General features: G+C 44.5%; 5 protein-coding genes and 1 pseudogene across 8 annotated transcripts; 3 read left to right on the forward strand and 3 right to left on the reverse strand.

Annotated features, from left to right (window-relative positions):
• Positions 1–3,148: 3,148 nt before the first annotated feature.
• LOC123065395 (uncharacterized) lies at positions 3,149–12,778 on the reverse strand (the record flags this gene model as incomplete). The annotated part of the gene is given in 2 exon segments (XM_044488685.1): positions 3,149–4,091; positions 12,428–12,778. Coding segments are annotated over 2 exon segments (1,011 nt in total), but the record flags the coding sequence as incomplete, so codon positions are not given.
• A 94-nt stretch (positions 12,779–12,872) lies between these two features.
• LOC123065383 (uncharacterized) lies at positions 12,873–28,071 on the reverse strand. 2 transcript variants are annotated; one of them, XM_044488680.1, is made up of 4 exons: positions 27,583–28,071; positions 27,008–27,108; positions 21,919–23,370; positions 12,873–13,385 (listed from the first exon to the last, which is right to left on the reverse strand). In XM_044488680.1, exons 3-4 carry the CDS (start codon positions 22,609–22,611, stop codon positions 12,873–12,875), a joined length of 1,206 nt encoding a protein of 401 aa, XP_044344615.1. In that variant the 5' UTR covers positions 22,612–23,370; positions 27,008–27,108; positions 27,583–28,071. The 2 variants fall into 2 exon arrangements, 1 of the variants encoding a protein (XP_044344615.1); XR_006431017.1 differs by lacking the exons at positions 12,873–13,385; positions 21,919–23,370 and adding an exon at positions 24,021–26,851 and having other exon boundaries at positions 27,583–28,063.
• Positions 28,072–29,335: 1,264 nt separating this feature from the next.
• On the forward strand, positions 29,336–31,024 carry LOC543476 (late embryogenesis abundant protein, group 3-like). 3 transcript variants are annotated; one of them, NM_001405821.1, is made up of 3 exons: positions 29,336–29,514; positions 29,620–29,724; positions 29,791–31,024. In NM_001405821.1, the coding sequence occupies exons 1-3, from the start codon at positions 29,455–29,457 to the stop codon at positions 30,232–30,234; spliced, it is 609 nt and encodes a 202-aa protein (NP_001392750.1). In that variant the 5' UTR covers positions 29,336–29,454; the 3' UTR covers positions 30,235–31,024. The 3 variants fall into 3 exon arrangements, with proteins under 3 accessions (NP_001392750.1, XP_044344633.1, NP_001392749.1); XM_044488698.1 differs by having other exon boundaries at positions 29,353–29,514; positions 29,620–29,709; positions 29,743–30,473; NM_001405820.1 differs by having other exon boundaries at positions 29,387–29,514; positions 29,620–30,495.
• A 16,133-nt stretch (positions 31,025–47,157) lies between these two features.
• Positions 47,158–48,055, forward strand: LOC123065423 (ABA-inducible protein PHV A1). The gene is made up of 2 exons (XM_044488704.1): positions 47,158–47,309; positions 47,395–48,055. Exons 1-2 carry the CDS (start codon positions 47,250–47,252, stop codon positions 47,806–47,808), a joined length of 474 nt encoding a protein of 157 aa, XP_044344639.1. The 5' UTR covers positions 47,158–47,249; the 3' UTR covers positions 47,809–48,055.
• Positions 48,056–50,864: 2,809 nt separating this feature from the next.
• LOC123065434 (ABA-inducible protein PHV A1-like) lies at positions 50,865–51,868 on the forward strand (annotated as a pseudogene).
• A 661-nt stretch (positions 51,869–52,529) lies between these two features.
• Positions 52,530–56,830, reverse strand: LOC123065444 (uncharacterized). Its single transcript, XM_044488720.1, has 6 exons — positions 56,480–56,830; positions 56,244–56,394; positions 55,445–55,705; positions 54,522–54,603; positions 53,232–53,425; positions 52,530–52,993 (listed from the first exon to the last, which is right to left on the reverse strand). The coding sequence occupies exons 1-6, from the start codon at positions 56,710–56,712 to the stop codon at positions 52,685–52,687; spliced, it is 1,230 nt and encodes a 409-aa protein (XP_044344655.1). The 5' UTR covers positions 56,713–56,830; the 3' UTR covers positions 52,530–52,684.
• Positions 56,831–71,788: the final 14,958 nt, after the last annotated feature.

Here is a 71,788-nt window from a genome sequence, read left to right on the forward strand (position 1 = left end):
CCCTGGTGGGGTTACAATCTGAGTACATCAGCTGGGTAAGATTATCCGGGACCCTTTCTAATAGAACTTGGTTGCCTGTAGACCTGGCCATTGCAGCTAGCTCATGCGCCAGGTGGTTTTTGTTCCGGCTGATGACCTTTGCGACGGAGCTCTCAAATAGGTTCAGGTTGTGTCGGATGTCGGCCACAAGAGGAAAACATGCCGATTGGTTTCCACATCCCTTCTCCAAGAGTTGTCCCACTGACGAACTATCAGTTTCCACGATCAATTTTCCGTTGAAAACTTTAGCCAGCTCTCACACCCCCAAGTACAGCAGCAACTTCTGCTTCCACTGGGGAGTTACATTTGCCCAATTCTAAGCAAGCCGAGAGGCGGACTCGTCCTTGCGCGTCTCTTGCTACCGCCCCTCCCCAACTGTCGCCTGATGCTTGGATAAAGGAGGCATCCGTGTTTAACTTCACCCATCCCTCCTCCGGTGTCATCCACCTTGCTGTAGTGGCAACTGAAAGAGTACCTGGAGCTGACTGACGTAGGCTGTAGCTGCTCATCCGGTCCTGTTTCTCCGGAATCTGGGCATTGGCAAATTCCTCCTCGTACCTTGTCAGGAGTATTGCCGATCCCTGAACGGTGCCCTTTACCATCCCCATGGATGGCGTCATTTCTTAGATTCCAGCATTTCCAGAATAGCATCAGAATACGTCGCCTGGTTATCTCATCCTGCGAGTTCAGAAGTATTTGCAGCCAGTCTGTTCCTGTGTACCTGAACTTGTCTTCCTTTGGCAGGTTCCAAATAGGCCTCATAGTAAATCTCAGGGCTTTACTCCTGGTACACACATTGACCGCATGGAACTCATTTTCGTCCTCCTTCCCACACAAGCTGCATATACTATCTGTGGTGATCGTTCTCCTGCATGTGTTTAGCTTCGTGGCCAAGGAATTGGTCGCCGTTCGCCAACCGAAGATTTTTATTTTCTCAGGTACCTTAGCTTTCCAGATCATGTCCCACAGGTTTCAAACTCCTGCCTCACTGTTAGAGGCCGAAGCCCCTGAGGTGGAATTGCGTTTAATCATATCAGCCAGTTTGTAAGCACTCTTCAGCGTGAATTGTCCAGATTTCTCATAATGCCATGCAATGCTATCTGCAGTTTCAGCACTTGGTAACCTTAGTTTGCAGATTTCCTCCGCATCAAACTGGTAAAAAATCTGCTTAATCAGATCTACATTCCATTGCCTTTCGGTTGGGAGTAACAATTGATTGACCCATCGGATTCTTGTCCTCTGAATAAAACTAGATGTCTTTCGGCCCTCGCTACGAGGGAGCCAGTGATCCTTTTGAATTTGAATGCTCTTGCCATTCCCTACTCTCCAAATCACTCCCTCCTTCAGCAATTCGAGGCCAAATTCAATCCCCCTCCATGAGGGTGAAGCGTCCGAACTGAAGACCGTATCCAGGAGATTACCTCGTGGGTAATATTTTGATTTCAGGACGCGAGCGCACATGCTATCTGGGTTTTGTACCAGCCTCCAGGCTTGGCGGGCTAGGAGAGCTTGGTTAAATAGGTGCATGTCACGAAATCCTATGCTCCCATTCTTCTTGTGTCTCGTCATATTCTCCCAAGACATCCAGTGCACCTTCGGTGGTTCTCCTTATCACCCCACCAGAAGTCCCTAATCATCTTTTGATATCTCTCGCAAAACCCCATGCTCATTGTGAACACGCCCATGATGTAAGCCGGGAGTGCTTGCACCACTGACTTGACGTTAACCTCCTTGGCTGCCTGAGTCATGAACCTTTCATTCCAGTCGCAACACCTCTTACCGAGTTTGTCCATGATCGGTTGAAAGTGCTCATCCTTCATTCTACCCTCCGGCGTGGGGAGGCCCAAGTATTTGCTCTCAAAAAGAGAGATAGTTACTCCAAGGATCTCCTTGATCTCTTCCCTGACTTGCACCGGACAAGCCTCGCTGAAAAGGAGCAAGCATTTACTTTGGCTTAAGAGTTGTCCCGATCTTCGTTGGAATATGTTCAGGATCTCCTTCACCTTTCTAGCTTCTTCCACATTAGCTTTGAAGAAGAGGAGGCTATCATCCGTGAAAAGAAGGTTTGATATTCCTGGACTATTACGAGCAATTTTGAGTGGAGTCGGTGAACCCTTTGCCACTTCTCTCCTTAGCAGCCCCGCCAGTCCTTCCGCCACGAATAAAAACAAGTATGGGCTAAGCGGGTCTCCCTGTCTTAGTCCCCGGGACGGATGAAAGGGCTCCAACAGCTCCCCATCACACCTTACTGTGAACCTCACTGACCTAACACAAGCCATCACCCACTCAATCCATTTGTCAGCAAAACCTATCCTTCTTAGGGCCCCCTCGAGGAAATCCCAGTCCACCCGGTCATAAGCCCTGGCCAAGTCCAGTTTGTAGGCACAGTAGGAGTCCCTCGGGTTTTTGCTATGTTGAATTTTGTGGAAACACTCAAACGCTATGAGGGCGTTGTTCGTGATCAGCCTACCGGGAACGAAAGCACTCTGAGTTTCAGACACTAGATCATCCTGGAGGGGTCTCAATCTGTTAACTAAAACCTTCGAGTTTACCTTGTAAATCACATTGCATAAGCTGATGGGTCGGTAGTCCTTAATAGTCTTTGGGTCTTTCCCTTTCGGAATGAGTACTATAACCGTGTCATTCACTCCCTCTGGCATGGCGCCATCCTCGAAGAACTTGATCACCGCTTTCGTGACATCCTCCTTCACCACATCCCAGTTCCGTTGAAAGAAACGGGCTGGGAATCCGTCGGGACTTGATGCCTTAAGCGGGCCGATTTGAAATAGGGCATCCCCCACTTCCTCTGGAGTAACAGTCTTGGTCAGGGTTGCATTCATGTCTTCATCAACTAGCGTCAGGTAGCTGTCGAGTAGAGTTTGTGGGTCAACCGTATCATCTCTGGTATATAGGTCCTTGAAAAACTGATTAATTTCGGCCTGTATTTCCTCCATTTCTCTATCCAAGAACCATCCGTACCTTGTAGCTTATGGATTTTATTTTTTTTCCTCCTCCAGGTAGCCTTGCGGTGGAAGAATTCGGTGTTCTTGTCCCCTTCTCTCAGCCAGGCAATTCTAGACCATTGCTTCCACATGATTTCCTCTCTGAGTAGTAGTTCATCCAGCTCTCCGGTTGTGATCTTGATCTTACGTTCAATTTCAGGTGTAACAGTTTGGTTCCACAACCACTTTAGTCTGCCTCTACACGAACTGATCTTGTTTTGGAGTGAGCAAAAATCTTTCAGTGCCCACGAGCTCAAGGTATTCTGCATGTCTCTCAGCTTTGCTACGACATCTTCCATCGATCTGCCTTGTCCTCCCCTCTCCCATGCATTACGGATTGTGTCAGGGAGTAACTCCACTCTTTCCCACATTGCTTCATATCTAAAACTTCTTTTTACCGGCCGCCACTCCTTCCTTTTTCCAAGTCGCAGTAAAACAGGGACATGGTCTGATCTTGCAGAGATGATGTGCTCCACTGTTGCATTCCTGAAGGCCGTGCTCCATTCTGGTGTGGCCACTGCCCTGTCTAGGTGGGCTTTCACATTACTGGACCCGCTCTGTTTGTTGTCGTACGTCCATGCCATACCTTTGTAGCCAATATCATGAAGATTACAATCCGATAGAACCCTTCTGAAGTTTGCCATGTTAGTTTCAGATCTCTTTGCCTTAGAGAAGTGTTCACTCTGCCACATAGTCTCATTAAAGTCCCCGATCACAAGCCACGGTTCAGAGGCATTTGGTCTCAATCTTCTCAGTACATTCCACATGTGGATTCTCTCATGAGCTTTCGGCTCTCCATAGACAAAAGTTCCCCTCCATCGGGGGCTGTTAGGAGACACACGGATCAACACATCAATATACCACGGGCCAACGGCAAGTTCTTTTATTTCTACGTTTTCATCATAGAAGAGGGCAATACCAGCACTCTTTCCAGTATCGGCATGCTTGATACAGTGCTTGAGGCCTAGCCTCCATCTTAATTTATTGACGTAGTCATCCTTTTGCCGTGTTTCAGAGAGGAAGACTAGTTTGGGTTTGAGCGAATGCACTGTTGGGTTTCGTAGTAATTTCAAAAAAATTCCTACGCTCACGCAAGATCATGGTGATGCATAGCAACGAGAGGGGAGAGTATGATCTACGTACCCTTGTAGATCGACAACGGAAGCGTTTGGTTGATGTAGTCGTACGTCTCCACGGCCCGACCGATCAAGCACCGAAACTACGGCACCTCCGAGTTCTAGCACACGTTCAGCTCGATGACGATCCCCGGACTCCGATCCAGCAAAGTGTCGGGGAAGAGTTCCGTTAGCACGACGGCGTGGTGATGATCTTGATGTACTACCGTCGCAGGGCTTCGCCTAAGCACCACTACAATATTATCGAGGACTATGGTGGAAGGGGGCACCGCACACGGCTAAGAATATGATCACGTGGATCAACTTGTGTCTCTAGGGGTGCCCCTGCCTCCGTATATAAAGGTTCAAGGGAGGGGGGCCAGCCGGCCAAGGTGTGGCGCGCAAGGAGGAGTCCTACTCCTTCTGGGAGTAGGACTCCCCCCTTTCCTAGTTGGAATAGGATTCATGGAGGGGGGGAAAGAGGAGAGAGAGGAGGAAGGGGGCCCGGCCCCCTCTCCTTGTCCAATTCGGACCAAGGGGGGAGGGGCGTGCGGCCCATCTCTGGCCACCTCTCCTCTCTTCCACTAAGGCCCACTAAGGCCCATATACCTCCCGGGGGGTTCCGGTAACCTCCCGGTACTCCGGTAAAATCCCGATTTTACCCGGAACACTTCCGATATCCAAACATAGGCTTTCAATATATCAATCTTTATGCCTTAAACATTTCGAGACTCCTCGTCATGTCCGTGATCACATTCGGGACTCCGAACAACCTTCGGTACATCAAAATGCATAAACTCATAATATAACTGTCATCGTAACCTTAAGCGTGCGGACCCTACGGGTTCGAGAACAATGTAGACATGACCGAGACACGTCTCCGGTCAATAACCAATAGCGGAACCTGGATGCTCATATTGGCTCCTACATATTCTACGAAGATCTTTTATCGGTCAGACCGCATAACAACATACGTTGTTCCCTTTGTCATCGGTATGTTACTTGCCCGAGATTCGATCGTCGGTATCCTATACCTAGTTCAATCTCGTTACCAGCAAGTCTCTTTACTCGTTCTGTAATACATCATCCCGCAACTAACTCATTAGTTGCAATGCTTGCAAGGCTTAAGTGATGTGCATTACTGAGAGGGCCCAGAGATACCTCTCCGACAATCGGAGTGACAAATCCTAATCTCAAAATACGCCAACCCAACATGTACCTTTGGAGACACCTGTAGAGCTCCTTTATAATCACCCAGTTACGTTGTGATGTTTGCTAGCACACAAAGTGTTCCTCTGGCAAACGGGAGTTGCATAATCTCATAGTCATAGGAAGATGTATAAGTCATGAAGAAAGCAATAGCAACATACTAAACGATCGGGTGCTAAGCTAATGGAATGGGTCTTGTCAATCAGATCATTCAACTAATGATGTGATCCCGTTAATCAAATAACAACTCTTTGTCCATGGTTAGGAAACATAACCATCTTTGATTAACGAGCTAGTCAAGTAGAGGCATACTAGTGACACTCTGTTTGTCTATGTATTCACACATGTATTATGTTTCCGGTTAATACAATTCTAGCATGAATAATAAACTTTTATCATGATATAAGGAAATAAATAATAACTTTATTATTGCCTCTAGGGCATATTTCCTTCAGTCTCCCACTTGCACTAGAGTCAATAATCTAGATTACACAGTAATGATTCTAACACCCATGGAGCCTTGGTGTTGATCATGTTTTGCTCGTGGAAGAGGCTTAGTCAACGGGTCTGCAATATTCAGATCCGTATGTATCTTGCAAATCTCTATGTCTCCTACCTGGACTAGATCCCGGATGGAATTGAAGCGTCTCTTGATGTGCTTGGTTCTCTTGTGAAATCTGGATTCCTTCGCCAAGGCAATTGCACCAGTATTGTCACAAAAGATTTTCATTGGACCCGATGCATGAGGTATGACACCTAGATCGGATATGAACTCCTTCATCCAGACTCCTTCATTCGCTGCTTCTGAAGCAGCTATGTATTCCGCTTCACACATAGATCCCGCCACGACGCTCTGTTTAGAACTGCACCAACTGACATCTCCACCGTAAACACGTATCCGGTTTGCGATTAGAATCGTCCGGATCAGTGTCAAACTTGCATCAACGTAACCGTTTACGATGAGCTCTTTGTCACCTCCATATACGAGAAACATATCCTTAGTCCTTTTCAGGTACTTCAGGATGTTCTTGACCGCTGTCCAGTGATCCACTCCTGGATTACTTTGGTACCTCCCTGCTAGACTTATAGCAAGGCACACATCAGGTCTGGTACACAGCATTGCATACATGATAGAGCCTATGGCTGAAGCATAGGGAACATCTTTCATCTTCTCTCTATCTTCTGCAGTGGTCGGGCATTGAGTCCGACTCGACTTCACACCTTGTAACACAGGCAAGAACCCTTTCTTTGCTTGATCCATTTTGAACTTCTTCAAAATCTTGTCAAGGTATGTGCTTTGTGAAAGTCCAATTAAACGTCTTGATCTATCTCTATAGATCTTTATGCCTAATATGTAAGCAGCTTCACCGAGGTCTTTCATTGAAAAACTCTTATTCAAGTATCCCTTTATGCTATCCAGAAATTCTATATCATTTCCAATCAGTAATATGTCATCCACATATAATATCAGAAATGCTACAGAGCTCCCACTCACTTTCTTGTAAATACAGGCTTCTTCTTGAAGATCCATTTATTCTCAATTGCTTGCCGATCATTGGGCAAGTCAACCAAAGTCCATACTTTGTTCTCATACATGGATCCCATCTCATATTTCATGACTTCAAGCCATTTTGCGGAATCTGGGCTCACCATTGCTTCTTCATAGTTCGTAGGTTCATCATGATCTAGTAGCATGACTTCCAGAACAGGATTACCGTACCACTCTGGTGCGGATCTCACTCTGGTTGATCTACGAGGTTCAGTAGTATCTTGTTCTGAAGTTTCATGATCATTATCATTAGCTTCCTCACTAATTGGTGTAGGTGTCACAGAAACAGTTTTCTGTGATGCACTACTTTCCAATAAGGGAGCAGGTACAGTTACCTCGTCAAGTTCTACTTTCCTCCCACTCACTTCTTTCGAGAGAAACTCCTTCTTCAGAAAGTATCCGAACTTAGCAACAAAAGTCTTGCCTTCGGATCTGTGATAGAAGGTGTATCCAATAGTCTCCTTTGGATATCCTATGAAGACACATTTCTCCGATTTGGGTTCGAGCTTATCAGGTTGAAGCTTTTTCACATAAGCATCGCAGCCCCAAACTTTCAGAAACGACAACTTTGGTTTCTTGCCAAACCATAGTTCATAAGGCGTCGTCTCAACGGATTTTGATGGTGCCCTATTTAACGTGAATGCGGTCGTCTCCAAAGCATAACCCCAAAACGATAGCGGTAAATCAGTAAGAGACATCATAGATCGCACCATATCTAGTAAAGTACGATTACGACGTTTGGACACACCATTACACTGTGGTGTTTCGGGTGGCGTGAGTTGCGAAACTATTCTGCATTGTTTCAAATGTACACCAAACTCGTAACTCAAATATTCTCCTCCACGATCAGATCGTAGAAACTTTATTTTCTTGTTACGATGATTTTCAACTTCACTCTGAAATTCTTTGAACTTTTCAAACGTTTCAGACTTATGTTTCATTAAGTAGATATACCCATATCTGCTTAAATCATCTGTGAAGGTGAGAAAATAACGATATCCGCCACGAGCCTCAATATTCATCGGACCACATACATCTGTATGTATGATTTCCAACAAATCTGTTGCTCTCTCCATAGTACCGGAGAATGGCGTTTTAGTCATCTTGCCCATGAGGCACGGTTCGCAAGTACCAAGTGATTCATAATCAAGTGGTTCCAAAAGTCCATCAGTATGGAGTTTCTTCATGCGCTTTACACCGATATGACCTAAATGGCAGTGCCACAAATAAGTTGCACTATCATTATCAACTCTGCATCTTTTGGTTTCAATATTATGAATATGTGTGTTACTACTATCGAGATTCAATAAGAATAGACCACTCTTCAAGGGTGCATGACCATAAAAGATATTACTCATATAAATAGAACAACCATTATTCTCTGATTTAAATGAATAACCGTCTCGCATCAAACAAGATCCAGATATAATGTTCATGCTTAACGCTGGCACCAAATAACAATTATTTAGGTCTAATATTAATCCCGAAGGTAGATGTAGAGGTAGCGTGCCGACCGCGATCACATCGACTTTGGAACCGTTTCCCACGCGCATCGTCACTTTGTCCTTAGCCAATCTTCGCTTAATCCGTAGTCCCTGTTTCGAGTTGCAAATATTAGCAACAGAACCAGTATCAAATACCCAGGTGCTACTGCGAGCATTAGTAAGGTACACATCAATAACATGTATATCACATATACCTTTGTTCACCTTGCCATCCTTCTTATCCGCCAAATACTTGGGGCAGTTCCGCTTCCAGTGACCAGTCTGCTTGCAGTAAAAGCACTCAGTTTCAGACTTAGGTCCAGACTTGGGTTTCTTCTGTTGAGCAGCAACTTGCTTGCTGTTCTTCTTGAAGTTCCCCTTCTTTTTCCCTTTGCCCTTTTTCTTGAAACTAGTGGTCTTGTTGACCATCAACACTTGATGCTCCCTTTTTGATTTCTACCTCCGCAGCTTTCAGCATTGCGAAGAGCTCGGGAATAGTCTTATTCATCCCTTGCACATTATAGTTCATCACGAAGCTCTTGTAGCTTGGTGGCAGTGATTGGAGAATTCTGTCAATGACGCAATCATCTAGAAGATTAACTCCCATTTGAATCAAGTGATTATTATACCCAGACATTTTGAGTATATGCTCACTGACAGAATTGTTCTCCTCCATCTTGCAGCTATAGAACTTATTGGAGACTTCGTATCTCTCAACCCGGACATTTGCTTGAAATATTAACTTCAACTCTTGGAACATCTCATATGCTCCATGACGTTCAAAACGTCGTTGAAGTCCCGGTTCTAAGCCATAAAGCATGGCACACTGAACTATCAAGTAGTCATCAGCTTTGCTCTGCCAGACGTTCACAACATCTGGTGTTGCTCCAGCAGCAGGCCTGGCACCCAGCGGTGCTTCCAGGATGTAGTTCTTCTGTGCAGCAATGAGGATAATCCTCAAGTTACGGACCCAGTCCATGTAATTGCTACCATCATCTTTCAACTTTGCTTTCTCAAGAAACGCATTAAAATTCAACGGAACAACAGCACGAGCCATTTATCTACAATCATACATAAACAAGCAAGATACTATCAGGTACTAAGTTCATGATAAATTTAGGTTCAGTTAATCATATTACTTAAAGAACTCCCACTTAGATAGACATCCCTCTAATCATCTAAGTGATTACGTGATCCAAATCAACTAAACCATGTCCGATCATCACGTGAGATGGAGTAGTTTCATTAGTGAACATCACTATGTTGATCATATCTACTATATGATTCACGCTCGACCTTTCGGTCTCCGTGTTCCGAGGCCATATCTGTATATGCTTGACTCGTCAAGTATAACCTGAGTATTCCGCGTGTGCAACTGTTTTGCACCCGTTGTATTTGAACGTAGAGCCTATCACACCCGATCATCACGTGGTGTCTCAGCACGAAGAACTTTCGCAACGGTGCATACTCAGGGAGAACACTTCTTGATAATTTAGTGAGAGATCATCTTATAATGCTACCGTCAATCAAAGCAAGATAAGATGCATAAAAGATAAACATCACATGCAATCAATATAAGTGATATGATATGGCCATCATCATTTTGTGCTTGTGATCTTCATCTCTGAAGCATCGTCATGATCACCATCGTCACCGGCGCGACACCTTGATCTCCATCGTAGCATCATTGTCGTCTCGCCAAACTTATGCTTCCACGACTATCGCTACCGCTTAGTGATAAAGTAAAGCATTACAGCGCGATTGCATTGCATACAATAAAGCGACAACCATATGGCTCCTGTCAGTTGCCGATAACTCGGTTACAAAACATGATCATCTCATACAATAAAATTTAGCATCATATCTTGACCATATCACATCACAACATGCCCTGCAAAAACAAGTTAGACGTCCTCTACTTTGTTGTTGCATGTTTTACGTGGCTGCTACAGGCTTAAGCAAGAACCAATCTTACCTACGCATCAAAACCACAACGATAGTTTGTCAAGTTGGTGCTGTTTTAACCTTCGCAAGGACCGGGCGTAGCCACACTCAGTTCAACTAAAGTTGGAGAAACTGTCACCCGCAAGCCACCTATGTGCAAAGCACGTCGGGAGAACCGGTCTCGCGTAAGCGTACGCGTAATGTCGGTCCGTGCCGCTTCGTCCAACAATACCGCCGAACCAAAGTATGACATGCTGGTAAGCAGTATGACTTATATCGCCCACAACTCACTTGTGTTCTACTCGCGCATATAACATCAACATATAAAACCTAGGCTCGGATGCCACCGTTGGGTTTTGTAGTAATTTCAAAAAATTTCCTACGCTCACGCAAGATCATGGTGATGCATAGCAACGAGAGGGAAGAGTATGATCTACGTACCCTTGTAGATCGACAACGGAAGCGTTTGGTTGATGTAGTCGTACGTCTCCACGGCTCGACCGATCAAGCACCGAAACTACGACACCTCCGAGTTCTAGCACACGTTCAGCTCGATGACGATCCCCGGACTCCGATCCAGCAAAGTGTCGGGGAAGAGTTCCGTCAACACGACGACGTGGTGACGATCTTGATGTACTACCGTCGCAGGGCTTCGCCTAAGCACATCTACAATATTATCGAGGACTATGGTGGAAGGGGGCACCGCACACGGCTAAGAATATGATCACGTGGATCAACTTGTGTCTCTAGGGGTGCCCTTGCCTCCGTATATAAAGGTTCAAGGGATGGGGGCCGGTCGGCCAAGGTGTGGCGCGCCAGGAGGAGTCCTACTCCTTCTGGGAGTAGGACTCCCCCCCTTTCCTTGTTGGAATAGGATTCATGGAGGGGGGGGAAAGAGGAGAGAGAGGAGGAAGGGGGGCCGGCCCCCTCTCCTTGTCCAATTCGGACCAAGGGGGGGAGGGGCGCGCGGCCCATCTCTAGCCACCTCTCCTCTCTTCCACTAAGGCCCACTAAGGCCCATATACCTCCCGGGGGGTTCCGGTAACCTCCCGGTACTCCGGTAAAATCCCGATTTCACCCAGAACACTTCCGATATCCAAACATAGGCTTCCCATATATCAATCTTTATGTCTCGACCATTTCGAGACTCCTCGTCATGTCCGTGATCACATCCGGGACTCCGAACAACCTTCGGTACATCAAAATGCATAAACTCATAATATAACTGTCATCGTAACCTTAAGCGTGCGGACCCTATGGGTTCGAGAACAATGTAGACATGACCGAGACACGTCTCCGGTCAATAACCAATAGCGGAACCTGGATGCTCATATTGGCTCCTACATATTCTACGAAGATCTTTTATCGGTCAGACCGCATAACAACATACGTTGTTCCCTTTGTCATCGGTATGTTACTTGCCCGAGATTCGATCGTCGGTATCCTATACCTAGTTCAATCTCGTTACCGGCAAGTCTCTTTACTCGTTCTGTAATACATCATCCCGCAACTAACTCATTAGTTGCAATGCTTGCAAGGCTTAAGTGATGTGCATTACCGAGAGGGCCCAGAGATACCTCTCCGACAATCGGAGTGACAAATCCTAATCTTGAAATACGCCAACCCAACATGTACCTTTGGAGACACCTGTAGAGCTCCTTTATAATCACCCAGTTACGTTGTGACGTTAGGTAGCACACAAAGTGTTCCTCTGGCAAACGGGAGTTGCATAATCTCATAGTCATAGGAACATGTATAAGTCATGAAGAAAGCAATAGCAACATACTAAATGATCGGGTGCTAAGCTAATGGAATGGGTCATGTCAATCAGATCATTCAACTAATGATGTGATCCCGTTAATCAAATAACAACTCTTTGTCCATGGTTAGGAAACATAACCATCTTTGATTAACGAGCTAGTCAAGTAGAGGCATACTAGTGACACTCTGTTTGTCTATGTATTCACACATGTATTATGTTTCCGGTTAATACAATTCTAGCATGAATAATAAACTTTTATCATGATATAAGGAAATAAATAATAACTTTATTATTGCCTCTAGGGCATATTTCCTTCATGCACTAGCCCAACTAGCTCATGAACTGTCCGGGGTTGGCCAATCCCCCGACAGTTCCAGCTCAGGACTGTCATGGCTCCTGGTGGGCGCCATCTTTAGCACCCACCAGGTCCCCGGGAGCCCCAGTTCCGACTGCTTCCTTGTCTTCCTCCTTGCCCTTGCTGCTTGCTTCAGCGTCTGCCTCTGTCTATTTCTTCTTTTTGTTCTGATCCACCTCATTGTCCTTACTCGCCCCCTTGATCTTGCTGAAATTCTCTTCATTTCATTCCCCTCTCTTACCCAGCACCGAGGCAGAAGGAAACACATACTTCCTGCGGACCTTCACCCCAGCTGGGATCATCTCCTGCCCTACCTTATCAGTAGCAGTCACATCTCTCTTCTCTTCACCTTCTAGCTCATGCAGCCCCGTCACCACGTGGAGACCAGCATCACCAGCACCCTTAATGAAGTACTAAGGTAATGGGCCAAAGCCTGGAGGGAAGAGTGGTCCACTGCCATTGTCATCCTTAGCTTTTGCTGCGGCGAACTGTTCAGAGTTCAACATCGTCTTCCCAGGTCCTGTTTTCACTGCTGTCTCTTCCACCTCCTTCCCATCCACCTGCATCTGCTTGTTTGGTGCCGCTAATTCAGCTGGGACGGTCTCCTGGATTGGCTTCTCTGCTGTGTTCCCCTTCCTACCCTGCTGATCGCTGCCTCCTTCCTCAGTAACCTTCAGAGCACTCACCGCCGCTATTGCCTCTTGCACCATTGGGTTTGCCATGATTTCTTCAGGGACCGCCATGAGCCTTGCTTTGGCTTGCTTTGGGTAGACATGCACCTCCTTGCCGAACATCTCCTGCCCAAATTGGAGGAACCTGCGAGTTCTGCTGACATTTGGATCCACATATCCCCTTCTACTAGAGCTATGCTTAGCAGGGGAGGCACGCATTGCTGCTGTAAACCTCATCTTTTGGAGGTCAACAGGTGAAGGAAATATGCCCTAGAGGCAATAATAAAGTTATTATTTATTTCCTTATATCATGATAAATGTTTATTATTCATGCTAGAATTGTATTAACCGGAAACATAATACATGTGTGAATACATAGACAAACAGAGTGTCACTAGTATGCCTCTACTTGACTAGCTCGTTAATCAAAGATGGTTATGTTTCCTAACCATGGACAAAGAGTTGTTATTTGATTAACGGGATCACATCATTAGTTGAATGATCTGATTGACATGACCCATTCCATTAGCTTAGCACCCGATCGTTTAGTATGTTGCTATTGCTTTCTTCATGACTTATACATGTTCCTATGACTATGAGATTATGCAACTCCCGTTTGCCGGAGGAACACTTTGTGTGCTACCAAACGTCACAACGTAACTGGGTGATTATAAAGGAGCTCTACAGGCGTCTCCAAAGGTACATGTTGGGTTGGCGTATTTCGAGATTAGGATTTGTCACTCCGATTGTCGGAGAGGTATCTCTGGGCACTCTCGGTAATGCACATCACTGAAGCCTTGCAAGCATTGCAACTAATGAGTTAGTTGCGGGATGATGTATTACGGAACGAGTAAAGAGACTTGCCGGTAACGAGATTGAACTAGGTATTGAGATACCGACGATCGAATCTCGGGCAAGTAACATACCGATGACAAAGGGAACAACGTATGTTGTTATGCGGTCTGACCGATAAAGATCTTCGTAGAATATGTAGGAGCCAATATGGGCATCCAGGTCCCGCTATTGGTTATTGACCGGAGACGTGTCTCGGTCATGTCTACATTGTTCTCGAACCCGTAGGGTCTGCACGCTTAAGGTTTCGATGACAGTTATATTATGAGTTTGTGGGTTTTGATGTACCGAAGGAGTTCGGAGTCCCGGATGAGATCGGGGACATGACGAGGAGTCTCGAAATGGTTGAGACGTAAAGATCGATATATTGGACGACTATATTCGGACATCGGAAAGATTCCGAGTGATTCGGGTATTTTTCGGAGTACCGGATAGTTACGGGAGAAGCAATGGGCCTTGATGGGCTTTAGTGGGAAGAGGAGAAAGGGCCAAGGGGCTGCTGCGCCCCCCCTCCCCTCTGGTCCGAATTGGACTAGGAAAAAGGGGGCCGGCCACCTTTCCTTCTCCTCTACTTCCTTCTGTCTTCCTCCCCTCTTGGTAGACTCCTACTAGGACTTGGAGTCCTAGTAGGACTCCACATCCTGGCCGCACCAATTGCCTTGGCCGGCCTCCTCCTCCTCCATCCTTTATATACTGAGGCAAGGGGCACCCCATGAACACAAGTTGATCCACGTGATCATATTCTTAGCCGTGTGCGGTGCCCCCTTCCACCATAGTCCTCGATAATATTATAGCGGTGCTTAGGCGAAGCCCTGCGACTGTAGTACATCAAGATCGTCACCATGCCGTCGTGCTGACGGAACTCTTCCCCGACACTTTGCTGGATCGGAGTCCGGGGATCGTCATCGAGCTGAACGTGTACCAAGAACTCGGAGGTGCTGGAGTAACGGTGCTTGGATCGGTCGGATCGTGAAGACATCGACTACATCAACCGCGTTGTCACAACGCTTCCGCTGTCGGTCTACAAGGGTACGTAGATCACACTCTCCCTCTCGTTGCTATGCATCACCATGATCTTGCATGTGCGTATGAAATTTTTGAAATTACTATGTTATCCAACAGTGGCATCCGAGCCTAGGTTTTATATGTTGATGTTATATGCACGAGTAGAACACAAGTGAGTTGTGGGCGATATAAGTCATACTGCTTACCAGCATGTCATACTTTGGTTCGGCGGTATTGTTGGACGAAGCGGCCCGGACCGACATTACGCGTACGCTTACGCGAGACCGGTTCTCCCGACGTGCTTTGCACATAGGTGGCTTGCGGGTGACAGTTTCTCCAACTTTAGTTGAACCAAGTGTGGCCACGCCCGGTCCTTGTGAAGGTTAAAACAGTACCAACTTGACAAACTATCATTGTGGTTTTGATGCGTAGGTAAGATTGGTTCTTGCTTAAGCCCGTAGCAGCCACGTAAAACATGCAACAACAAAGTAGAGGACGTCTAACTTGTTTTTGCAGGGCATTTTGTGATGTGATATGGTCAAGACATGATGCTAAATTTTATTGTATGAGATGATCATGTTTTGTAACCGAGTTATCGGCAACTGGCAGGAGCCATATGGTTGTCGCTTTATTGTATGCAATGCAATCGCGCTGTAATGCTTTACTTTATCACTAAGCGGTAGCGATAGTTGTGGAAGCACAAGATTGGCGAGACGACAACGATGCTACGATGGAGATCAAGGTGTCGCGCCGGTGACGATGGTGATCACGACGGTGCTTCGGAGATGGAGATCACAAGCACAAGATGATGATGGCCATATCATATCACTTATATTGATTGCATGTGATGTTTATCTTTTATGCATCTTATCTTGCTTTGATTGACGGTAGCATTATAAGATGATCTCTCACTAAATTATCAAGAAGTGTTCTCCCTGAGTATGCACCGTTGCGAAAGTTCTTCGTGCTGAGACACCACGTGATGATCGGGTGTGATAGGCTCTACGTTCAAATACAACGGGTGCAAAACAGTTGCACACGCGGAATACTCAGGTTATACTTGACGAGCCAAGCATATACAGATATGGCCTCGGAACACAGAGACCGAAAGGTCGAGCATGAATCATATAGCAGATATGATCAACATAGCGATGTTCACCAATGAAACTACTCCATCTCACGTGATGATCGGACATGGTTTAGTTGATTTGGATCACGTAATCACTTAGAGGATTAGAGGGATGTCTATCTAAGTGGGAGTTCTTAAGTAATATGATTAATTGAACTTAAATTTATCATGAACTTAGTCCTGGTAGTATTTTGCAAATTATGTTGTAGATCAATAGCTCGCGTTGTTGCTTCCCTATGTTTATTTTGATATGTTCCTAGAGAAAATTGTGTTGAAAGATGTTAGTAGCAATGATGCGGATTGGATCCGTGATCTGAGGTTTATCCTCATTGCTGCACAGAAGAATTATGTCCTTGATGCACCGCTAGGTGACGGACCTATTGCAGGAGCAGATGCAAACGTTATGAACGTTTGGCTAGCTCAATATGATGACTACTTGATAGTTTAGTGCACCATGCTTAATGGCTTAGAATCGGGACTTCAAAGACGTTTTGAACATCATGGAGCATATGAGATGTTCCAGGATTTGAAGTTAATATTTCAAGCAAATACCCGAGTTGAGAGATATGAAGTCTCCAACAAGTTCTATAGCTAAAAGATGGAGGAGAATCGCTCAACTAGTGAGCATGTGCCCAGATTGTCTGAGTACTACAATCGCTTGAATCAAGTGGGAGTTAATCTTCCAGATAAGATAGTGATTGACAAAATTCTCTAGTCACCATCACCAAGTTAGTAGAACTTCGTGATGAACTATGATATGCAAGGGATAACGGAAACGATTCCCAAGCTCTTCGTAATGCGGAAATTGACGAAGGTAGAAATCGAGAAAAACATCAAGTGTTGATGGTAGACAAGACCACTAGTTTCAAGAAAAGGGCAGAGGGAAGAAGGGGAACTTCAAGAAGAACAGCAAGCAAGTTGCTGCTCAAGTGAAGAAGCCCAAGTCTGGTCCTAAGCCTGAGACTAAGTGTTTCTACTGCAAAGGGACTGGTCACTGGAAGCGGAACTACCCCAAGTGATTGGCAGATAAGAAGGATGGCAAAGTGAACATAAGTATATTTGATATACATGTTATTGATGTGTACTTTACTAGTGTTTATAGCAACCCCTCAGTATTTGATACTAGTTCAGTTGCTAAGATTAGTAACTCGAAACGGGAGTTGCAGAATAAACAGAGACTAGTTAAGGGTGAAGTGACGATGTGTGTTGGAAGTGGTTCCAAGATTGATATGATCATCATCGCACACTCCCTATACTTTCGGGATTAGTGTTGAACCTGAATAAGTGTTATTTGGTGTTTGCGTTGAGCATGAATATGATTTGATCATGTTTATTGTAATACGGTTATTCATTTAAGTAAGAGAATAAATTGTTGTTCTGTTTACATGAATAAAACCTTATATGGTTACACACCCAATGAAAATAGTTCGTTGGATCTCGATCGTAGTGATACACATAATCATAATATTGAAACCAAAAGATGCAAAGTTAATAATGATAGTGCAACTTATTTGTAGCACTGCCGTTTAGGTCATATTGGTGTAAAGCGCATGAAGAAACTCCATGCTGATGGGATTTTGGAATCACTTGATTATGAATCACTTGATGCTTGCGAACCATGCCTCATGGGCAAGATGACTAAGACTCCGTTCTCCGGAGCGAGCAACTGACTTATTGGAAATAATACATACTGATGTATGCGGTCCGATGAGTGTTAAGGCTCACGGCAAGTATCGTTATTTTCTGAACTTCACAGATGATTTGAGCAGATATGGGTATATCTACTTGATGAAACATAAGTCTGAAACATTTGAAAAGTTCAAAGAATTTCAGAGTGAAGTGGAAAATCATCGTGACAAGAAAATAAAGTTTCTACGATCTGATCGCGGAGACAAATATTTGAGTTACGAGTTTGGTCTTCAATTAAAACAATGTGGAATAGTTTCACAAACTCATGCCACATGGAACACCACAGCATAATGGTGTGTCCGAACGTCATAACCGTACTTTATTGGATATAGTGCAATCTATGATGTCTCTTACCGATCTACCACTATCGTTTTGGGGTTATGCATTAGAGAAAGCTGCATTCACGTTAAATAGGGCACCATCTAAATCCGTTGAGACGACACCATATGAACTATGGTTTGGCAAGAAACCTAAGCTGTCGTTTCTTAAAGTTTGGGACTGCGATGCTTATGTGAAAAAGTTTCAACATGATAAGCTCGAACCCAAATCGGAGAAGTAAATCTTCATAGGATATCCAAAGGAAACTATTGGATACACCTTCTATCACAGATCCGAAGGCAAGACTTTTGTTGCTAAATTCGGAAACTTTCTGGAGAAGGAGTTTCTCTCGAAAGAAGTGAGTGGGAGGAAAGTAAAAAACTTGATAAGGTAATTGTACCTTCTCCCTTATTGGAAAGTAGTTCATCACAGAAATCTGTTCCTGTGACTACTACACCAATTAGTGAGGAAGCTAATGATGATGATCATGTAACTTCAGATCAAGTTACTACCGAATCTCGTAGGTAAACCAGAGTGAGATACGCACCAGAGTGGTACTGTAATCCTGTTCTGGAAGTCATGTTACTAGACCATGACGAACTTGCGAACTATGAGGAAGCGATGATGAGCCCAGATTCCGCAAAATGGCTTCAGGCCATGAAATCTGAGATGGGATCCATGTATGAGAACAAAGTATGGACTTTGGTTGACTTGCCCGATGATCGGCAAGCAATTGAGAATAAATGGATCTTCAAGAGGAAGACGGACGCTGATAGTAGTGTTACTATCTGCAAAGCTAGAATTGTCGCAAAAGGTTTTCGACAAGTTCAAGGTGTTGACTACAATGAGAGTTTCTCACTCGTATCTATGCTTAAATCTGTCTGAATCATGTTAGCAATTGCCGCATTTTATGAAATCTGGCAAATGGATAACAAAACTGCAATCCTTAATGGATTTCTTAAAGAAGAGTTGTATATGATGCAACCAGAAGTTTTTGTCAATCCTAAAGGTGTTAACAAAATATGCAAACTCCAGCGATCCATCTATGGACTGGTGTAAGCATCTCGGAGTTGGAATATACGCTTTGATAAGTTGATCAAAGCATATAGTTTTATACAGACTTGCGGTGAAGCCTGTATTTACAAGAAAGTGAGTGGGAGCACTACAGCATTTCTGATAAGTATATGTGAATGACATATTGTTGATCGGAAATAATGTAGAATTATTCTGCAAAGCATAAAGGAGTGTTTGAAAGGAGTTTTTCAAAGAAAGACCTCGGTGAAGTTGCTTACATATTGAGCATCAAGATCTATAGAGATAGATCAAGACGCTTGATAAGGTTTTTCAATAAATACATACCTTGACAAGATTTTGAAGTAGTTCAAAATGGAACAGACAAAGAAAGAGTTTCTTGCCTATGTTACAAGGTGTGAAATTGAGTAAGACTCAAAGCCCGACCACGGCAGAAGATAGAAAGAGAATGAATGTCATTCCCTATGCCTTGGTCATAGGTTCTATAAAGTATGCCATGCTGTGTACCAGATCTATTGTATACCCTACCACTGAGTTTGGCAAGGGAGTACAATAGTGATCTAGGAGTAGATCACTGGACAGCGGTCAAAATTATCCTTAGTGGAATAAGGATATGTTTCTCGATTATGGAAGTGAAAAAAGGTTCGTCGTAAAGGGTTACGCCGATGCAAGTTTTGACACTAATCTAGATGAATCTAAGTCTCAATCTAGATACATATTGAAAGTGGGAGCAATTAGCTAGAGTAGCTCCGTGCAGAGCATTGTTGACATAAATATTTGCAAAACACTTACGGATCTGAATATAACAGACCCGGTGACTAAAATTATCTCACAAGCAAAACATGATCACACCTTAGTACTCTTTGGGTGTTAATCACACAGCGATGTGAACTAGATTACTGACTCTAGTAAACCCTTTGGGTGTTGGTCACATATCGATGTGGACTATGGGTGTTAATCACATGGTGATGAGAACTATTGCTATTAAATCACATGGCGATGTGAACTAGATTATTGACTCTAGTGCAAGTGGGAGACTGAAGGAAATATGCCCTAGAGGCAATAATAAAGTTATTATTTATTTCCTTATATCATGATAAATGTTTATTATTCATGCTAGAATTGTATTAACCGGAAACATAATACATGTGTGAATACATAGACAAACAAAGTGTCACTAGTATGCCTCTACTTGACTAGCTCGTTAATCAAAGATGGTTATGTTTCCTAACCATGGACAAAGAGTTGTTATTTGATTAACGGGATCACATCATTAGTTGAATGATCTGATTGACATGACCCATTCCATTAGCTTAGCACCCGATCGTTTAGTATGTTGATATTGCTTTCTTCATGACTTATACATGTTCCTATGACTATGAGATTATGCAACTCCCGTTTGCCGGAGGAACACTTTGTGTGCTACCAAAGTCACAATGTAACTGGGTGATTATAAAGGAGCTCTATAGGCGTCTCCAAAGGTACATGTTGGGTTGGCGTATTTCGAGATTAGGATTTGTCACTCCGATTGTCGGAGAGGTATCTCTGGCCCCTCTCGGTAATGCACATCACCGAAGCCTTGCAAGCATTGCAACTAATGAGTTAGTTGCGGGATGATGTATTACGGAACGAGTAAAGAGACTTGCCGGTAACGAGATTGAACTAGGTATTGAGATACCGACGATCGAATCTCGGGCAAGTAACATACCGATGACAAAGAGAACAACGTATGTTGTTATGCGGTCTGACCGATAAAGATCTTCGTAGAATATGTAGGAGCCAATATGGGCATCCAGGTCCCGCTATTGGTTATTGACCGGAGACGTGTCTCGGTCATGTCTACATTGTTCTCGAACCCGTAGGGTCCGCACGCTTAAGGTTTCGATGACAGTTATATTATGAGTTTATGAGTGTTGATGTACCGAAGGAGTTCGGAGTCCCGGATGAGATCGGGGACATGACGAGGAGTCTCGAAATGATTGAGACGTAAAGATCGATATATTGGACGACTATATTCGGACATCGGAAAGGTTCCGAGTGATTCGGGTATTTTTCGGAGTACCGGGTAGTTACGGGAGAAGCAATGGGCCTTGATGGGCTTTAGTGGGAAGAGGAGAAAGGGCCAAGGGGCTGCTGCGCCCCCTCCCCTCTGGTCCGAATTGGACTAGGGAAAAGGGGGCCGGCCACCTTTCCTTCTCCTCTACTTCCTTCTCCCTTCCTCCCCTCTTGGTAGACTCCTACTAGGACTTGGAGTCCTAGTAGGACTCCACATCCTGGCCGCACCAATTGCCTTGGCCGGCCTCCTCCTCCTCCTCCATCCTTTATATACTGAGGCAAGGGGCACCCCATGAACACAAGTTGATCCACATGATCATATTCTTAGCCGTGTGCGGTGCCCCCTTCCACCATAGTCCTCGATAATATTGTAGCGGTGCTTAGGCGAAGCCCTGCGACTGTAGTACATCAAGATCGTCACCACACCGTCGTGCTGACGGAACTCTTCCCCGACACTTTGCTGGATCGGAGTCCGGGGATCGTCATCGAGCTGAACGTGTGCCAAGAACTCGGAGGTGCCGGAGTAACGGTGCTTGGATCGGTCGGATCGTGAAGACGTACGACTACATCAACCGCGTTGTCACAATGCTTCCGCTGTCGGTCTACAAGGGTACGTAGATCACACTCTCCCCTCTCGTTGCTATGCATCACCATGATCTTGCATGTGCGTAGGAAATTTTGGAAATTACTACGTTACTCAACAACAGGCAGCTTACAATTGTGTTGTCCATGCCCTATGAGACCACAGTACCCACAGAATCGAGGCACTCTCTCATACTTAACCTCTAAGCAATAGAAATCATTCTCTGACTTCTCATGGAAAGTTACATCACTACGGAGAGGCACATCTACATCGTGCTTGATACGGATTCTAATGTAGTCCCCCCAAATTTTACCTTCCTTGTCACAGTCCACAGCCAGGACCTCTCCTAGCTCTGCACCCACCTTCCATGCAACTCTTTCTGACATCATGATGGGAGGAGTGTCGTGAACACGTACCCATATTGGCATGTGAGCGACTTCAACATCAGCCGGTCTCTGGCTACCATCCACTACCACCATCAGGAAAGCATCTCCCTTGTGAGTCCAGGGGCCGTTGTTGAGGATGTGCCGGCGATCTCCTTCCCGCTCAAACTCCATCAGGTAGCGGTTGTTCTTGAGTGGGGAGTAGGTCAGCCGTCCCCTCAAGCCCCACTTGCTCTTCATCTCTCGGAACAAACCTTCAGTGCCGAAGGCTTGTGGCGAGAAGAAGAGGCCCACTGCGATCCAGTGGGTGCGCATTGCCGCCTTCTCCGCAGACAGGTCTAGTTCCACAGCCTCCTTGATCTGCCCGCAGATGATGGCAGGAAGCTTGGGATCAGCAGCATCCCCGACGGCCCCCACTCTGGGCGTCGGGACCATGGCCTCCTCTGGGACAGACAGGGTGTTGATCGCACCCCATGGCCATGGGATGAGCCACCGTGCAACACGACCCTTTCCGGTCTTCCTCCCTCCGACCGCTTGGGTGGCACCTCACTTTCACTCATGGCGCCCTTGCCCTTGCTCATGAGGTTCTCCATGGACAAGCCGGTGGCAATCGCAGGTGGAGGTCGAGGAATAGTACATGCTACATGCCCTTGATCCTGGGTTTTATACCCCATCGGTGCAGATCCGGTCCTGGCGACTTGCTCTGGCCCTGCAATTGGTATGTGATCTCATGATATCGCTGTATCAGGGATGGTAATCATCTCCAAATCCTTTTCTCTTCCTCTGTCCGGCGGATCTCCCGGCGGTAATAGTTCCAGCCTATCCTTTCTCCCAATCCACGAGCGCCCCAGATCCCTTCTCAAGCTCTGAATCTTGTCTTTGATTCGATCCATACCCCCCACCTCCGGTTGACCCCGATTTTCCCCGCCCCGATTCTTAGTTTCCTTCCTTTGGATTTTCCTCATCTCCATCTTCTTGATCGCATTCCTTACCTGCATCCAATCCTTTCTCAATCCTAATGAATCCCAATTGGGGCATATCTCTTCCTTCCTACAGATATCCTCGCCCTTCCTCCGGGAAGGGTGAACTCTCACCGCCGGCGCGGCATTCTCGGGATCTACCCCTGATCGCCTCGCGATCGCCTCGAAAGGGGGAGCGTAAATTGCGGGGCGGTCCATTCTATAAGGAGTTTTCCTGCATTATTAAAATTTAACTAAACTTTATTTTTAGTATTTTATAAGTAAAAAATTGAGCGAAACAATTTATATGTAAATAACATCTGCTTAGGGAGCCAACGTTTCTCTCCAGACGGGCCCTTACATACCCAAGCATCTATTCCAGAGAAGGTTTTTGCCTCAAGATTCACCCACTTGGCTGAAAAAGACCTTACAGTAAACCTATACATGGCACGTGGTATTAATTTTGGGATGTGGTGGTGTACAAACGCCTCGTGGATCCATTTATTTCATTGAAATTTTTTGAACGGGTGTGGCATTTGGTTTGGTTGATTTAGCGTTTTTTGGTTGTGTTTGGCTCAATCTGTTCGTGTGTGTTTGTGTGTGCGTATGTGCTGTCCCTTTCGGCTGTTTGAATGTGGTTTCTTTCTCATGTGCTATCGCTTTCGGTTCTGCCGACGTGGTTGTTTTTTTAGCGTGTGTCACTGTCCATTCTAGCATATGTTTGAAACAGATAGTTCATCACGTTTGCAAAGCATAACCACTGTTAGGGTCGTCTTCTTCGTGTGCTTCCTCCATGCTGTCTTCCGTTTCCCGGCCTGCATGCTGCTGCATCACCTACTTTCACAGGAGTAGTTCAGTGCTGCTGCATGGTGGTGACCTGGTGGGTCTCTCTCTCTCTATGAAGTGTCCCATACATAGTGTGACTGTATCTGAAGCGGGACTGCTTCTGTCTGGGCAGCTCAATAGTAATAGCGTGTGTTTCATCACCATCAGCTAGCGATCCAGGACTTCGTACTAAACTGCTACTAAATTCACAAGAGGGAGCATTTCAATAAATAAAAATCTATCGATGCTTTATAATATCATGCATACATGTATGATGTATCAACAGTTCTTTTTAGTTCTACTTCATACCAAAAAATAAATTTGCAATGTCTGAACAAATATGAAGTATAAAATTATATTATGAAAGGGAATTTTTTGATTTTCAAAACTAATGAACTTGGGCCTGCTTACAACACGTATTCATCAGTTAACTACACTTTTTTGGGGTAATTGCTCTTTCAAATCTCCATAAGAGGGCAAAAACACCACTCTTCTCGAGATGATCGCAGTCAGCTGGATGGGCTCCACACTTCCCGTGCCATTTTATATGTTTTAAATTGCACTTCAGAGAGCGTTCACCAGTTAACTGAAACTTATTGTGTTCTAAAATTTAATCCAGGTGGTGTCTTTGGACTAAGGCCACTCTGGAGTGGTAACATTAGCACAACTGATGGTTGGTTTTTTTCCCCTGTTGACATGTATCTCCTTTCTTTTGATGTGAATACATCAATAGAATAAGGGGTTTCTAATATTACTGTCTTACATAGTTCACAGATTATTGAAGCTTTTTGCGGCTATGGAAATCTGACCAGAGACTATTCGGTCTTATCTCTGAATTGAAGATAAGAAGTGTAAATGTTCAGATATGTATGTTACCCCTTTTGTAAACTAATATAGGACCGTTTAGACTACTACTTTAGATCACTAAAGTTGTGATCTAAATGGTCTTATATTAGTTTACAAAGGGATTACCTCCTAACCACTCTTTACAGATTTATTATCTATGAAATGCATCCAAGCAAGTCCTATCTTATCTGCAATTACCCCCTTAGATATCTGGAGTTTAGAGCTCACTATCCTTCCAGGTTCTCTACTGGTTGTATTTCCTTGACAACTTCGAGGGAGGAATAAGTACTGTTTGTCATTCTTTGACATGTATAATACCATACTAGAGATGTGAATTGTTGGAGTTCATTTAGTGGAGTATTAGTAGATAAATGATTTCTTTTCTTCGCATTCAACTGGTGTATATGTGTTTAGTCCATTCCCAAAATGATTTGTAAAGTTGCCTTAACAACTAAACAGCCTTCATGTGTATTGGTACTCTGTTTTTTGGGCAGCTGGAAGAAATCAGTTTATCAATTAACAAATATGGAACGGAGGGAGTAGTTAGTTAGGCATCACAGTGAAGCTTGGCGAAGGGGCATTTTTTTAGGCCTACAAGGCTGGATGCACTGTATCAAAGTGGTACCATCTGATGGGCATTCATTTGTCAACTACCACTTTTTTTAGCTGTATCGCGTGCCAAAAAATTGAATTGACAATGTCTGAACAAATATGAAGTATAAAGTTATATCATTGAAGAGAATTGTTTTATTTTCAAAAGTAATGAAGTTGGATCTGCTTAAAGCACATATTCACGAGTTAACTTCACTTTTTAGGGTAATTGTAATTTAAATATCCACAAGAGGACAAAAACACTACTCTTCTGGAGGTCATCTAAATAAGATGGAAGGGCTCCACACTTCCCGTGCCATTTTATGTATTTTAGAATTTACTTCAGAGAGACTTCATCAGTTTGTGCTCTAAATTTTACTTTAGAGAGTGTCTTTGGACTGAGGCCACTTTAGCACAATTGATGGCTGCTTTTCCTCCCCTGTGGACATGTACCTCCTTTATCTAGATGTGAATATATCAATAAAACAAGGAATTTTTAATATTACTGTCTGACGGAGTTCACAGATTATTGAAGATTTTTGCAGCTATGGAGATCTGACCAAACAGTCTTCTATCCTACCTCTGAATTGAAGATGTATTGGGTCTGTATATGAAGTGTAAATATTCAGATATGTATGTTACCTCCTAACTTCTCTTTACAGATTTATTATCTATGAAATGCATGCAAGCAAGTTCTATCTTATAGACAATTACTCTCTTATAGATAAATCCGTTGATTCATGAATTAAATGGCCAGAGATCGGTGCAGTCAAGTGGATTGATACCTGGACTTTAGAGCTCAAAATCCTTCTAACTTCTCTACTGGCTGTATTTTGTTGACAGCTTTGAGAGAAGAACAAGTACTGTTAGTCATTCCATGACATGTATAATTTAAATACTAGAGAAGTGAATTGATAGTTCATTTAGTAGAGTATTAGTAGATGATGGTGTATATCCTGATATGTTTAGTCCGTTCCCAAAATAATTTGTGAAGTAGCCTTAATAATTATAAACCTTCTCTGTATATTAGTACTCAGTTTTTTGGGGAGCTGGAAGAAGCCAGCTTACCATAACATGTGAAAATGAATTTATTTACCTGCAGTGTTGCTTTTATTAGTTGACAAAGTTGTTTGTTAAATACTCCCTCCGTCCAGAAATACTTGTCATCAAAATGGAGAAAAAAGGATGTATCTAGATGTATTTTAGTTCTAGATACATCTTTTTTTATCCATTTTGATGACAAGTATTTTTTGACGGAGGGAGTAGTTAGTTAGGCATTACAATGAAGCTTGGCCAAGGGACTTCTGTTGAGGCCTACAAAGCTCGAAGAACTGTAAGTAGAGTGGTGCCTTTTGATGTATATTCATTTGTCGACTAATACCTGGCCATACTAGAGAAGTGCGCACACACCCCCTAACAGATTCTAAATGTGTACTTGGACGACCTTTAAATACCTGGATGATATTCCACATAAACAAAGCCATATCGTCATTTTAATACAATAAGCAAGCAGGGGCCCATAAAACAAATAGCTACTCTTTTTTGATGTGTAGCAAATTCATTACTTATGGGGGCATCAAGAAGAGCTCTCTGCACAAAGGATTCATTACCTGAGCGAGGCATACAATCCAAGAGCCCTTTCAACGTTTCACCTTAGATGATATAATATAACCATAAGTTTTATTTCTCAAAATATAGGAGGTGTACCACCCTGCACAAAGGAAACAAGAGTTTTACAAGTGTCCAGTAGCCAGGGTTGCATAACTGTGAGAAATTGATGATAAAACACAATGTGATAATTCAACAGGTAAAACCGAATTTAAGGTAAGCTAACTAAATTGAGCATTTGTTTCCCCATTGGACATGTCAGAATTCACAAACATCCAAAAGGAAAAGATAATGTATCGACCAAACTACCAAAATTAGAAATTCTCTGTCATGTACAACAAATGCACCAACCCATCAACCTAGACAGCAATACTAATAAAAGTTACATTTTTCAAGTAGCCAGGCTGCCTCGAATTACAAGAATTTGATCACTATTCTTACTAAGAAACAAGTAAAGTACTGAAGTAGTACATGTTAGCATCAATCTTATTACTATCCAGAGAAGCTCAATTCAGGCAAAACAAGCCAAGGAAGCACACGACAACCAGAAACAGTGAGTGAAGGAAAGGAACCGAACCTGAGACACCCGAGGAGGAATTCGCCATCTCTGCCACCCGGCCCAAACGATACCCCAGCAGAATTGAGGAGCACGAGGACGATATGCTCACCCCACGAGCAGCTCCATGGATCTTGGCCCTCTCCGTGGCCAGGGCGACAGACTGCGATGGCGAGCACGAGTCCATGGAGGGGATCAAGCAGCGCTTCGCGGCGGTGCATGTGTGGCTCGCAGGTCGACTGTGGGCGGTGCGTGTCGGAAGAACTCACGTGTGGTTGCGGCAGTGCACAGCCAGGCGAAGCTCGCGGCGCGACGGCGGCCGGTGCGTGCGTGCGCGTAGTTGCCGTGAGTGGCTACCTGCGGTGTGGCCGCCGCACGACATACGACAGCGCTCGGCCCCTTCGCTGCTCCCGCCACCTCTGTAGCTCATGGTGGCGAGCCGGCGACGTCTCTGCGGCGAGCCAATGCTATCTAAATGGTGTGCGGCACAGGAGCAGAGAGAGCATGTCGGGATAACCTTATCTCTTTGGTTATTTTACATTTTAGCACTTATGACTTCCCTTATTCGTAACTAAGTTCTATAGCTTGCATGTTAGTACTTTTCAACACTTCTAAGAGGGCAATGAGGGAATTATGCTTGAATGAAATTTTTTATTTCTACTTTAACTCGCAATCGATTGGTCTGAATCAAATGCATATCATATTGATGCCACCTTTATTTGTCAAAATCATTGTTGGATGCACTGTCGCTAAGCACCTATAGATCACATGAAACAATTTGCAAATGCTTTGCATCATTTCATTGGAGGTACACATCCGGCGGAAGGCTCCACAAGAATGATATAAGCTACAAATGAGTGCAATGTGTCCGGTCTTGCTTGGAAAAAAGGACAATGTATAATTTTCATCTTGCAAAATGAAGCACCCATGCTGATAATAAATGTATACTTTGCAAATTCTTCATGTGCATGTCTTGCTTTTTTTAACTACAAACACATGCTCATAGAAGTTTGACTACAAACACATACACATATAATGTATCTATGGGGCGCGGCGTGCCCCCGCGCGGGCATGGCTAGTTTAGGCCATTTAGGACGTCCTTGAGGCTAGGTGTTCTTTCGTCTCACTCAAAGCTAGACAAAGACGCGCCGATGCGTTGAGCTTCACAATATTTTTCTTTCTTGGTTAAATCGCGAGATTTCCGAGCGAGCGTAGGGCGCAATTTTTTACCCGCTGTCGCCGCTGCTACTTCTGGAAGAAGAAGCGTCCGATCTCATCGAATGGAGCGACGCCGCGTTTGTTTATTCGTGTGGCTCGTGTGGTTTCCTTTTGCGGCGAGACAAGCGTCACGCACGCACAAACAAATCACACCGAGATCGAGGGCAACACGTCGACGGATCAGAGATATCGATGCCGATGCACATGGCGGCGACGATGGCGTCCATGCATGCACCACCGCACCGCCACCAAGAGAGCCGCATCCAACTTGTGCTCGATCGCTCGCCAGCGTGCGTGCACCCTGCTGCCGGGCAGGCAGATGACTCGTTGCCGTCACACGCGCCACCCCTTTACACTTGTTTATTGCAGCTTCTTCACCCGCTTTTGGCCTCTTCTTCCTCCGGCATGGGCTCGGTCGAATCGGTTCCATCTACATGGCAGAGCTTCGCGAAGGTACGGCCGGGGGTGCGGCGACGCGTGTCCTCCCTACGTGGCGGCCATACGAGCACCGCCGCGCAACGTGTCTCATAGGTTCTGCCTATAAAGGCCACCTGCTCCAAGCTCCTTACCATATCACAAGAAGCCGATCCACTCCAAGCACAGTCGAGCAGAAGCCTAAAGCGAGTGAGATTTCCCCCTTCCCATTGATTCCAGTTAGTGTTCCAAGAAACCAAAATGGCCTCCAACCAGAACCAGGCCAGCTACCACGCCGGCGAGACCAAGGCCCGCACCGAGGTAACCCTAGTCTCCCTCCTTGGTGTGTAGTGTGCACTCTGCCGCGCGCATGCGCCGTTGCTCCGGCGGTGATCTGAGATGTTCTGTCTGTTGGATGAATTGCAGGAGAAGACCGGGCAGGTGATGGGCGCGACCAAGGACAAGGCGGGGCAGACCACGGAGGCCACGAAGCAGAAGGCCGGCGAGACCACGGAGGCCACGAAGCAGAAGGCCGCCGAGACCACGGAGGCGGCCAAGCAGAAGGCCAGCGAGACGGCCGAGGCCACCAAGCAGAAGGCCGCCGAGGCCAAGGACAAGACGGCGCAGACGGCGCAGGCGGCCAAGGAGAAGACGTACGAGACGGCGCAGTCGGCCAAGGAGCGCGCCGCCCAGGGCAAGGACCAGACCGCCAGCACCCTCGGCGAGAAGACGGAGGCGGCCAAGCAGAAGGCCGCCGAGACCACGGAGGCGGCCAGGCAGAAGGCCGCCGAGGCGACCGAGGCGGCCAAGCAGAAGGCGTCGGAGACGGCGCAGTACACCAAGGAGTCCGCCGTCGCCGGCAAGGACAAGACCGGCAGCGTCCTCCAGCAGGCAGGGGAGACGGTGGTGAACGCCGTGGTGGGCGCCAAGGACGCCGTGGCCAACACGCTGGGCATGGGCGGGGACAACACCAACACCACCAAGGACAACACCACCGGCGCCACCACCAAGGACACCACCACCACCACCAGGAATCACTAGACGCATGTGTTCCCGCTTAATTTGCTTTGCTTTAGTAGTGTTTGGTCGTTCGCGGGCCTTCTACATATTTGTATGTTTCCACTCTTTCGTGATTTCAGCTCATTTGGTGTAAAAGTTTGCCTTCGATTTGATGTACTCCTCGTGTCCGGTTCTGTATTAGTACGAGCTATGGTCCATATACTTTGGTGTAAATGGATATCGAGGACACTCGAAGGCGGCAATAAAGTGTAATTTCTTTATTCCGATGGTCTACATTCCTTCCCCTCATTTCTATAAACGCACATCCTACCCTAGGACCCTTCAAAAAGATTAAGCCGGCAAAAGTTACCGTAGACATAGTCGACCGAAACGTCTTCTCTACACAAGCACCTCGTTGGGCTCGTTACCATACACACTTTATAGTCGACGGGACGTCTCCTCTTAAGATTTTATGAAGAGATTTTGGTCGATGGGACGTCTCCTTTTAAGATTTTATGAAGAGATTTTGGTCGATGGGACGTCTCCTCTTAAGATTTTATTAAGAGATTTTCACTGAACATAAGCATCCAACATCTTCTCACTTACCTGGTTGGGTTGGGCTCGTCTCCTCTCACTGAACACAAGCACCGTTGGTGGGCTTGTCTCTTCTCCTAAACGCAAGCATCCTCATCGGGTTAGGATACTGCTGTTCATATAACATCAGATTAATCACTCCACAACAGTATTATTAAATGGGTCTGTCTAGGATAGTCATGTCACAAGCATAAAAAATATAGAAAATAGTTACATATGATTTGTACAGTGGATGATATTGTTTTTGTGATCAGGAAGAAATAATACAACATCTATTCATAGATTACCTTCTCATAAGTCTACTTTAGCGAACGATTCATATAGCCTTTAACATAATTCCTCCGGTTATTATATAGCCTTTAACATAATTCCTTCGGTTAGCATTGAATTTTTATTTGGGACATGGTTAGCTGCAGTAGATCATATTATCGCGTCGCCTATTTGAATTGAAATATGCACGCTTATTTAGGCTATATGGAACTGCATGAACAATATAATTTTTAACAGACAACACATTATTTTAAAGTTCTCGCAAGTCATTTTAAGAGTTACGACATGGATCGATACATGGTCCTTGCTCACTCTTATGAATTCTAGGAAGCATTTGATTACTGGGTGCAACCAATAAGAAATGGTAGCACGGGCTATATTTAACTGATTTGGATGACGGTCTCATAATAGGATAAGAGTTTAGGGTTCTTGTCCTATTATATATACCGGTTGTGGTATTGAGTTGTGTATTTTTTCTTCTTTGCTTCGCTTGCGAGCTGTAATGAATTTAGGACTATATGCTTTTTGAGACTTTTAATAATATGACTGCATACATTGTTCAGATGTAAAAGCCGGGGACAAGCCTCTTTCTAGAAAAAAAACACTACACGAATCTTCATAAAAAGAAAATAAAAAGGAAAAAATGTAGATACTTGCATAAATCTTCAAGATCAATGACATAACACTTAAATGTGCAATACATGAATCTCCAAGAACAATAACACATAAATACGTAATACACAAATCTCCAAGATCGAATGGCATAGGACTACTATAGTCGTTACCGAACTGGACCTAGATTTCTAGATGAGAATACGTAAAGCTTGCAAATAGGAAAAAAGTAAAAACAAAGAGTACAAAAAGGGTACAACACAAAACAACTAATTCTGCACTTGTCACTTTTGCCCAAAGATGCACACGCGTGCTCGTATTTTGTGCTGGTTTAATATCTCTGGCTTAGTATCTCGGAGGTGATAAACATACACAAAGCTCACATTTTTGCGCCGGTTATATCGAATGTGATAAGCATACACAAAGCTCACAAATACTTTCATGGATAAAACATCTAATTCTTTTTATGAATACGCAAAGCTTGCAAATAAAAAATACAAGATACACCACAAAGAAATAGGATATTTTCACTAGATGATCACTATTATTTTGTGAATATGCAAAGCTTGCAAATAAAAAGTGTATAAGAAAGGCAACACAAAACACAAAAAGGCTCAAACAGGTCTGCTTCAAGGAGAGAGTTATGGCATGCTCGGCCCGAACAAAGCAAAAGACAATTAAATCCTTTTAGCCCAGACTCTAGCCATGGAAGGCAAGGAGCCTCGAGAGTGCCTAGAGATCGGCAAACAGGCTGGAGGAGCCATGAAAGACAAGAGCATCGAGACCACCTAGAGATCAAGTAGGCTGCACATATGCAAGTAGGCTACATAACTTGCCATTGAGATTGCCTACAGACCAGAGACAAATGCCATGAAGAAAGTGTCGGTGAAGTCATACATGACGCCCTAGTTGTCCATGCCTTGAGAGGCAGCCTGAACCAACCTGACATCCAATATCCCTAGATCCATCATCGGAGACGACACATGCAAACAAGACGACACCCTCAAAAAAGAGAGTGATGTGTCGCCGTCATCTAATTTGAAGGGCCGGACCTAGGGTTTCTCCCTATGCTCGAAGAGGGGCGCAGATAAATGTCATGGCAACGCCTCTAAGAAGGGGATGACAGTCGCGAGTGTCACCACTACCAGCATCAGCAATCGAGTAAGGATTTATCTCTAATCTGAGTCTGAGCAATCTCATATCCATCAAAAAAAGATCGGAAAAAGATCCAGAGACGAGGAAATCAAGTCGTTGTTCAGAACCGCCACCACAAGAAGGGGAGTTGCGCCTGTTGCCGCAAGGTTGCAGTAGCACCACCGGACATGCGTCTTGGACATGGCGGAGGACGAGACAAGGAGGTGGATGGGGTTGGGAGTGTTGGGGAACGTAGTAATTTCAAAAAAATTCCTACGCACACATAGGATCATGGTGATGCATAGCAACGAGAGAGGAGAGTGTTGTTGGGGAACGTTGCAGAAAACAAAAATTTTCCTACGGTTTCACCAAGATCCATCTATGAGTTCATCTAGCAACGAGTGATCGGATGCATCTACATACCTTTGTAGATCGCGAGCGGAAGCGTTCAAAGAACGGGATGAGGTAGTCGAACACGACGTGATCCAAATCACTGGAGATCCTAGCACCGAACGGACGGCACCTCCGCGTTCAACACACGTACGGTCAGCGTAACGTCTCCTTCTTCTTGATCCAGCAAGAGGGAAGGAGAGGTTGAGGGAGATGGCTCCAGCAGCAGCACGACGGCGTGGTGGTGATGGAGCTGCAGTACTCCGTCAGGGCTTCGCCAAGCGCTATGGAGGAGGAGGTGTTGGAGAGGGAGAAGGAGGAAACCAAAGGCATGGGTGAAAAGGCCCTTCTTCCCCCACTATATATAGGAGGGCCAAGGGGGGGGGGGGGCGCCGGCCTAGGAGATCCAATCTCCTAGGGGGCGGCGGCCAAGGGAGGTTTCCCTCCCCCCCAAGGCACCTAGGGGGTGCCTTCCACTTGTGGGACTCTTCCCCTTTTGGAACCCTAGGCGCATGGGCCTCTTGGGGCTGGTGCCCTTGGCCCATGTAGGCCAAGGCGCAGCCCCTACAGCCCATGTGGCCCCCCGGGGCAGGTGGCCCCACCCGGTGGGCCCCCGGGACCCTTCCGGTGGTCCCGGTACAATACCGATGACCCCGAAACTTGTCCCGATGACCGAAATAGCATTTCCTATATATAATTCTTTACCTCTGGACCATTCCGGAACTCCTCGTGACGTCCGGGATCTCATCCGGGACTCCGAACAACATTCGGGTTACTGCATATACATATCCCTACAACCCTAGTGTCACCGAACCTTAAGTGTGTAGACCCTACGGGTTCGGGAGACATGTAGACATGACCGAGATCGCTCTCCGGTCAATAACCAACAGCGGGATCTGGATACCCATGTTGGCTCCCACATGCTCCTCGATGATCTCATCGGATGAACCACGATGTCGAGGATTCAAGCAACCCCGTATACAATTCCCTTTGTCAATCGGTATGTTACTTGCCCGAGATTCGATCGTCGGTATCCCAATACCTCGTTCAATCTCGTTACCGGCAAGTCACTTTACTCGTACCGTAATGCATGATCCCGTGACCAGACACTTGGTCACTTTGAGCTCATTATGATGATGCATTACTGAGTGGGCCCAGTGATACCTCTCCGTCATACGGAGTGACAAATCCCAGTCTTGATCCGTGTCAACCCAACAGATACTTTCAGAGATACCCGTAGTCTACCTTTATAGTCACCCAGTTACGTTGTGACGTTTGGCACACCCAAAGCACTCCTACAGTATCTGGGAGTTACACGATCTCATGGTCTAAGGAAAAGATACTTGACATTGGAAAACTCTAGCAAACGAACTATACGATCTTATGCTATGTTTAGGATTGTGTCTTGTCCATCACATCATTCTCCTAATGATGTGATCTCGTTATCAATGACATCCAATGTCCATAGTCAGGAAACCATGACTATCTGTTGATCAACGAGCTAGTCAAGTAGAGGCTTACTAGGGACATGTTGGTGTCTATTATTCACACATGTATTACGATTTCCATATAACACAATTATAGCATGAATAAAGACAATTATCATGAACAAGGAAATATAATAATAATGCCTTTATTATTGCCTCTAGGGCATATTTCCAACAGTCTCCCACTTGCACTAGAGTCAATAATCTAGTTACATTGTGATGAATCGAACACCCATGGAATTCTGGTGTTGATCATGTTTTGCTCTAGGGAGAGGTTTAGTCAACGGATCTGCTATATTCAGGTCCATATGTACTTTACAAATCTCTATGTCTCCATCTTGAACATTTCACGAATGGAGTTGAAGCGACGCTTGATGTGCCTTGTCTTCTTGTGAAACCTGGGCTCCTTGGCAAGAGCAATAGCACCAGTGTTGTCACAGAAAAGCTTGATCGGCCCCGACGCATTGGGTATGACTCCTAGGTCGGTGATGAACTCCTTCACCCATATTGCTTCATGTGCTGCCTCCGAGGCTGCCATGTACTCCGCTTCACATGTAGATCCCGCCATGACGCTCTGCTTGCAACTGCACCAGCTTACTGCCCCACCATTCAAAATATACACGTATTCGGTTTGTGACTTAGAGTCATCCAGATCTGTGTCGAAGCTAGCGTCGACGTAACCCTTTACGACGAGCTCTTCGTCACCTCCATAAACGAGAAACATTTCCTTAGTCCTTTTCAGGTACTTCAGGATATTCTTGACCGCTGTCCAGTGTTCCTTGTCGGGATTACTTTGTTACCTTCCTACCAAACTTACGGCAAGGTTTACATCAGGTCTGGTACACAGCATGGCATACATAATAGAACCTATGGCTGAGGCATAGGGGATGACACTCATCTCTTCTATATCTTCTGCCGTGGTCGGACATTGAGCGGAGCTCAATTTTACATCTTGTAACACAGGCAAGAACCCCTTCTTAGACTGATCCATATTGAACTTCTTCAATATCTTATCAACGTACGTGCTTTGTGAAAGACCTATGAGGCGTCTTGATCTATCTCCGTAGATCTTGATGCCTAATATATAAGCAGCTTCTCCAAGGTCCTTCATTGAAAAACTCTTATTCAAGTAGGCCTTAATGCTGTCCAAGAGTTCTATATCATTTCCCATCAAAAGTATGTCATCTACATATAATGTGAGAAATGCTACAGAGCTCCCACTCACTTTCTTGTAAACACGGGCTTCTCCATAAGTCTGTGTAAACCCAAACACTTTGATCATCTCATCAAAGCGAATGTTCCAACTCCGAGATGCTTGCACCAGCCCATAAATCGAGCGTTGGAGCTTGCACACCTTGTCAGCATTCTTAGGATCGACAAAACCTTCCGGCTGCATCATATACAATTCTTCTTTAAGGAAACCATTAAGGAATGCCGTTTTGACGTCCATTTTCCATATTTCATAATCATAGAATGCGGCAATCGCTAACATGATTCGGACGGATTTCAGCTTCGTTACCGGTGAGAAAGTCTCATCGTAGTCAATCCCTTGAACTTGTCGATAACCCTTAGCGACAAGCTGAGCTTTATAGATGGTCACATTACCATCCGCGTCTGTCTTCTTCTTAAAGATCCATTTATTTTTTATGGCTCGCCGCTCAACGGGCAAGTTAGTCAAAGTCCATACTTCGTTTTCATACATGGATCCTATCTCGGATTTCATGGCTTCTAGCCATTTGTCGGAATCCGGGCCCGCCATCGCTTCTTCATAGTTCGAAGGTTCACCGTTGTCTAACAACATGATTTCCAAGACAGGGTTGCCATACCATTCTGGTGCGGAACGTGTCCTTGTGGACCTTCGAATTTCAGTAGGAGCTTGATCAGAAGTATCTTGATCATCATCATTAACTTCCTCTCTAGTCGGTGCAGGCACCTCAGGAACATTTTCTTGAGTTGCGCCATTTTCCGGTTCAAGAGGTAATACTTCATCAAGTTCTACTTTCCTCCCACTTACTTCTTTCGAGAGAAACTCCTTCTCTAGAAAGGATCCATTCTTGGCAACAAAGATCTTGCCTTCGGATCTGAGGTAGAAGGTATACCCAATAGTTTCTTTAGGGTATCCTATGAAGACGCATTTCTCCGACTTGGGTTCGAGCTTTTCAGGTTGAAGTTTCTTGACATAAGCATCGCATCCCCAAACTTTTAGAAACGACAACTTAGGTTTCTTCCCAAACCATAATTCATACGGTGTCGTCTCAACGGATTTCGACGGAGCCCTATTTAAAGTGAATGCGGCAGTCTCTAAAGCATAGCCCCAAAAAGAAAGCGGTAAATCGGTAAGAGACATCATAGATCGCACCATATCTAATAGAGTGCGATTACGACGTTCGGACACACCATTACGCTGAGGTGTTCCAGGCGGCGTGAGTTGTGAAACTATTCCACATTTCCTTAAGTGTGTGCCAAATTCGTGACTCAAGTATTCTCCTCCACGATCTGATCGCAAAAACTTGATTTTCCTGTCACGTTGATTCTCAACCTCACTCTGAAATTCTTTGAACTTTTCAAAGGTTTCAGACTTGTGTTTCATTAAGTAGACATACCCATATCTACTCAAATCATCAGTGAGGGTGAGAACATAACGATAGCCACCGCGAGCCTCAACACTCATTGGACCGCACACATCAGTATGTATGATTTCCAATAAGTTGGTTGCTCGCTCCATTGTTCCTGAGAAGGGAGTCTTGGTCATTTTACCCATGAGGCATGGTTCGCACGTGTCAAATGATTCATAATCAAGAGACTCTAAAAGTCCATCTGCATGGAGCTTCTTCATGCGCTTGACACCTATGTGACCAAGGCGGCAGTGCCACAAGTATGTGGGACTATCATTATCAACCTTACATCTTTTGGCACTCACACTATGAACATGTGTAGCATTACGCTCGAGATTCATTAAGAATAAACCATTCACCATCGGAGCATGACCATAAAACATATCTCTCATATAAATAGAACAACCATTATTCTCAGATTTAAATGAGTAGCCATCTCGAATTAAACGAGATCCCGATACAATGTTCATGCTCAAAGCTGGCACGAAATAACAATTATTAAGGTTTAATACTAATTCTGAAGGTAAATGTAGAGGTAGCGTGCCGACGGCGATCACTTTGACCTTGGAACCATTCCCGACGCGCAACGCCACCTCGTCCTTTGCCAATCTCCGCTTATTCCGTAGCCCCTGCTTTGAGTTACAAATGTGAGCAACTGCACCGATATCAAATACTCAGGAGCTACTACGGATACTGGTAAGGTACACATCAATTACATGTATATCACATATACCTTTTGTTTTGCCGGCCTTCTTGTCCGCTAAGTATTTGGGGCAGTTCCGCTTCCAGTGACCACTTCCCTTGCAATAAAAGCACTCAGTCTCGGGCTTGGGTCCATTCTTTGGCTTCTTCCCGGCAGCTTGCTTGCCGGGCGTGGCAACTACCTTGCCATCCTTCTTGAAGTCCTTTTTACCCTTGCCCTTCTTGAACTTAGCGGTTTTATTCACCATCAACACTTGATGTTCCTTCTTGACTTCTACCTCTGCTGATTTCAGCATTGAAAATAACTCAGGAATGGTCTTTTCCATCCCCTGCATATTGAAGTTCATCACAAAGCTCTTGTAGCTTGGTGGAAGCGACTGGAGGATTCTGTCAATGACCGCATCATCCGGGAGATTAACTCCCAGCTGAGTCAAGCGGTTATGTAACCCAGACATAGTGAGTATGTGCTCACTGACAGAACTATTTTCCTCCATCTTACAGCTGAAGAATTTGTCGGAGACTTCATATCTCTCGACCCGGGCATGAGCTTGAAAAACCATTTTCAGCTCTTCGAACATCTCATATGCTCCATGTCTCTCAAAACGCTTTTGGAGTCCCGGCTCTAAGCTGTAAAGCATGCCGCACTGAACGAGGGAGTAGTCATCAGCACGTGTCTGCCAAGCGTTCATAACGTCTTGGTTCTGTGGAACGGGTGGGTCACCTAGCGGTGCTTGTAGGACATATTCTTTCTTGGCAGCTATGAGGATGATCCTCAGGTTCCGGACCCAGTCCGTATAGTTGCTGCCATCGTCTTTCAGCTTGGTTTTCTCTAGGAACGCGTTGAAGTTGAGGACTACGTTGGCCATTTGATCTACAATACATATTGTAAAGATTTTAGACTAAGTTCATGATAATAAAGTTCATCTAATCAAATTATTCAATGAACTCCCACTTAGATAGACATCCCTCCAGTCATCTAAGTATAACATGATCCGAGTTGACTAGGCCGTGTCCGATCATCACGTGAGACGGTCTAGTTAACATCGGTGAACATCTTCATGTTGATCGTATCTTCTATACGACTCATGCTCGACCTTTCGGTCTTCTGTGTTCCGAGGCCATGTCTGTACATGCTAGGCTCGTCAAGTCAACCTAAGTGTTTGCATGTGTAAATCTGTCTTACACCCGTTGTATGTGAATGTCTGAATCAAACACCCGATCATCACATGGTGCTTTGAAACAACGAACTATCGCAACGGTGCACAGTTAGGGAAACACTTTCTTGAAATTATTATGAGGGATCATCTTATTTACTACCGTCGTTCTAAGTAAACAAGATGTACAAAACATGATTAACATCACATGCAATCAAATAATAATAGTGACATGATATGGCCAATATCACATAGCTCCTTTGATCTCCATCTTGGGGCTCCATGATCATCCTGTCACCGGCTTGACACCATGATCTTCATCATCATGATCTCCATCATCGTGTCTCCATGAAGTTGCTCGCCAACTATTACTTCTACTACTATGGCTAACGCGTTTAGCAATAAAGTAAAGTAATTTACATGGCGTTTCTCAATGACACGCAGGTCATACAAAAATATAGACAACTCCTATGGCTCCTGCCGGTTGTCATACTCATCGACATGCAAGTCGTGATTCCTATTACAATAGCATGAACATCTCATACATCACATATAGATCATTCATCATTCATCACAACTTTGGCCATATCATATCACAAAGCACTTGCTGCAAAAACAAGTTAGACGTCCTCTAATTGTTGTTGCAAGTTTTACGTGGCTGAAGTAGGGTTCTAGCAAGAACGTTTTCTTACCTACGTGAAAGCCACAACGTGATTTGTCAACTTCTATTTACCCTTCATAAGTACCCTTTTCATCGAATCCGCTCCAACTAAAGTAGGAGAGACAGACACCCGCCAGCCACCTTATGCAACTTGTGCATGTTAGTCGGTGGAACCGGTCTCACGTAAGCGTACGTGTAAGGTTGGTCCGGGCCGCTTCATCCCACAATACCGTTGAAGCAAGATAAGACTAGTAGCGGCAAGAAAGTTGACAACATCTACGCCCATAACAAATTGTGTTCTACTCGCGCAAGAAGAACTACGCATAGACCTAGCTCATGATGCCACTGTTGGGGAACATTGCAGAAAACAAAAAATTTCCTATGGTTTCACCAAGATCCATCTATGAGTTCATCTAGCAACGAGTGATCGGATGCATCTACATACCTTTGTAGATCGCAAGCGGAAGCGTTCAAAGAACGGGATGAGGTAGTCGAACACGACGTGATCCAAATCACCGGAGATCCTAGCACCGAACGGACGGCACCTCCGCGTTCAACACACGTACGGTCAGCGTAACGTCTCCTTCTTCTTGATCCAGCAAGAGGGAAGGAGAGGTTGAGGTAGATGGCTCCAGCAGCAGCACGACGGCGTGGTGGTGATGGAGCTGCAGTACTCCGTCAGGGCTTCGCCAAGCGCTATGGAGGAGGAGGAGGTGTTGGAGAGGGAGAAGGAGGCAACCAAAGGCATGGGTGAAAAGGCCCTTCTTCCCCCACTATATATAGGAGGGCCAAGGGGGGGGGGCGCCGGCCTAGGAGATCTAATCTCCTAGGGGGCGGCGGCCAAGGGAGGTTTCCCTCCCCCCAAGGCACCTAGGGGGTGCCTTCCACTTGTGGGACTCTTCCCCTTCTGGAACCCTAGGCGCATGGGCCTCTTGGGGCTGGTGCCCTTGGCCCATGTAGGCCAAGGCGCAGCCCCTACAGCCCATGTGGCCCCCCGGGGCAGGTGGCCCCACCCGGTGGGCCCCCGGGACCCTTCCGATGGTCCCGGTACAATACCGATGACCCCGAAACTTGTCCCGATGGCCGAAATAGCACTTCCTATATATAATTCTTTACCTCCGGACCATTCCGGAACTCCTCGTGACGTCCGGGATCTCATCCGGGACTCCGAACAACATTCGGGTTACTGCATATACATATCCCTACAACCCTAGCGTCACCGAACCTTAAGTGTGTAGACCCTACGGGTTCGGGAGACATGTAGACATGACCGAGATCGCTCTCCGGTCAATAACCAACAACGGGATCTGGATACCCATGTTGGCTCCCACATGCTCCTCGATGATCTCATCGGATGAACCACGATGTCGAGGATTCAAGCAACCCCGTATACAATTCCCTTTGTCAATCGGTATGTTACTTGCCTGAGATTCGATCGTCGGTATCCCAATACCTCGTTCAATCTCGTTACCGGCAAGTCACTTTACTCGTACCGTAATGCATGATCCCGTGACCAGACACTTGGTCACTTTGAGCTCATTATGATGATGCATTACCGAGTGGGCCCAGTGATACCTCTCCGTCATACGGAGTGACAAATCCCAGTCTTGATCCGTGTCAACCCAACAGATACTTTCAGAGATACCCGTAGTCTACCTTTATAGTCACCCAGTTATGTTGTGACGTTTGGCACACCCAAAGCACTCCTACGGTATCCGGGAGTTACACGATCTCATGGTATAAGGAAAAGATACTTGACATTGGAAAACTCTAGCAAACAAACTATACGATCTTATGCTATGTTTAGGATTGGGTCTTGTCCATCACATCATTCTCCTAATGATGTGATCTCGTTATCAATGACATCCAATGTCCATAGTCAGGAAACTATGACTATCTGTTGATCAACGAGCTAGTCAACTAGAGGCTTACTAGGGACATGTTGGTGTCTATTATTCACACATGTATTACGATTTCCGTATAACACAATTATAGCATGAATAAAGACAATTATCATGAACAAGGAAATATAATAATAATGCCTTTATTATTGCCTCTAGGGCATATTTCCAACAAGTGTGTCCACGTACCCTCGTAGACCGAAAGCGGAAGCGTTAGCACAACGCGGTTGATGTAGTCGTACGTCTTCACGATCCGACTGACCCAAGTACCAAACACATGACACCTCCGAGTTCAGCACACGTTCAGCTCGATGACGTCCCACGAACTCCAATCCAGCAGAGCTTCACGGGAGAGTGCTATCAGCACGACGGTGTGATGACGGTGATGATGATACTACCGACACAGGGCTTCGCCTAAGCACCGCTACGATATGATCGAGGTGGATTATGGTGGAGGGGGGCACCGCACACGGTTGGGAGAGATCAACAGATCAACTTGTGTGTCTAGAGGTGCCCCTGCCCCTGTATATAAAGGAGCAAGGAGGGGAGGCCGGCCGGCCCCTGTAGGCGCGCCAGGAGGAGGAGTCCTCCTCCTAGTAGGAGTTGGACTCCCCTCTTTCCTACTCCTACTAGGAGAGGGAAAGGAAGGGGAAGAGGGAGAAGGAAAGGGGGGCGCCGCCCCCCTCTCCTAGTCCAATTCAGACCAGAGGGGGAGGGGCGCGCGGCCTGCCCTAGGCCAGCCCTCTCTCTCTCTTCACTAAGGCCCATAAGACCCACTATTTCTCCCGTGGGGGGGAGGGGTTCCGGTAACCCTCCGGCACTCCGGTTTTCTCCGAAACCATCCGGAACACTTCCGATGTCAGAATATAGTCGTCCAATATATCGATCTTTACATCTCGACCATTTCAAGACTCCTCATTATGTCCGTGATCATATCCGGGATTCCGAACTACCTTCGGTACATCAAAACACAAAAACTCATAATACCGATCGTCACCGAACTTTAAGCGTGCGGACCCTACGGGTTCGAGAACTATGTAGACATGACCGAGACACGTCTCCGGTCAATAACCAATAGCGGAACCTGGATGCTCATATTGGCTCCTACATATTCTATGGAGATCTTTATCGGTCAAACCGCATAACAACATACGTTGTTCCCTTTGTCATCGGTATGTTACTTGCCCGAGATTCGATCATCGGTATCTCAATACCTAGTTCAATCTCGTTACCGGCAAGTCTCTTTACTCATTCTGTAATACATCATCTCGCAACTAACTCATTAGTTACAATTCTTGCAAGGCTTATAGTGATGTGCATTACCGAGTGGGCCCAGAGATACCTCTCCGACAATCGGGGTGACAAATCCTAATCTTGATCTATACCAACTCAACAAGTACCATCGGAGACACCTGTAGAGCACCTTTATAATCACCCAGTTACGTTGTGACGTTTGGTAGCACACAAAGTGTTCCTCCGGTAATCGGGAGTTGCATAACCTCATAGTCATAGGAACATGTATGAGTCATGAAGAAAGCAATATCAGTAAAATAAACGATCAAGTGCTAAGCTAACGGAATGGGTCAAGTCAATCACATCATTCTCCTAATGATGTGATCCCGTTAATCAAATGACAACTCATGTTTATGGTTAGGAAACCTAACCATCTTTGATTAATGAGCTAGTCAAGTAGAGGCATACTAGTGACACTTTGTTTGTCTATGTATTCACACATGTACTAAGTTTCCGGTTAATACAATTCTAGCATGAATAATAAACATTTATCATGATACGAGGAAATAAATAATAACTTTATTATTGCCTCTAGGGCATATTTTCTTCAGGGAGGTGGCGGGGTGGGGAGGGATAGCGAAGGATGCAACGACAACCGCTGATGTCGAAGAGCCAGGAACTAGAGTTAACGCAGATCTGGGCGGTCGGGGCCAAAGCCACCAGGACGCTAGCGAGCCGAAGAAGCTAGCGAGGACGCAACCTCCGAAACAATTGTGACAGAGCCATGCCAGCAGAGGATGACGACGAGCCATGGATGCTGGAGAACGCATGCCAAGGGCAACCGGGGCCAGAGTCGCACCGGCAAGAGGCCTACCGCGAAGCCTCATGTGTCCAGCTACCAAAGGCGGCCATAACCGGGGAATCACCATGGCGAACCCACCATAGTCCGGCCCATAGCCATGTTTGCAACTCGGAGGGGGGGAAACACCACTGCGGCGCCATCAAAGGGCGATCCAAGCCAACCAAGGAGCTCTGCTGCCGAAATCTCAAGAGTTAGTGCGGTCTTCGACGGCCACTCCTCTGGTGGCGGTGAAATGAGGAGGAGGGAGGGGTAGGTGGCGGCGCAATTTAGGTTTCCCCTGCCACCACTAGATAAGCACCTATTGATATCCTGTCATTTTGGTATTGCACTTGGTCTTGAACCTGGGACGTCACTCGTTTGTGTCGTGTACTATGATAGGTTTTTTCTTGATGTCATATCGCAGGCTATCTTTCACTAAGCTTCCCTTTGGCATGGAATTCAAAGTAAGTGAACATTGCTTTACTCTACTCTCCCAAGTAAGTATGAAGTGATATTTTCTCTTAGCTCTTTTGAAAAATGTATAGATATCTCACCATCTTCTTTGATAGAAATGCTATTCTTTCTTTTACACCCATTTACTTTTTCATGAAAATAAGCAAGGTCTCTAATTCTTTATACAAGTCACTCTACTGTTCACCTCCTCTTTTATGCTCACACTCTTTCATTTCACAAATTTGGGTCAGTAAAGGATGCAAGTGTTATCCAAAATGAATGAATGTAAATTGTTTGTAGGTGGCTTTTCAAGTCAGCAGTCAAATCCTAGGGCACTTGCTCGAAGCCTCGAATTAGAACAAAAAGGGGATATGAAACCAAAATAGCTTTTTATTCAATAATTTGCCCTAGTTACCATCGACAACTTGGGCTAAGCCATGGGTCAACACATCCTCCGATAGAAGTAGAAGTCGTTGAATACGGAGATTTGCGGTATCTCAACAATTAAACCATAGAACTACAAATATTTTCATATGATTGAGGTTCCCTTTCGATATGAATAGCTTCCAGCCACAAGCAAAATCCCAATAGACGTCATCGTCAAAAGACTATTATCCTCCGCCACGTACAGTGTCAACGTATGCATAATCAGAGGAGAAGAAATGTTTTCCTAACAAGAAAGAACACACATTCTAAAACAATGACTAACATAAGGTTGCTGCCCTTGCGAGGATATGAGATTAAAAAAAGAACTTCTATCATTCTCTGAACCAGTTGTCGAACATGTTACATGCGTCACGAAGAGTGTATAAGTTAGAATCACAAACTGTGAACTACTACATCACACGAGCAGAGTTACACTAAAAAACATGACCTTAATGAATTACTCGTGGTGGCAAACTAAATGGCAGTTACTATCATGTCAACCCCGATATGTAAGGTTGTCTATGGTCAAAACTACTTCATGGTTTAAAAGCCACAAGAAGATCTTCAATCAAAGTAACACACAATTGTGTATCTGTGACATCAAATCTTATCTCCCATTCTTCCCACTCAAGACTCAACTCGACCATGCCATGATTCTTGCAGTTTTATGATATCTTAATATTCATCTTCAATGGCTTTCAAAGCCGCATCTATCTATTGCCATTTTCTCCTTTAACATGCGCCAGCTTTTCGTGTGTCAAACGGTCATCTGCCGTACAACCCTTTCTAGCTCATCCAGGCACAACTTAGAAAATCAAGCAGACTATGTTCCTGCTCTTACAAAATCATAGCCCCTCTGGTCCAAATTAATTGGCACAGTCTCTATACAATAATAGTACTATGTAACTTAATTGACGCAGTCTCTGTACCTCACCATCACGCTACCCCACCCAATCTCTTTCCTGAACCTGTCTTTACACTGAGGTAATAGCATCCCAGATCCACAAACTTGCATCGAATGTGATGTTTTAGTCCAAAACTTGCAAAATGTGACTGATGACTTCACAAACTTGATACCCTATGTGATGTTTTGGTCCACAGCCATTCACAGCGTGACATGTGGCAGGCCAGAGGGTGGACTGGTCAGCTGTGGCAATTTTGCACAAAGGCCCCTGGCGTTCACTCGATTCAACCCGCAGTGCTTACCGCCAAATACACATGTACGATGAGATGAACGCCCCAGATCCCAGGACGGGCCGCTACAGTCCCACGTCGTATCGGGGGGCAGCAAGACGCCTAGGTAGATCGATCCCCACCCGGCCACCCCACGCAAAATTAGCAGCCGTGCCCATGCATTCATGCACGCAGATCCATCCATCCATGGCTTTAGTTAATGTCAATGAACTCCATGCGCATGAATGCATGATGCAGTACTACTACTACTACTATCACTACTGTAGATGAGCACGTACTACGCACTCTAGCCAGGTAGCCTTGTCGTGGATTAGGCCTCTCGTGTACGTACGTACGTGCCCAGGCAGGATCTGTGGCGTGGAGGGCTCCATTTTGACACGCAGTTAATAGAGCAAGCATTTGCATGCATGGTCCAACCCTTCGAATTATGGTGATCACACCGACGATAGACGGCAACCCGCTGGAGCACACCGACGAGCACGACAGGATGTTGCTGTTGCCGTTGCCGTTGTTGTTCTGGTGCAGCAGCGAGGTGATGAAGTGCTGCTGCTCCTGATGGTGGTGGTGGAGCTGCATGGCGCTGTTGAGCTGCTGGTGGTGGCCGTCCTTCTCCCGCGGCTCTCCGAGCGTGAGTGTCATCGGCCTCGCCGCAGCCGCCTTGCTCTGGTCGTGCTGCTGCAGGCAGCTGATGGCGCTCGTGTTGGACGAGATGGTCGACTTGGTAGCGCTCAAAGCTGCTCGAATCGTACGTAAAAGGAAGAACTAATTAGAGATAGTTAATGGTGATCAATTGCACTGGGTGGGATGCAAATGAAGCAAAGGTGCGTGCATGTTAGCTGTAGCTTACCGTTGTTGTCGCCGTGCTTACCATTGAATCGAGTGAACGCCAGGGGCCTTTGTGCAAAATTGCCACAGCTGACCGGTCCACCCTCTGGACTGCCACATGTCACGCTGTGAATGGCTGTGGACCAAAACATCACATAGGGTGTCAAGTTTGTGAAGTCCTCAGTCACATTTTACAAGTTCTGAACTAAAACATCATATTCGGTGCAAGTTTGTGGATTTAAGGTGCTATTACCTCCTTTACACTTGTGTTGGTCTCCTACTTGGCTTTCGGCACCGGCATCCGCATGTGTTGGATCGAATCAGAATGCAGCTCGTGATATGGGTGAGCGATCGAGCTTCGCGAAGCTACTTTCTCGCTACGTGGCGGCCATGTACGAGCACCGACGTGCTACGTGTCCCGTTGCATCTGCCTATAAATGCCGCCTGCTCCAATCTCCTTTCCAACACAAGCAGTCGATTCATCCAAGCGAGTTGAGCAATAGCAGTGAGATTTACAGTGATTTCAGTTCGTGTTTGTTCGTGAGACTGTGAGAGACAAGAGAAGATGGCCTCCAACCAGAACCAAGCGAGCTACGCGGCCGGCGAGACAAAGGCCCGCACCGAGGTAACCGTCGTCTCCCGCAGTGCCTACGTACCACTTCATCGTGCATTCGTGCTCAATGATCTGAAATGCTCTCTTGTTTCTGTAGGAGAAGACCGGGCAGATGGTGGGCACCACCAAGGACAAGGCGGGGCAGGCCACGGAGACCACGAAGCAGAAGGCCGGCGAGGCCAAGGACAAGACGGCCCAGACGGCGCAGGCCGCCAAGGACCGCGCCGCCGAGAGCAAGGACCAGACCGGCAGCTACCTCGGCGAGAAGACGGAGGCGGCCAAGCAGAAGGCGTCGGAGACGGCGCAGTACGCGCAGGAGAGGTCCTCCGACGCCGCGCAGTACACCAAGGATTCCGCCGTCGCCGGCAAGGACAAGACCGGGAGCGTGCTCCAGCAGGCCGGCCAGACGGTGGTGAGCGCCGTGGTCGGCGCCAAGGACGCGGTGGCGAACACCCTGGGCATGGGCGGTGACACCACCACCAAGGACACCACCACCACCAGGAATCACTAGACGCATGCGTTGGCGCTTGATTTGCTTTGCTTTAGTCGTGTTTGCTCGTTCGCGGGCCTTCTACATATCTGTAAGTTGTATGTGATCGAATTTCTTCTATCACGGAATCATTGAAACTTCAAAATCCGTTGTTGCCGGACCAACTGGCTCATATGGTGAGGTTCCCTCTGGAGGAGCCAACCCACTCCAGTTCTCGGTGCTTGTATTCTTCTGAATTTATTTCAGGTTTTTTATGATTGGACGTTGCGTCCGAATTTATTTCAGGTCTTTTATGATTAGACGTTCCGCCAATAGGAATCTTTTGTCAAATCCGAAGATGTTGTGCTGGCTAAGTGCTTGCAATCATAGTGATGAGTGTGTATACTTTAAAAAATATCATTATCGGTATCTCAGATGTTTTCATAGAAGTGTGTGCGTGCGTTCATAAGAGTGAGTGTATGTACATTTTAAAAATAAAGATGTTGTACCGGTTTAGTACTCCCTCCAGTCCTTTTTACTCTACATATTAGAGTTCTCTGAAGTCAAACAGCACAAAGTTTGACCGTATTTATTTGAAAAATATCAACATCTGCCATGCTAAAGTTATATAATATGAAACTTTAAGTCATGACACATCTAGTGGTATTGGTTTCAGATTGTGAATGTTGGCATTTTTTTCTACAAAGTTGGTCAAACTTTACAAGGCTTAACTTCGGTCAAATCTTATATGCAAACTAAAAAGGACCAGATGGAGTATATCAAAAAATACTCATAGGAGTGCGTGCATTCCTACTCATAGGAGTGAGTGTGTGTATGTTAAAAAAAATTGTTGCCCGAAGCTTTGTGTTTATTGAGCCTTACTTCTTGCTAGATTGCTCGACAAAAGAAAAGTTCAAGCTTTTTCATTAGATATAAGCATACACAAAGCCTGCAGATACTTTCATTGATAGCTCATTGATGGATGAGCATTATTTTTGGTGAATACACAAAGCTTGGAAATAAAAAAGAGTACAAGAATGATACAACACAAACGCAAAAAAAGAGATGGTACGCTTGGTTCAAACAAAGCAAAACACAACTAAACGCGTTAAGCCCAAACTCCAGCCATAGAAGGCGAGGAGCCTTGGGAGTGCCTAGAGATCATCACATAGTAGGGTGTAGGAGCCATGGAATGCAAGGAGCATCGAGACTGCCTAGAGATCGATAAGTAGACTGTCGAACACAACATCGAGAGTGCCTAGAGATTGGCAAGTAGGCTGCACGACCCGCCATCGAGACTGACTAGAGACCAAAGACAGAAGCCATGGGGAAATTGGCGGTGAAGTAGTATATGGCACCTCGCATACCCATGCCTTTAGAGGCAGCCGGAATCAACATGACGTCCAATATCTTGAGATCCATTTTTTGACTGAATACTATGAGGCAAAAGCCCCACAGCCCTTTATTAAAACTCAAATAACCAAGGGCCCTTACAAGACAAAAGAGAAGAAAAACTTACCTTTTTTTAAGGATACCCTACAAAGGTTGAAAACTCTTAGCTGCAATCGTAGGACAAAATTTCTTGCACATCGCTTGGAGCGGAGCCAAGGTAGCAAAAATCTCCATGGTACTTCACTCTTGAAGCCAGACAGTGGGCAGCTTTGTTCCCGTCCCTACTAAGGGCCTCTTTGATTCGCGGGATTGCAAAAACACAAGAATAGGAAAAACGTGGGATTGAAATGACATGTCCATTGGATTCCTATAGAATTTGAGTTTGTTTGATTGTATCACAGGAAAAATAAAGGATTTCTTTCAAGAGGTTGGAGTGGATGCTACAATTCCTATGAAATGTAGTTCAAATGAATTCATAGGAAAAAATCCTATGGGATTCAATCCTGCGAATCAAACAATCAACGTAGGAAAAATTCCGAAGGATTCTTATCCTTCAAAAATCCTATGAAAATCCTTTGAATCAAAGAGGCCCTAATCCACCTCACCACAAAGGAACTGAATCCAGACAGGGCAGCGTTGATGTCCGCAATGAGTGGAAAGAGTCTTGTTTTGTTCGTAGTGCCTGGGGATAATGCATTCGCCACCGATTGACGGTCTACCTCAAGCTGGATTGGCCCGTTGTAGAACAACTTACCTATTTAACAAAGTACAACAACAACTATAAACAGAAACTAACAGAAAGCATTCCCTGTACAATTAGGGTAAGTTGTTGATCCATGCCATGAGAAGTGGTTTCACAGAGGTCTTGAACCTGTGTGAGAGGAGTGTAATATCATGGATGAATTTTTCTCTGAACTAGTTGCCAAACATGTTACATACGCCACGGAGAGTGTATAAGTTGGAAGCTATGCAAGCTATGAACTACTACCTCCGTCCCAAAATATAAGAACGTTTTTGGGACGGAAGGAGTACATCATACGAGCCGACTTGCACTAAAAGACATATGCTTAATGAATTCGTTGCAGTGACAAAATAAATGACAATTACTATCATGCCAATCTCAGTGTGTAAGGTTGTCTATAGTCAAAACTACTCCATGGTTTCAAAGCCAGAAGAAGATCATCACTCAAAGTGGTAGCGGCACTAGGCTGGACGCACTCCCCATGCTAACAACAGAGCAACAGTGTTGAACAATGCTGATATATCTACAATGAAGAAAGAAACGGCCATCACGCCCCCAGGCCACTGGCTTCGCTTCGTGGGGCTTGACGCCACCATTGACTCAAACAGAAGCTAAGGCTTTGAAAAGATGAAACAGAAGCTAGGGCGCGTGGCCCGCCGACCACCGCATATCGCCTGGTCTGCATTGGACTTCACCGTCGCACTGCCCCACCCAATCTCCTTCCTGAACCTGCCTTTACACTTGTGTTGGTCTCCTACTTGGCCTTGGGCACCGGCATCCGCATGTGTTGGATCGAATCAGCAGCTAGCTCGTGATATGGGTGAGCGATCCAGCTTCGCGAAGCTACTTTGTAGCTACGTGGCGGCCAGGTACGAGCACCGCCGCGCGACGTGTCCCGTTGCTTCTGCCTATATAATGCCGCCTGCTCGAATCTCCTTTCCAACACAAGCAGTCGATCGATTCATCCAAACCAGAGTTGAGCAATACGTACTAGCAGTGAGATTTGGCCCTTCCAATCGAGTGATTTCAGTTCGTGTTTGTTGGTGAGAGAGAAGAGAAGAGAAGATGGCCTCCAACCAGAACCAGGCGAGCTACGCGGCCGGCGAGACCAAAGCCCGCACCGAGGTAACCGTCGTCTCCCGCAGTGCCTACGTACCACTTCATCGTGCATTAATTCGTGCTCAGTGATCTGAAATGCTCTCTTGGTTTGGCTTGGCCGTGCAGGAGAAGACCGGGCAGATGATGGGCGCCACCAAGGACAAGGCGGGGCAGGCCACGGAGGCCACCAAGCAGAAGGCCGGCGAGACGGCCGAGGCCACCAAGCAGAAGGCCGGCCAGGCCACGGAGGCCGCCAAGCAGAAGGCCGGCGAGGCCAAGGACAAGACGGCCCAGACGGCGCAGGCGGCCAAGGACCGCGCCGCCGAGAGCAAGGACCAGACCGGCGAGAAGACGGAGGCGGCCAAGCAGAAGGCCGCCGAGACGGCCGAGGCGACAAAGCAGAAGGCATCGGAGACGGCGCAGTACGCGCAGGAGAGGTCCTCCGACGCCGCACAGTACACCGAGGAGTCCGCCGTCGCCGGCAAGGACAAGACTGGCAACGTGCTCCAGCAGGCCGGCGAGACGGTGGCGAACGCCGTGGCGAACACGCTAGGCATGGGATCACCACTGGCGCCACAAAGGACAGCACCACCGAGAAGATCACCAGGGATCACTAGACGCATGCATACGTCCAATCTTTGCTGATTTGCTTCCTTTATTACTCGTTTGGTCCTTTTACATATCTGTATGTTTCCCTCTTGTGATTTCAGCTCGTTTAGTGTAAATTTGCCTTCGATTTGAGGTACTCGATCGTGTCCGGTTCTGTAATGAGTTATAATCCATGTACTTTGGTGTAAATGGATATGTAACGAGGACAGTCGAAGGTGGCAATAATATTAGTTTACGGAGAGAGTATTATTGAAGCTTCAATCCCGTTGGTTGTCAGAAGCTTTCTTCACTTCCTATCTGTGCGAGTCCCAAACAGGCTCTACATATTGGTTTCCTTCTGAAAATGCAATTCACGTTTAATCTTATTGATAGCTGCATTTCTTCATGCTTGAAACTAGAAAGGTAGCAACCTGTCAAACCTTCATCTCACCTTATATATTCTTTCTTATATGCTTCAATGCAAGAAAGAATGTCGACGTGCATCGCCCTCGTTGCTAAGTATCAAGCTGACTTTGCAGCTAGTAGCTGTGCAAGCATACCATGCTTAGTTATACATCAACGTTTTGCATTTTGAAGTCATTGCCATAACGTATTTCAGATTATAGAGGTTCCTAAGCTTTGTTGTTGAATTCTATCTCTTCAATAATTATATTTCAAGACTGGGAAAAATAATTGACTAGGAATTTAAGTGTATAGGGTGTGTGGTTTATTCATGAGAAAAGGCTGAACTGACGGTCTGTTTATTTCATCTTATTTATTTCCTACGTATGCACATCAGCAGCAGAACGAGCAGCATAAAGCGTGGTCGATATCAGCTGTGAAAAAGACAGGTCTGCATGGGTTCAAAGTAGAAAATATTCTGGTTTGCTAACATTTCAATGGAGCACAGCTGAGGAAAAATAACTGAATGCCACCCATGTGCTAAATGGAGAACAAAAGTTATTTCAAAACTTGTCATTTACATAATTTGCGGCCAAGAACGCTGTACAATCATGCCTTTTCAATTTCATGTAAGTAGTAAGTACTCAGTTTGTAAGGATAAAACGGTAGCATCAACAGCTTAAGCCAGTCCTACTACTACTGCATGGGCACCGTCGCATCAGTTCTTCCCCTTGGCGAAGAGCCTGGTTCTTTGTCCTGCTTAAAGGCCTTCTTCAGGAAGAATGCCATGGCAAGCTGTGCGCCGAGGTTAGATCGGCCTTTCGACAGACAAACGATGCTTCCAATTAGCAAAAGTCCACTTGCAATCGTTTCCCGTGATGACTTCTTCCCTAGCTGCTTGCAGGGAGAAGTTCCGGATGAAGGTGTAGGAGGAGCAACAGCCGCAGCTGTATTCACTGGAGATCGATTACTTTCATCCACGTTGCTCTGCAAGTCCTGGGGAAACTGATGCACGGAAAAAGATTCATCAGAATGACATTCACACATCATGCGGATACATACATAATTTTAAATTCAAATTCAAAAGAATAGGCTGATACTACTTATAAACATATTCAATATTCAAAACAATTGCATTGCCTGCATTTTTGTATTTTAATCATGGGAGCAAGCAAGAGACAACTTACAATCCATAACAAGCAATAAACTAACATGAATCGACAAACTAGTAAGAAGCACTAACCTTCTTGGTAAGTCTTCGCATGGTCGAAATTGATATCGACGGACCACGCTGCTGAGGATACCGGCGTAAAGCATTGTTCATCTTACAAATATAATTCCAGATGCCCTTGGAAAAGGCCAGCTTTGCCATCTCGATGTTCATGCCATTGTCTTCATGGTGCAGCACGGTGATTTCACATGCGTCTCTTCCAGGGACTATAAGGTAAATTGTAGGTGTAAAATTACCAACAGGCCACATAGATGATATAACTACCCCGTTCCAAAACTGATGACCCTAGAAAGTGTGCAATAAAATTTCTCTAACAGTTACTATTTATATGTAAAAGGATTAATGAGTGAAAATACTAACATCATTACATTTGTCATGAAATATTTTCATAATTATGTATGCTTTTAGCTTTCTTTGCTAACATATTCATATAAGAAATAACGAGCGAAATTGCATCTTCAAAACTCTGTCCATGTGTACAACGTCATGTAGTAAGATATATCCAGAAAACATACCCCCCCCCCCTGTTCCAACATAGTGTTTACAGTATTATTTGGTTTTACTGATGTTGATATTTTCCTCTATGAACTTGATCAAGCTTTACGAAGCTTGACTTCTGAAAAAATCTATACGCGCTATTTTTGGAATGGAGAGTACTTGGTAGATGAATTTACTGCACATTTCAAGCAAATAATAATACACAAGGATTAGCAAGATATAAATCAAACAGATAATTATAAGCCAATTTTGAAAAGGTATAAGATGGCACTTTCTATTCGTTCCAACTTCCAATTTCTATCAGAGTGGCACATATCAGGTCATACAGCAAATTAACTCAATGGGTACAGAAATATACTACTCAGTAAAACTCAGTACACATAGCATTTCCAACTTCCGAGTTCTATTTGTTTTGAGCTCCTATCAAACGTGCGCATAGCATTCAGTACAACTCAATGGATACAGAAATATTACAAAACCTCGGGTTCTTTTATTAGACAAAGTACAAGTCAATCCAATCCACATATTGATAAAGATACAAAGTTGTGCTCTGAAAACTGATATAGTAGTTGCATTTGAATCTGAAAACTATGTATAAATTTATATCTTATGGGAATTATATAGGCTGATATTTCCTGTTGTAACACAAGTTAGTCACATAATAGCATTCACTCAACGTCATTCTATATGCCACTTTTTAAAAAGCGACCATCACCACAAAACGAGTTACTGAAAGAAGATAGTTTAGTCTAATCTAAGCTAAATAAATACCAGACAGAAGGCCTTGTATCAATCTTCACTTACCTTTCCTAATACACCACCCCGATCTCAGAAGTCGTACTCGAACAAATTTTCTTTGTCTTGGCGCAAGAGAGTGCACACATTCCTGCCAGGATAAACTAATTAAACAAGGCGATCAGGTAATTTTACAATAGCAACGTCATTCTCATTCAGACTGCATATGGAGCAACTCAAGTGTAAACTGAGTGACAGCTTTTTTTTTAAATGGCAGCTCAATATTATTTCAAGTGACTAATGTTTTCTGGTTGAATTTCATTCAGGTGAGTTTTTTTTCAACATCAGTTGATGCAATTTTATGTTTTTTTTTGTTTCAAGTGATTTATGTTTATTTGGTTCAACCTTAGTTCAAGTGATTTCAAATTTTTGTTTGTTCAACATTAGTTCGAGTGATTTCATGTTTATTTGGTTCAACCTTAGTTCAAGTGATTGTAATTTTTTGGTTCAACCTTAGTTCATGTGATTGTATTTTTTTGGTTCAACCTTAGTTCAAGTGATTTTATGTTATCTATATAATGGGCATAACATTATTGCGATAATATGTATGTATGCAGTCACATCACTGAATTTTCAAGCATAAGAGTTGAATCTTGAATTTCAGGTTAGAATAGAACATTTTAGATGTAACTGTGGTTCCATCAACTTCATTCTGTAATTACTCCAGGAACATTGCTACGTTCTAGGTGAAACAGGACGAGCAAATATTATTTCAGGAGAAAACTGAACCCTTCATGATTAGGATAACTGTACATGAATGTATGTAGAGTGAGTAAATTTCTGCATCCATACAAAAACCAACAATATCATAACTGTAGATAAATCGATATCTGATGAAAAGATGTCATATATATCACTGATGCACAGTTGTGTGAAACTGGAAGTGAATAGTTTATGCAAGAGGCAGGCAGGGTGAGGGAGGTGTGACTGACCTTTACCAAGCAATAGAAAGAGTTCTCATCTGATGCCCAAACTCGCCATGCCAATATGTACTCCCTTGGTGTTAAAAGAGGGAACTTCTTAACCGTACGCCCTATCTCAATTCCGCTATTTTCATCACACTGTAGCTGCTCATGCTTTATCACAGTGTTATCCCACTCCATCCTGTACTCATTATCCATGTAAAAGTCCCTCAAAAGCTCTGTTGAGCATCCCTCATAAGTTGTCACACTAAGATATCTAGGTGTGCCATCCTGCATTTGAGAACATCACGATACATAAATAAAATTCATAAGCTAGACACTGCACCCAATCATGGCAAACTCTTGTTCAGAATCCAGAAACAACCCATAGGCCCTTTGAAATTCCATTTTATCAGTAATTAGTGATTAACTCTTGCAACCATTATGAGTTCTAACTAATTGCAAAGCCTCAATTTCATGTAAAGAAAACAGATAAAGTTCGAATTCACCGGGGAAAAAACATAACAATTATTCAAAAAATTGTCTGCGGCCATCTTTGAGAATATTACTAGTGGTCGGGTGGTGGGCGACTACCAACAATTACCAGTCGATGGGTCGAGCGAAATGCGAATCCTTGTCTGACTAAACCCCTGAATTAATCACAACGAGCCCGTGCCATGATGTATGTGGTACAAATCTTAACGTGCTTCTAGCCTAGGATAGTAGGATCTCTAGGCTGAACCCAAGAACAATAGCCAAACTCTGGCACATATTTATGTGTAAGATGAGAATGAACACAAATCAATGAGAAACAGGGGAGCGCTGGTACCGCGGTCCTCTCGCACCACGCCTTGTAGGAGACGGCGTCGTTCCCCTTGGCGATGACGGGGTCCCAGCCCTCGAGCTCCGGCTGGCGGGCGCCGACCCCCAGGCTGCCCACCAGCTGCCTCAGATCGTCCTCCGTCACGAGGCCCTCCACCCTGCGCTCCAACACAAACGCCCCCATCCGTTCAAATCAATCACACGATTCCGACCAAGGGGCAAGGAAGCGGATATCTGACCGACCCTGAGCTGGAGCCGGACCCGGAGGAGGGTGGGGCGGGGGCGGGCGCCGCGGGGGCGTCCTCCTGCTGCCGGGCGAGGCGGGCCCGCCCCCGGCTGCGGCGGCGGACGAGGAGGACGGAGAGGTGGGCAACGAGGAGCAGGAGGAGCGCGGCGGCGGTGGCCCAGCCGCCGGCCCCGCGCGCGGCGGGGCGCCAGAGCTCGGCGGCGCCGAGGAGGGCCTCCAGCGGCGGCATGGGATGGGATGGGATGGGATGGGTGGCGCGCGCGCTCGGGCCGGGCGGACGGCCTTGTTGCGGGGGTTCCCCTCCCCTGCCTGCCTGCCTGCCTCGTTCCTTCCGTGACGGGGGAGAAAGCGAGGAGGCTAAAAGGGGGGAAATAATAATAGTCGGAGCAAAATAGGGGAAAAGGGAGAGGCGGGTGGCTCCGCTCGGACGGTCGCCGCAAGTTTTGTGATGGCCATGGGCTGGGTTTATGCCCCCCTTTTTTTTCCCCTGGGTTCAGACCTTGAGTGTGGTGGCTCACAATGAACTTTGAGTGGGTTGCAAGAAATGGGCCACATGAATCTCCTCCTTTTTCTTGCTGGATGAGTGTGATGTGGTTGAATCTTGGTGGTGGCCTTGGATAAGATGCGCGGCATGGTCCCGCTGGATGTGTGATGTATCCTCTCGTATTATTATTTAACTGGTTTTATGAATTATAGGAGAAGAAAAGATAAGGACTTGCAAGAGAATATTTTGGCACGGAGCGGAGTTTTATTCCGTTACTTGTAATGTCATGGCACCTCTTGTTTTCATCTACGGTTTTCATTAGGAGAAAACAACTGGTTCATACAGACTACTAGCAGAAAAAGAAAACAGAAGGCCCGAAGGCAGCGATATCACCGGACCAAGTGAACAGATGAGCAACATAGCACAACACCTGCCAACAGCAAAGTACCATTACAATGACGCAACTTAAAGCATAAAACGTTTCTAGGAACAAGCTAACTAGTTTTATGACTTCCAAAAGATTAGACGATATAGATGCAAATGTTTTATTTAGATAATGAATGTACATGTTCATTGAAGAGTTTCATTCCCATATGGTGTATGTATGTTGTCTCGGTGGCCATGTAAATATGATACCATGTAACTGCATTTACTTTTTCTTCGAGAGAGTTGGATATGGCGTCTTTCGGTTGTAGTTCTTTGATTTATTTTACACATAGGAGTTCAAAATCCTGGAGGGGAACCTACTACCCAGAGGATACATGTCATCAAAGAGATTTTTTAAGCTGGGGCTAATTATTACCTCGAATGATATTAATCTTATGCAACAACATCACTCCAGGTAATGCTATTTGGATGTTTAGTTTGTGCACACATTATAATATTATGTATGTATGTATGTTAGGATGGCAAATGGCAGGTTTTAAAATTTCTATATTATGCACCACATTTTTGCGCAAGAAGATATGTACATCATAGTCTCGTGCATCTACCGACTCATGGAACCTATGGTGCACCCCACAGAGCCCAAATGATGGAGCAGAGTTTCCTTTTTGGGCGGATTATGAGGGAGCAAAGTTACAAAGCTTGGATGTCTAGCGGGCCTCGTCATAGAGCCGAATCAGAGGCACTAGCTTGGTGACTTGCTTTACCTTGTATAGGTAGCTTACCTTGTCATGTGGGATTGTATCAGATAGTTGCATGTTTAGAGAACTAACTTTATCATATTTATCCCTAACCTTATAAATAAAAGTTGAAAACTCATAGTCGTTTATTCCCACCCCCTTCTCCTAGTTGACATCTTTGATCCTTTCAGTACGCCCCAACCATCCGTCCTACCACGACATGGCAATATCATGTACGCCTTGAGACCTTTGCTTCAACTTTTATACGAGGGGAATGATATTTGGTCCGATGGAGCTTCCTTGTGAGCATGGGCGGATTCAGGCCCCAGGCAGAAGGGGCGGGCGACCTGGGGCGGGCGACCTGGGGCGTGAGGACGGTCTCCTTTGTATTTTTTAAGACTATACCTACAGTATAATGCTACAGTCAACATAGCTGCCTGGCCCTTGGCCCAGTTCGCCTGGGGCCTGGCCCATTCCTGGGTCCGCCACTGCTTGTGAGAAGTGAGGTACATGCAAGAAATGATCCTTGACAAGCGAGGAGTGGGGTGCTCAACTCAATTTTTGCTCTAGAGGTTTCCGTGTTTTCCTAATCGAGAATTTGAAAGCAATATTAATATATCTGTTAGTCAGTATCATTTGGATTTCTCTATAAAGAAATACTCTAGAAGGATATTAAAGTATACAGACAAACACATACACACACACACACCATAATTTATGGAGTTGTGAAAATATTAAAATAACAATTCAAATACGCGTGCAATTTTGTCATTTAAGGAAATCACATTTAAGAGATTTCTTTCACGATCTTCTTACGGCAAATGTCTATAAAATGACAAAACTGGCATAACTTAATACTATTTACATCTAGCGCAATCGAAGTGTGGTTTGTTATTATATACAATAAAATTATATACCAAAAACATATAATTAATAATTTGGCATTATTATTATGTGGTTACCTAGGCTAACTAAGTATTTAAAAAATATACATATGTCATTGTGGTATGCTAAAAAATGAATTATAAAGAAGTATAAAATTTTAACTATAAATAAAGCAAGGTGTGTTTCTCCAATTTTTTCATCCGTCCATCGTCAAAAAGATTTTTTTTTATCCGAGGTGCTTTTAAATTTTTGTGCGTCTGTCTGCTACAAAAGAAAAAAGGTGGGTCCAGAATTCCGTAATTGAGTGCTTTGGCCCAATGAATCTAGCCCACTTATGCTTGCCCACGCAGTTGGAAAAAACTTATTTGTCGCATGGAGCGATAAATAACCGAAGTTTCCCACAGGGCGCCTAAGACTGGGCCGGCACAGGAGGCAGGCACAACCCTGAGATGGAGACGAACCCGAAAGAAAAAGGCATCATTTGGGTGTCACCACCACGCCGACCAACCCCACCACTATCAAGATTTCACGTGTCAAACATGTCCAACGAGAAGACCATAACCTCTTGCTCTGTCACCTACCACCGTGGAGACTCTTTTTTGGATGACACATCAATTATCTTTCCCGTTGCTTCTCGCAAAAAAATTTATCTCTCGCGTAGCAACGCACGAACATATATGCTAATAAAAGTTTAATACAAATTATATTTAGAGTTAATTACATTTTTGGTACATAAACTTGCACTCCATGTACAAATTCGTACATTAACTTGAAAAATGACACAAAGCAGCCTGCTTGTGTTTCAGATATATTTTACTACATTTCCGTTTGTTCCCGTTAATACTCCATTAAACACTGCACACCAGTTGACACATGCTCCATACTTACGTGTGGGCCCCATATGTAAGTAGCAATGAAAGAAAGAGGAACATGATTAAAAATAATGTAGCTAGTCGAATTCGGACTCGGGGCGTCGGCTGGTATGAAGAAAGTGCTAGCCACTGCGCTCGCTAATCACTTCCGCTAGGTTGGTAGATATCTATGTTATTTGTTTCATTTACAATAATAATTGATTTGAACCCAAATTACGTGCTGCATGAGGGTTTCAACAAGTTTTTTTTTCTTTGTTTCATTTTTTCTCTCGAGGGACCTAAAAATTGGTTTCCTGGAAATCTTAAAAAAATTGTAGTTTTTCATTTTAAATTTAAAAAACCCTGTCGCCCATTTTAGGGATCAGCTCGCCATGTTTATTTTAAAATAATAATTTATTTAATCTCCTATCTAAAAAACGGTATCACCCATTCTAGGGATCAGCTCGCCATGTTTATTTTAAAAACAACAATTTATTTAATCCCTATCTAACAAACTATGCCGCCCGTTCTAGGGATCAGCTCGTCATGTTTGTATGAGAAGGGTCTGGGTTCGAGAAGTCCCTAACGCACCTCGTCCTTTTTTAAAGAGTTATTCAATTTTAAAAAAAGTCTAGGCTTTTGCATATGAGTGATACGTCTCCAACGTATCTATTATTCATGAAGTATGCATGCCATGTTTACAGTAATTTATATGGTTTTGGTATGATTTGATTAGAACTAATCCGGACTAAGGTTATTTTCAGCAGAACTACCGTGCTGTCGTTTTTGTGCAGAAATAAAAGTTCTCGGAATGAGCTAGGAATTTACGGTGATTTTTTATGGACCAAAAGAGACCCTTGAAGCACCGGAGCTGGGCCAAAAGAGTCCCAAGGAGGCCACAAGCCTCTAGGACGCGCCCTAGGGGGCGCCCTGAGAGCTTCTGGGCCCTTTGGGCACCCCCTGACTTGTTTCCAACGCCAAAAATTCTTATAAATATAGAAACCTCTGAAAAGAACCCTAGATCAGAAGTTCCGCCACCGTAAGCCTCTGTAGCCACGAAAAACCAATCGGGAACCCATTCTGGCACCCTGCCAGAGGTGGAAACCATCACCGGAGGCCATCTTCATCATCCTGGCGGTCTCCATGACGAGGAGGGAGTAATTCACCCTCGAGGCTAAGGGTATATACTAGTAGCTATGTGTTTATTCTCTCTCTCTCTCTCTCTCGTGTTCTTGATTTGACACGATCTTGATGTACCGCTAGCTTTGTTACTATAGTTGAATCATATGGTGTTCCTCCACCTTAACCTTCTTGTGATGAATTGAGTCTTGCTCTTTGAGGTTTCATTATGTTGGATTGAGTATTCGATTTGAGAACACTTGATGTATGTCTTGGGATGGGATTTTTGTGGTGACAATGGGATGTTCTATTGATTCACTTGATGTATGTTTTGGTACTCAACTCGCGGATTTTCAATGTGACATTGGGGTAATCTATGCATAGGGGTTGATGCATGTTTTCATCCTACGTTCTCTGATAGAAACATTGGAGTGATTCTTTATTGCATGTTGAGAGATTGTTATATAATCCAATTATGTTATTATTGTTGAGAGAATTTGCACTAGTAAAAGTATGAACCCTAGGCCTTGTTTTCAAGCATTGCAATACTATTTTTGCTCACTTTTGATACTAGTCACCTTGCTGTTTTTATATTTTCAGATTACAAAAACCTATATCTACTATCCATATTACGCTTGTATCACCATCTCTTCGGCGAACTAGTACACCTATACAATTTACCATTATATTGGATGTGTTGGGAACACAAGAGACTCTTTGTTATTTGGTTGCAGGGTTGTTTGAGAGAGATCATTTTCGTCCTACGCCTCCCACGGATTGATAAACCTTAGGTCATCCACTTGAGAAAAAATTGCTACTATCGTACAAAACTCTGCGCTTGGAGGCCTAACACGAGTCTACAAGAAGAAGGTTGCGTAGTAGACATCAATGAGCTGTTATGATTCACGCCTTATCACTTCGAGAAAATTGCCATGTGAAAACATGTGCATATGAGCATATGACATTTGGAATTCCATGAATTTATTTATTTTTGAACGATATCAAAAACATTTGGGGCTCACAGAAATTTTCATAACCGGTCGACGAAAAAAAGCGGCGATGACAGACGGACTCACACAGTAAACCCCGTGCAATACACATTTTAGGTTCATTAAATCAATTTTCATGAAATATAAATAACGGTGTATATCTAGCATTAACAAGACATAGCAGGTGGTGCAGTGGCTATTGCTTGATGCGTGCAACGCGGCGTCTTGAGTTTGAATCCTAAAAATATATCACTTCAAATTTTTGAATGGATAAAAAATACCAAAATAGAGAAGGAAAAAAAACCTTGTTGAAACCATCGTGCGACACGTATTTTGTGCCTATGGCAGACAATAGAAATAGTATAGATATCTAACAATTTGCACAAGATACTAGCTGGTGCAGTGGCTAGCACTTTGTGTGTTTGAGGTGATGCCCTGAGTTTGAAACTGGTTGGGTGCATTACTTTTTCAAGTTGCAGGGTCGATTTGTGTCATTTTTCAAGTTTATGTATGAAACTGTACATCGAATGCAAGTTTATGTGTCATAAGTGTAATTAACTCTTATATTTATTTTAACTCATCATGAAAGTTGGACTATCCTTGAGTGTGGTAATGTCTATTGATGTAGAACAAAATGTCCATGAACATTAGCAAATTGCTAAAATCGATAAGTATTAGTGATGTTTTGTTGAGCGTGATACATGTTGAGAAATGTAAGATAAACGCATCTCCAGTTTTACTACAACTGAGAGGGCAACAAAGGTATTATTTGGACGCGGGAGATTGGGCTACGTTTATTTATACAATTATCTATTGTTTTTGAGCTTGGGTACCCAAGATCCAACTAAGACCCTAGAAAGATATTGAGAATGGTATTGTATTTTAATATAATCTTAGAAGGTGGATGATGTCTACTACACAATCTTCTTCTTGTAGACGTTGTTGGGCCTCCAAGTGCAGAGGTTTGTAGGACAATAGCAAATTTCCCTCAAGTGGATGACCTAAGGTTTATCAATCCGTAGGAGACGTAGGATGAAGATGGTCTCTCTCAAGCAACCCTGCAACCAAATAATAAAGAGTCTCTTGTGTCCCCAACACACCCAATACAATGCTAAATTGTATAGATGCACTAGTTCGGCGAAGAGATGGTGATACAAGTGGTATATGGATAGTAGATAAAGGTTTTGTAATATGAAAATATAAAAACAGCAAGGTAACTAATGATAAAAGTGAGCACAAATGGTATTGTAATGCATTGAAACAAGACCTAGGGTTCATACTTTCGCTAGTGCAAGTTTCCTCAACAATAATAACATAATTGGATCACATAACTATCCTTCAACAGCAACAAAGAGTCACTCCAAAGTCACTAATACCGGAGAACAAACAAAGAGATTATGGTAGGGTACGAAACCACCTCAAAGTTATTCTTTCCAATCAATCCGTTGGGTTATTCCTATAAGTGTCACAAACAACCCTAGAGTTCGTACTAGAATAACACCTTAAGACACAAATCAATCAAAACCCTAATGTCACCTAGATACTCCAATGTCACCTCAAGTATTTGCGGGAATGATTATACGATATGCATCACACAATCTCAGATTCATCTATTCAACCAACACATAGAACCTCAAAGAGTGCCCCAAAGTTTTTACCGGAGAGTAAGACGAAAACGTGTGCCAACCCCTATGTATAGATTCCCAAGGTCACGGAACCCGCAAGTTGATCACCAAAATATACATCAAGTGGATCAATAGAATACCCCATTGTCACCACGGGTATCCCACGCAAGACATACATCAAGTGTTCTCAAATCCTCAAAGACTCAATCCGATAAGATAACTTCAAAGGAAAAACTCAATCCATTACAAGAGAGTAGAGGGGGAGAAACATCATAAGATCCAACTATAATAGCAAAGCTCACGATACATCAAGATCGTAACACCTCAAGAACACGAGAGAGAGAGAGATCAAACACATAGCTACTGGTACATACCCTCAGCCATGAGGGAGAACTACTCCCTCCTCGTCATGGAGAGCACCTGGATGATGAAGAAGGCCACTGGAGAAGGATTCCCCCTCCGGCAGGGTGCCAGAATGGGTCTAGATTGGTTTTTGGTGGCTAGGGAGGCTTCTGGCGGCGGAACTCCCGGTCTATTGTGCTCCCCGATGTTTTTAGGGTATATGGGTATATATGGGAGGAAGAAATACGTCGGTGGACCTCCGGGCTGTCCACGAGGCAGGGAGGCGCGCCCAGGGGGGTGGGCGTGCCCCCCACCCTCGTGGGCAGCCTGGTACTCTCCTGGTCCATCTCCGATACTCCGTGGGCTTCTTGTGGTCCAAAAATAAGTTCCGTGAAGTTTCAGGTCAATTGGACTCTGTTTGATTTTCCTTTTCTGTGATACTCTAAAACAATGAAAAAACAGAAACTGGCACTGGGCTCTGGGTTAATAGGTTAGTCCCAAAATAATATAAAAGTGTTTAATAAAGCCCATAAACATCCAAAACAGATAATATAATAGCATGGAACAATCAAAAATTATAGATACGTTGGAGACATATCAGCATCCCCAAGCTTAATTCCTGCTCGTCCTCGAGTAGGTAAATGATAAAAACGGAATTTTTGATGTGGAATACTACCTAACATATTTATCCATGTAATTCTTCTTAATTGTGGTATGAATATTCAGATCTGAAAGATTCAAGATAAAGTTCAATATTGACATAAAAATAATAATACTTCAAGCATACTAACTAAGCAATTATGTCCTCTCAAAATAACATGGCCAAAGAAAGTTCATCCCTACAAAATCATATAGTTTAGTCATATGCTCCATTTTTGTCACAAAAGAATGCTTTCATCATGCACAACCCCGATGACAAGCCAAGAAATTGTTTCATACTTTAGTAATCTCAAACTTTTTTCAACTTTCACGCAATACATGAGCATGAGCCATGGATATAGCACTATGGGTGGAATAGAATATAATGAGGGGGTTATGTGGAGAAGACAAAAAGGAGAAAGTCTCACGTCAACGCGGCTAATCAATGGGCTAGGGAGATGCCCATCAATTGATGTCAATGCAAGGAGTAGGGATTGCCATGCAACGGGTGCACTAGAGCTATAAATATATGAAAGCTCAACAAAAGAAACTAAGTGGGTGTGCATCCAACTTGCTTGCTCACGAAGACCTAGGGCACTTGAGGAGGCCCATTGTTGGAATATACAAGCCAAGTTCTATAATAAAAAATTCACACTAGTATATGAAAGTGACAAAACAAGAGACTCTCTATAATGAAGATCATGGTGCTACTTTGAAGCACAAGTGTGGAAAAAAGGATAGTAGCATTGTCCCATTTGTATTTTTTTATTCAGCCTTTCCCCTTTTTTTGGCCTTTCTTTTTTTTATTTGGCCCTTTTTTATTTGGCCTTTCTCTTTTTTTATTGGGACAATGCTCTATTAAATGATGATCATCACACTTCTATTTATTTACAACTCGATACTAGAACAAGGTATGACTCTATATGAATGCCTCCAGTGGTGTACCGGGATATGCAATGAACCAAGAGTGACATGTATGAAAGAATTATGAACGGTGGCTTTGCCACAAATACTATGTCAACTACATGATTGATGACCCACGAGTATAGGGGATCTATTGTAGTCCTTTCGATAAGTAAGAGTGTCGAACCCAACGAGGAGCAGAAGGAAATGATAAGCGGTTTTCAGCAAGGTATTCTCTGCAAGCACTGAAATAATAGGTACAGATAGTTTTGTGATAGGATAATTTGTAACGAGTAACAAGTGACAAAAGTAAATAAAGTGCAGCAAGGTGGCCCAATCCTTTTTGTAGCAAAGGACAAGCCTGGACAAACTCTTATATAGAGAAAAGCGCTCCCGAGGACACATGGGAATATCGTCAAGCTAGTTTTCATCACGATCATATGATTCGCGTTCGGTACTTTGATAATTTGGTATGTGGGTGGACCGGTGCTTGGGTGTTGTCCTTACTTAGACAAGCATCCCACTTATGATTAACCTCTATTGCAAGCATCCGCAACTACAACAAAAGTATTAAGGTAAACTAACCATAGCATGAAACATATGGATCCAAATCAGCCCCTTACGATGCAACGCATAAACTAGGGTTTAAGCTTTTGTCACTCTAGCAACCAATCATCTACTTATTACTTCTCAATGCCTTCCTCTAGGCCCAAATAATGGTGAAGTGTCATGTAGTTGACGTTCACATAACACCGCTAGAGGAGAGACAACATACATCTCATCAAAATATCAAACAAATACCAAATTCACATGACTACTAATAGCAAGACTTCTCCCATGTCCTCAGGAACAAACATAACTACTCACAAAGCATATTCATGTTCATAATCAGAGGGGTATTAATATGCATATAGGATCTGAACATACGATCTTCCACCAAATAAACCAACTAGCATCAACTACAAGGAGTAATTAACACTATTAGCAACCCACAGGTACCAATCCCAGACTTGGAGACAAGAATTGGATACAAGAGATGAACTAGGGTTTTGAGAGGAGATGGTGTTGGTGAAGATGTTGATGGAGATTGCCCTCTCCCGATGAGAGGAGCGTTGGTGATGACGATGGCGATGATATCCCCCTCCCGGAAGGAAGTTTCCCCGACAGAACAGCTCCGCCAGAGCCCTAGATTGGTTCCGCCAAGGTTTCGCCTCGTGGCGGCGGAGTCTCGTCCGGAAAGATGGCTTCTGATTTTTTTCCTCATCGAAAGACTCCATATAGCAGAAGATGGCCATCGGAGGGCCACCAGGGGGCCCACGAGGTAGGGGGGCGCGCCCAGGGGGTAGGGCGCGCCCCCACCCTCGTGGGCAGGGTGTGGCCCCCCTGGTGAACTTCTTGCGCTTAGTATTTTTTTATATATTCTAAAAATGACTTCCGTGAAGTTTCAGGACTTTTGGAGCTGTGCAGAATAGGTCTCTAATATTTGCTCCTTTTCCAGCCCAGAACCCCAACTGCCGACATTCTCCCTCTTTATGTAAACCTTGTAAAATAAGAGAGAATAGGCATAAGTATTGTGACGTAATGTGTAATAATAGCCCATAATGCAATAAATATCGATATAAAAGCATGATGCAAAATGGACGTATCAACTCCCCCAAGCTTAGACCTCGCTTGTCCTCAAGCGAAAGCCGAAATCGAAAAATATGTCCACATGTTTAGAGATAGAGGTGTCAATAAAAATAAAATATGGACATGAGGGCATCATGATCATTCTTAGAACAACAACTTATATAATTCTTGTCATATGATCTCTTATGCTAGAGTAACAATTCAATCACAATTTCAAGTATGAATCATCAACTTCATTGAAAACTAACAAACTATAAGCTCAGTCATTGAAGCAATTTCAATTTATCATAACATAGGAAAGAGTCAATACAAGAGCTTTTCGGCAAGTCCACATACTCAACTATCATATAGTCTTTCACCATTGCTAACACTCATGCAATACTTATGAGTATGGAGTTTTAATCGGACACAGAGAAATATAGGGGCTTATAGTTTTGCCTCCCAGCGTTTTACCTCAAGGGTAATGTCAACAATAATAGTTCATGAAAGCTCACATCCAATTAGCCATATATACCAGGATCTTTCCAACATGTTGTGCTTGTCAAAAGATAAAATGTAAAAAGGAAGGGTGAAGAACACCATGACTCTTATGCAAGGTAGAAGATATAAGTAAAAGATAGGCCCTTCGCAGAGGGAAGCAGAGGTTGTCATGCGCTTTTATGGTTGGATGCACAAAATCTTAATGCGAAAGAACGTCACTTTATATTGCCACTTGTGATATGGACCTTTATTATGTAGTCCGTCGCTTTTATTTCTTCCATATCACACGATCGTATAAAGCTTATTTTCTCCCACACTAATAAGTCATACATATTTAGAGGGCAATTTTTATTGCTTGCACCGATGACAACTTACTTGGAGGATCTTACTCAATCCACAGGTAGGTTTGGTGGACTCTCATGGCAAAACTGGTTTAAGGGTGTTTGGAAGCACAAGTAGTATCTCTACTTGGTGCGATGAATTTGGCTAGCATGAGGGGGAAAGGCAAGCTCAACCATGTTGGATGATCCATGGCAATATAATTTATCTCAGATGTAAGAAAACATAACCCATTATGTTGTCTTCCTTGTCCAACGTCAACTCTTTAGCATGTCATATTTTAATGAGTGCTCACAATCATAAAAGATGTCCAAGATAGTATATTTATATGTGAAGACCTCTCTTTCTTTATTACTTCCTATTAATTGCAACGATGACCAAAACTATGTTTGTCAACTCTCAACAACTTTTATTCATCATACTCTTTCTATGTGAGCTCATTACTCTCTATAAGATCCATACGATCTCTTTGTTTCTTTTTATTCTTTCTTTTTTATTTTATTCACTCAAGGATCATGGCAAAATAATCAAGCCCTTGACTCAACACTAATCTTTATTATATATAGCTCACGGACTCGATTACATAGAAGGATCATAAAGCAAAACTCACAACTAGATCATACTAAAAGCTTTTATTCTACTAGATCAAGATATTACCAAAAGGATCGAACTAAGAAAAACGGTAAAGATAAAAGTGATGGTGATACGATACCGAGGCACTCCCCCAAGCTTGGCAATTGCCAAGAGGAGTGCCCATACCCGATGCTTAGTTCTTCTTTGTTGGTGAAGAAGGTGGAGTTGTTGATGATGGATAGTCACACATCAAGCGTAGGAGGTCTTCTAACTTGCGGATAATGCCTTTGAGTGCGATGATATGCTCCTTCAACAAAATATTTTCACGTGTGAGATACTTATTTTGTATATGAGCTAACTCAATCATCTTGAAAGCTTCAATCTCAGTTGGGGTAAGAAGATTGTGATCAAGTTGAAGGATGTCTTCTGTTGCCAGAACTTGGTCCTCCGTAGCCTTCTTGATCCCTTCATCCTTGTTGATCTCCATGGGTTCTTCTCTCTTCAGCTCTATCTTCATTAGCCAAGCATCGTTGCCCTCATTGTTGGAGGAGGTGGGAGACGACATGATGCTTGGTTTTGACAACCCTGGCAAAAAACAGCTCGAAACAAGAACAGAGGCTTTTTGCGTGATACGGTGGTCAAAACCTTCGGGAGGTTATATAATGAATTTTTACCGACCAAAATACGTGTCGTGTAAGAAAACGGAGTCCGGAGAGCACACGAGGTGCCCACGAGGTAGGGGGGCGCGCCCAGGGGGGTAGGGCGCGCCCTCCACCCTCGTGGAGTCCTCGTGTCCTTCCCAGACTGCTTCTTATTTTTCTGTTTTTCTAAATATTCCAAAACGGAAGAAAATTGCCATTAGAGCTGTCAGGACCCCGATTCCAAGTCACATCGATCTAGCCGGTAACACCTTGATACGTCTCCAACGTATCTATAATTTTTGATTGCTCCATGCTATATTATCTACTGTTTTGGACTATATTGGGCTTTATTTTCCACTTTTATATTATTTTTGGGACTAACCTATTAACCGGAGGCCCAGCCCAGAATTGCTGTTTTTTGCCTATTTCAGTGTTTCGAAGAAACAGAATATCAAACGGAGGCCAAACGGAATAAAATCTTCGGGAACGTGATTTTCTCACCGAACGTGATCCAGGAGACTTGGACCCTACTCCAAGGAGTCAAAGAGGCGGTCACGAGGGTGGGGGGCGCCCCCCCTAGGGCGTGCCCCCTATCTCGTGGGACCCTCGGTGCTCCTCCAATGTACTCCTTCCTCCTATATATACCTACGTACCCCCAAACGATCAGAACAGGAGCCAAAAACCTAATTCCACCGCCGCAACTTTCTTTATCCACGAGATCCCATCTTGGGGCCTGTTCTGGAGCTCCGCCGGAAGAGGGTCGTCATCACGGAGGGCTTCTACATCATCATAGCCTCTCCGATGAAGTGTGAGTAGTTTACCTCAGACCTTCGGGTCCATAGTTAGTAGCTAGATGGCTTCTCTCTTTTTGGATCTCAATACAAAGTTCTCCCCCTCTCTTGTGGAGATCTATTCGATGTAATCTTCTTTTTGTGGTGTGTTTGTTGAGACCGATGAATTGTGGGTTTATGATCAAGTCTATCTATGAATAATATTTGAATCTTCTCTGAATTCTTTTATGTATGATTGGTTATCTTTGCAAGTCTCTTCGAATTATCCGTTTGGTTTGGCCAACTAGATTGATAGTTCTTTCCATGGGAGAAGTGCTTAGCTTTGGGTTCGATCTTGCGATGTCCTTTCCCAGTGACAGAAGAGGCAGTAAGGCACGTATTGCATCGTTGCCATCGAGGATAACAAGATGGGGTTTATTTCATATTGCATGAATTAATCTCTCTACATCATGTCATCTTGCTTAAGGCGTTACTATGTTTTTAACTTAATACTCTAGATGCATGCTGGATAGCGGTCGATGAGTGGAGTAATAGTAGTAGATGCAGAATCGATTCGGTCTACTTGTCACGGACGTGATGCCTATATACATGATCATGCCTAGATATTCTCATAACTATGCTCAATTCTGTCAATTGCTCAACAGTAATTTGTTCACCCACCGTAGAATACTTATGCTCTTGAGAGAAGCCACTAGTGAAACCTATGGCCCCCGGGTCTATTCTCATCATATCAATCTCCATCACTTTAATCTTGCTTTGCTTTTTTACTTTGCATCTTTATACCAAAAATACCAAAAATATTATATCTATCAGATCTCACTCTCGTAAGTTTTCGTGAAGGGATTGACAACCCCTAATCGCGTTGGTTGCGAGTAGCTATCGCTTTGTGCAGGTACGAGGGACTTGAGCGTGGCCTCCTACTGGATTGATACCTTGGTTCTCAAAAACTGAGGGAAATACTTACGCTACTCTGCTGCATCATCCCTTCATCTTCGGGGAAAACCAACACAAGCTCAAGACGTAGCACACCTCATATCACTTTGCGGCCTCACACACGGTATCCCCACGGGTGTCGCCTTACCATGGCCCGGGACCGTTTGCGCCTTTTGGCTCATGTATATGATAGTGTCGCTAGCATCCATATGACAGATAACCCGGGTCGACATGGCTAGTCATGAACCCAAAGCGGCACTAACCTATGGGGACAGGCATACATGAATCACATCGAGCATGTCGGTCATCAGCGTGTGAATCTGGGTTGTAGCACTAGGCTAACAGGACTCCGGGAACCCGGGCTATAGCAGGCTAGGCAGGACTCCGGATGTCACCGCGTGACATTTCCCTGAAGGGACAGACACAGGAACGAAGTGAAACACATGTCGGCCAGTCAAGTGTCCTGAGCAGTAGTGCTGGGCTAGCAGGACTCCGGTGAGCCGGGCTGTAGCGGACTACTATGGCTCATGGAGGCACTAGACTACATTTCCCCATAAGAGAGGCTGCCAAGGATAAACAACTAGATTGTCGGATCCCACACATACCAAGCATTTCAATCATACACACAATATGCTCGATATGTGTAAATACAACATGGCATCACAACAAAACTCTACAACTCAAAGTACTTTATTTAAAGGCTTCGGAGAGCCATACATAACATGTTCATACAGGTAGGGGTCACATGACCCGACACTCAAGTCATACAAGCATACAAGCACATGCAGAAGCAAATTAGTCTGAGTACAGACACTAGAAAGAAACAAGGCTTGACGAAGCCTGTCTATCTACATAGGGCCCTCCATGGCCAGAATCACCACCTGGGTGGCAAGTTACTCATCGACGTCGAGGTCTACATAAAACCCGTCGGAGGGGGTGGTGTTGTCGTCTGAAAACA

This window comes from Triticum aestivum, chromosome 1A, assembly GCF_018294505.1.
Source record: "Triticum aestivum cultivar Chinese Spring chromosome 1A, IWGSC CS RefSeq v2.1, whole genome shotgun sequence".
Lineage (NCBI taxonomy): Eukaryota > Viridiplantae > Streptophyta > Magnoliopsida > Poales > Poaceae > Triticum > Triticum aestivum.

What these genes read in the sequence shown, in the direction of transcription:
- LOC123065383 (XM_044488680.1), bottom strand. Translation starts at nt 22,611, where the DNA reads ATGGTCCCGACGCCCAGAGTGGGGGCCGTCGGGGATGCTGCTGATCCC. An exon ending in GACAACACAATTGTAAGCTG is followed by an intron (nt 13,386 to 21,918) that starts CCTGTTGTTGAG and finishes ATATTTCCTTCA; the next exon opens with CCTGTTGACCTCCAAAAGAT.
- LOC543476 (NM_001405820.1), top strand. Translation starts at nt 29,455, where the DNA reads ATGGCCTCCAACCAGAACCAGGCCAGCTACCACGCCGGCGAGACCAAG. An exon ending in AGACCAAGGCCCGCACCGAG is followed by an intron (nt 29,515 to 29,619) that starts GTAACCCTAGTC and finishes GATGAATTGCAG; the next exon opens with GAGAAGACCGGGCAGGTGAT.
- LOC123065423 (XM_044488704.1), top strand. Translation starts at nt 47,250, where the DNA reads ATGGCCTCCAACCAGAACCAAGCGAGCTACGCGGCCGGCGAGACAAAG. An exon ending in AGACAAAGGCCCGCACCGAG is followed by an intron (nt 47,310 to 47,394) that starts GTAACCGTCGTC and finishes TTGTTTCTGTAG; the next exon opens with GAGAAGACCGGGCAGATGGT.
- LOC123065444 (XM_044488720.1), bottom strand. Translation starts at nt 56,712, where the DNA reads ATGCCGCCGCTGGAGGCCCTCCTCGGCGCCGCCGAGCTCTGGCGCCCC. An exon ending in CTTTCTATTGCTTGGTAAAG is followed by an intron (nt 54,604 to 55,444) that starts GTCAGTCACACC and finishes TTATCCTGGCAG; the next exon opens with GAATGTGTGCACTCTCTTGC. An exon ending in TGCGAAGACTTACCAAGAAG is followed by an intron (nt 52,994 to 53,231) that starts GTTAGTGCTTCT and finishes TCCGTGCATCAG; the next exon opens with TTTCCCCAGGACTTGCAGAG.